Source organism: Malus sylvestris, chromosome 15 (assembly GCF_916048215.2).
Source record: "Malus sylvestris chromosome 15, drMalSylv7.2, whole genome shotgun sequence".
Classification (NCBI taxonomy): domain Eukaryota; kingdom Viridiplantae; phylum Streptophyta; class Magnoliopsida; order Rosales; family Rosaceae; genus Malus; species Malus sylvestris.
Window position 1 is genome coordinate 6,384,222 of NC_062274.1, and position 71,296 is coordinate 6,455,517.

General features: G+C 39.3%; 5 protein-coding genes, 1 long non-coding RNA gene and 3 pseudogenes across 15 annotated transcripts; 5 read left to right on the top strand and 4 right to left on the bottom strand.

Annotated features, from left to right (window-relative positions):
* The first annotated feature begins 17,347 nt into the window (after positions 1-17,347).
* LOC126603854 (protein SAWADEE HOMEODOMAIN HOMOLOG 1-like) lies at positions 17,348-20,467 on the top strand. Of its 2 annotated transcripts, none has more exons than XM_050270846.1 (9): positions 17,348-17,550; positions 17,828-17,913; positions 18,014-18,059; positions 18,183-18,300; positions 18,623-18,689; positions 19,288-19,339; positions 19,513-19,656; positions 19,749-19,868; positions 19,951-20,467. In XM_050270846.1, the coding sequence occupies exons 1-9, from the start codon at positions 17,494-17,496 to the stop codon at positions 19,993-19,995; spliced, it is 735 nt and encodes a 244-aa protein (XP_050126803.1). In that variant the 5' UTR covers positions 17,348-17,493; the 3' UTR covers positions 19,996-20,467. The 2 variants fall into 2 exon arrangements, with proteins under 2 accessions (XP_050126803.1, XP_050126804.1); XM_050270847.1 differs by having other exon boundaries at positions 17,349-17,550; positions 18,626-18,689.
* A 297-nt stretch (positions 20,468-20,764) lies between these two features.
* LOC126603844 (casein kinase 1-like protein HD16) lies at positions 20,765-27,253 on the bottom strand. 9 transcript variants are annotated; one of them, XR_007616411.1, is made up of 20 exons: positions 26,627-27,253; positions 25,997-26,107; positions 25,808-25,881; positions 25,634-25,703; positions 25,304-25,359; positions 25,093-25,164; positions 24,909-25,003; positions 24,744-24,807; positions 24,500-24,629; positions 24,201-24,419; positions 23,957-24,099; positions 23,693-23,867; positions 23,391-23,481; positions 23,112-23,269; positions 22,816-23,004; positions 22,515-22,722; positions 21,827-21,920; positions 21,676-21,748; positions 21,499-21,589; positions 20,765-21,020 (listed from the first exon to the last, which is right to left on the bottom strand). XR_007616411.1 is itself a non-coding variant. In XM_050270833.1 (16 exons), the coding sequence occupies exons 1-16, from the start codon at positions 26,951-26,953 to the stop codon at positions 22,663-22,665; spliced, it is 2,034 nt and encodes a 677-aa protein (XP_050126790.1). In that variant the 5' UTR covers positions 26,954-27,253; the 3' UTR covers positions 22,107-22,662. The 9 variants fall into 9 exon arrangements, 1 of the variants encoding a protein (XP_050126790.1); XR_007616417.1 differs by having other exon boundaries at positions 20,765-20,924; positions 21,680-21,707; positions 21,827-22,014; XR_007616414.1 differs by having other exon boundaries at positions 21,680-21,707; positions 21,827-22,014.
* LOC126601455 (ATP-dependent RNA helicase DEAH13-like) lies at positions 26,952-31,253 on the top strand (annotated as a pseudogene).
* Positions 31,254-33,311: 2,058 nt separating this feature from the next.
* On the bottom strand, positions 33,312-34,360 carry LOC126603857 (uncharacterized). Its single transcript, XM_050270850.1, has one exon. The coding sequence runs from the start codon at positions 34,264-34,266 to the stop codon at positions 33,670-33,672; it is 597 nt and encodes a 198-aa protein (XP_050126807.1). The 5' UTR covers positions 34,267-34,360; the 3' UTR covers positions 33,312-33,669.
* Positions 34,361-42,583: 8,223 nt separating this feature from the next.
* LOC126601456 (lachrymatory-factor synthase-like) lies at positions 42,584-43,971 on the top strand (annotated as a pseudogene).
* Positions 43,972-45,880: 1,909 nt separating this feature from the next.
* On the top strand, positions 45,881-46,583 carry LOC126605436 (lachrymatory-factor synthase-like). The gene has a single exon (XM_050272840.1). It carries the CDS (start codon positions 45,895-45,897, stop codon positions 46,333-46,335), a length of 441 nt encoding a protein of 146 aa, XP_050128797.1. The 5' UTR covers positions 45,881-45,894; the 3' UTR covers positions 46,336-46,583.
* Positions 46,584-51,577: 4,994 nt separating this feature from the next.
* Positions 51,578-52,589, top strand: LOC126604513 (lachrymatory-factor synthase-like; annotated as a pseudogene).
* A 367-nt stretch (positions 52,590-52,956) lies between these two features.
* LOC126604512 (uncharacterized) lies at positions 52,957-55,510 on the bottom strand. Its single transcript, XM_050271792.1, has 7 exons — positions 55,025-55,510; positions 54,732-54,770; positions 54,587-54,657; positions 54,112-54,176; positions 53,793-53,882; positions 53,627-53,719; positions 52,957-53,490 (listed from the first exon to the last, which is right to left on the bottom strand). Exons 1-7 carry the CDS (start codon positions 55,387-55,389, stop codon positions 53,059-53,061), a joined length of 1,155 nt encoding a protein of 384 aa, XP_050127749.1. The 5' UTR covers positions 55,390-55,510; the 3' UTR covers positions 52,957-53,058.
* A 12,797-nt stretch (positions 55,511-68,307) lies between these two features.
* LOC126604871 (uncharacterized) lies at positions 68,308-69,444 on the bottom strand. Its single transcript, XR_007616767.1, has 4 exons — positions 69,189-69,444; positions 69,008-69,105; positions 68,827-68,924; positions 68,308-68,651 (listed from the first exon to the last, which is right to left on the bottom strand). It is a non-coding gene; the product is annotated as an uncharacterized LOC126604871 (long non-coding RNA).
* Positions 69,445-71,296: the final 1,852 nt, after the last annotated feature.

Below are 71,296 nucleotides of genomic sequence, written 5' to 3' on the forward strand. Positions count from 1 at the left end.
GAACACACAAAAAAAAATTTCGTGATTATGATACAGTCTGATCCAAAACCGACTGCGCACTTGAGAACCCAAGTTGGTAACACCGGCAAGTATGAACATAGAAAATCCTTTTATTTTCACATATACCTACTCCAACACGTAAAAATATGACTTAGACTGCTAATTTTGGGTCACTCGTGACTTGATCAGTCCGTCGTTCAAAGATCAAAAGTTTTTTTTTTCTTTTTCTTTTTGAAGCAGGTCAAAAGTTTTATGCTGCATGAGAATATTGTACCCACTCCAATCTCTACGGTTTGAAGCTGCTCCAAGTCGTTGTGTAAATTCCAATCAAAATAAAAAAAACTGTTGTGACATATGTTCTTATCAATATGACGTGATTGTGTAAATTCTAAGTAGAGATAAAGTAGGAATCATTTGGGATCTAGAAAATCTTTCCTAATATACTTTGTATTACTTGGAGAGCAAGTTTAACTCCTCCTTATTACTATAAATAAATGCACAAGGACTAGAGAATTAACACACAATTCCTTAAGTCTATTCTTCAATCTCTTTCTCTTCCCTTTGACGCACCTCTCTACTAAATATAGGCCGCAACACGTTATCAGCACGCTCTTCATGATGTGCTAAAGAGAATTTATTTGTCTTCAATCATGGGAGTATTACGTTTCAATTATTTTTAATTGGTTAAATTTTGATTTTATTGAATTCATATACTTTTGTTGATTCAATTTATTTTTCTTCTTACGTTGAACATGATACAAGCTTGAAGATGAAAGCCAAAAATTGAAGAAAGAACTCCTACAAACCTGTTCACAACGCAATCCAGGTTCTTCTAAAACAACGGTGTTTATCTCGATATTTTTTTCAGCCTTGATTGCATGAACCTTCACCATAATGCATGACCAAATTTTACGCTTTACGAATTTTAAATTCTACATATATTGTTTATGCATTATATCCATAATATTGCTATTATGTGAATTGAATATGTGTGAATAAGGAAGAAAAAGGAAAGAAAAAAGAATGTTGAAACCCTAGTATTCGTATTGGGCTTGAAAACCTAGTATGTCTTTGACTAGGCCTTGATTTCATATGACCAGCGTGCATCATGCACTGAGCCAAGCCGGCTCCAATTTGGGCCTAGAAACATGACAAATCTGTTTGGTCCGACCCAAAAGCCTAGCGCTTGAGTACCCAACTCGCATTGGAGCCGCGCCGAGCCGTTCACTGTTCCAAACTCCCTGAGATTAGATCGCCGTCTAGATGGCCTGCAGCCTACCTCACCATCGATTTTTACCAGAACACGGTGAAATCGATTTTTCTCAGGTTGTCTCGTGGCTCATTCCGACGACTGGCAGTCGTCCCTCAATCCCACATCGTCGTTCCCGATGAGAGCCCGTCGAGTTTTCCTTCGAAATCTCAATGAAGTTCGAGATTTCTTACTCCCCAGATATTTGGAACCCTTCCCCATCGAAACCCTGTTCGATTTTGTTCGAAAATCGTTCCTTGTCTCGCTGACAGCAGCACACCCAGTTCGACCCTCAGCCCACGTTTTAGGCCTGACTTGGTTCATATTTTTTTGGGCCCTTAATCCTTTGGGCCAGGTCTTGGCAGCAGACCCAACAAAAAAAAAAATCAAAAGTGGCGGTAAGCCCAGTTTGGTTTTCCCACCTGTTTTGTGCCTTTTCCAACCCACTCGTTTTCTCCCAATGGACCTGTAGTCCAATCCATGTGTGAGAAAAATATTTTTCTTTTCGGGCCTATTTATTTTAGCCCATATGAAACCTTAAACTGTTGTAAACATTCCTAGTTTAAGTATGATTGTGTAAATCCTAGATAAGATTTGATTCTAGTTATCCTTTCCTATTGCAACTTGTATTACTTGGAAGAGAAGGAATATCTTCTCTCCCTTTACTACTATAAATAAAGGCACAATGTAGGAGGGATAACAACACACACATTCCCCTACAATTCTACAAACACACATCTCTCTCCTCTCTCTCTCTGCCGCCGGCCCTAGTCCCTCTGTCAGATAAAATAGACCACAACACGTTATCAGCACGCTCCTACCGCTGCGCTTAGGAATCTGACGTTGGAGATTTTTTTTTTGCATCAAACCAGTTCATCCATATCATCACGCAATCAGGTTCTTTCCAAACAACGGCTTTTAACTCGATATTTTGCAAGCCCTGATAGCATGAACATTCACCATGATGCATGACCCAACTTTACGTTTTACGTATTTTAGATTCTACATAAATTGTGTATGCTTCATCATCAAAATTGCTACAATTATGTGAATTTGATATTTTCCATGAATTGAATCTGACATATGTACATGCATTGAAACTATTATTTGCATATGCATCAACGTAAATATGTGATTCATTGAATTTTACATGCATATAATTATATTTGAATTGAAAATTTTTGCGATTGGGGAAATTAGGGTTCTAGTCGAACCCGTGCCTGTGCACCATGCAAGGCCGCAAGCCACCAGGCCCGCAGCCTGCGATGGCCCAACCCAAACCGAGAACCCACACCCGCAAGCATGGAACCACACGGTGCGTTTGAAGCACCTTGTCCCGACCTACGGCCTGAAGCCCAGGTCCTTGCCGTCGAGTCTTCCGACGCAACACGACCGGCAGTCATGCAAATTGGACACAACCCATCGTTTTCAATAACGATTCCGTGCAATTCCAGAAGAATTCCATGGGTTTTTTTCATTTGAATTCAGTTGAATTTTTTGGTTCTCTTTGCCCCGACGTCGAGATTTCATCTCCGTCGATGAGTACTTGGTTCTCCGACGACCCATGGTTTGCACAGACCATGGACTGTCCCCTGCACTGGCGCCGTCAATCAAAGACCGGCCTTCTTCCCCGATGGACACACCCAGCTACGGCTGGGATGTTTTGGTCCTGCAACCCGAGCCCTAGTGGGCTTCAGCCTCTCGGCCCGTGCGAAAAAAAGATTTTTTTTTGTTCTTGGGCCAGCCTAATGCGGCCCGCGTGAAAGAAAATAAAAATGATGATTTAGGGCTGCACACAGCAGCCCATTCCCTTCTCACCCCGTGGGCCTGCAGCCTACACCCGGGGGTCCTCGGCTTATATTTTTAGGCCCCGAGATTTTATTATTTAATTTTTTTTAAATAATATGGGTTTTTTATATTTTCACCCACACTTTAATTTGGCCCCGAAGACCAAAAATAAATTAATTCACTTATCATTATACAATATTTCTGCATATATTCTTTGCATATTTGTTTGCATATATATTTGTGTTTGCCTGCAGGAATATATGAACCTGAAGTTCATAATTACTTTGAAACCCGAAGTTTCTTATACACATGCCTTGTTAGAAAACCCGAAGTTTTCACTTAAATATATCACCCATGAAAACTTGAAGTTTTTCATGCAAAATTAAACCAATACATGTCTATTAGAACCTGTATGTTCTACTCCTATGTGAATGGATTGATTTTTCTCCATTACACTAACCACATCTTGTCCATCTATTTTGTGATAGGAACATGTCGAACTTGAACAAACTCGACTTCACCGCTTTGGAGGTTTCTGGAAGGAACTACCTCAAGTGGGTTCAAGATGTGAAGCTCCACCTCACTGCAAAGAACTTGCGTCCTGCTATTGAAGAAGCAACATATAAACCTGTTGGCGAGGCTGAAAAAGCCACTGCTATGATCTTCATCCGAAGACATATCCATGACGCTCTACAAACTGAGTACCTTGCTGAGGAGGATCCACGTGCATTATGGGTCGCTTTGGCTGATCGTTTCGATCACCAAAAGGACATATTCTTGCCTGAAGCAAGACACGACTGGCAACACTTGCGCTTCCAAGACTTTAAGTCTGTGAATGAATATAATTATGAAGTTTGTCGAATCCGATCACTTCTCAAGTTTTGCAATGAAACTTTGACTGAAGAGGATCTCCTGGAGAAGACCTACTCGACCTTCTCTGCTTCTAATATTGTCCTGCAGCAACAATATAGAGCTCAGAAGTTCACTAAGTTCTCGGATTTGATCTCTGTTTTACTTCTTGCTGAAAAGCAGAACCAGCTGTTGATGAAGAATCATCAAGCTCGACCTACTGGGGCTACTACTGTGCCTGAAGCACATTATAGCACTAATCAGCACCCAAAACGCCAAAAGAGGCGTGGTAAGGGCGGCCAGAAGCCATCCCACCAAGGTCAACAGAGCCAAGGCCCATCCAAGGGAGGAAACAAAGCCCAGAAGCGCCCAAACCTCGCTCCCAAGGCCCCGAACTTCAAGAATAAGGGCAAAGCACCTGCCACAATGAATGACGATATGTGCTATCGTTGTGGTTCCAAGGACCATTGGTCCCGTATTTGCCGTGCTCCCAAGAAGGTTGTGGATGCATATCATTCTCGTCGTACGAAGTTTGAATCAAACTTCCTGCAAGTGGACGAACCGGAGACTACAAAGATGGAGGTTTCTGATTTTCAGGAGGATACCACTCCTATGGAAGATTAGAATCTTAGACATAGACTTATTTTTCAGTTAAAATAAGACAATTGGGGCCGAATTCCACCTTGTGGCCGAACCCCACCTTGTTTTTTGGTTGATTTTGAACAATTTTCCTTTATGTTTTGGATTATTAGTTGGCGATTTATTTTGGATATTAAGTTTTTTCCTTGAATAAATGACATTATTTTGAATTGATACTTGTTTTTATAAACTTTTATGCATGTGACCGATTCAAATTAATTTTTCATTCTAGGTATGACTAGTGGGAAAGTTAGTTGTCTGGCAGATAGTGCAACCACGCATACTGTTTTGCGTGAACGCATCTATTTCACTAACTTCGTACCTAAGAATGCACCTCTGACAACCCTCTCAGGCCCATCCAACCTGATCGAATGATACGGTAAGGCACGTATAATGTTGTCCAATGGTACAATCTTGACCATTGCTGAGGCACTCTATTCTCCACGTTCCGGAAGAACGTTACTAAGTTTCAAGGACATTAGAGATAACAATTACCACGCTGAAACCCACGTAGAAAACGGAGTTGAATTTCTGTGCGTAACTTCCTACGAATATGGCCAGAAGCGTATTCTAGAGAAGATGGAGCGTAACCCGAGTGGTCTGTATACTACGACCATACGCCCCATAGAATGCCATTATGTGGCCGGCCCTACCACAGGGACCGCGCACGAAATTACACTTTGGCATGATCGTTTGGGACATCCTGGACGAATAGCGATGCGCCGTATCCTCAAAACTTCACACGGGCATCCACTAACCCGAAGCTTAGGTTCGATCCATGAAATTGCATGTCAAACATGTTCTATGGGAAAGCTTATTACTAAGCCTTCTTATGACAAGATTCGTTCGAATCCTCCCATTTTTCTACAACGGATTCAGGGGGACATTTGTGGACCGATTCAACCTCCCTGCGGACCATTTAGATATTTTATGGTTTTGGTTGACGCTTCTACACGTTGGTCACACGTGTGCTTGTTGTCCACAAGGAACGCTGCATTCTCCAAACTGTTGGCTCAGGTTATCAAGCTCAGGGCTCACCACCCTGATTATCCGATCAAATCTATTCGATTGGATAATGCTGGAGAATTCACATCTAAAACTTTTGATGACTATTGCATGTCGGTTGGGGTTGAAGTTGAACATCATGTACCCCATGTTCACACCCAGAACGGCCTGGCAGAGGCTTTTATTAAGCGTTTACAAATGATTGCTCGATCGTTGGTCATACGTACCAAGCTTCCGATCGCTGCTTGGGGCCATGCAATATTGCACGCAGCAAAGTTGGTCCGCCTGAGGCCTGTTGCGACACAACCATTTAGTGCCCTTCAGTTGGTCACCGGATGCGAACCCGACATATCGCATCTGCGCGTTTTTGGTTGTGCGGTCTATGTGCCGATCTCGCCGCCCTTACGTACAAAAATGGGGCCTCAGCGAATGATGGGAATCTATGTCGGATATGATTCTCCTTCGATTATTCGTTACTTAGAACCTTTGACAGGCGATCTGTTTACCGCTCGTTTCGCGGATTGTCACTTCTATGAGACAGTCTTCCCGTCGTTAGGGGGAGATAAGAACGTCAACGTTCCTAATGAACGACGCGAATTATCGTGGACGACTCCCACTTTGTCTCATTTAGATCCCCGCACCGCTCAGTCTGAAGCTGAAGTGCAGCGCATATTAGATCTCCAGAGCATAGCTCAGAGCATGCCAGATGCTTTCACCGATCTAGCGCGCGTGACAAGATCACATATTCCAGCTGCGAATACGCCTGCAAAGATGGATGTACCAAATGTACGACGGACTACCCTCCTAGAAGCCCGGGACGCCAATTCTGGTGATCCACGTACATTAGCGGCTAGCCAATCATCTGCCCCTACACAAAAGCGTGGCAGACCCCTTGGTTCAAAGGATTCACATCCCCGGAAGAGGAAAACCACGGCACAAGGTCCTGAAGAGCCTACCGTGAATCCGACTATCGCTTACTCATTTTACCCAACTCATGAGGAAATTCTAGATTATGGAAGCGTCCTTGAAGAGACGAATCCTCCTCCCGAGAATCGTGAGATTTCGGTCTATTATGCTAGCTTAGATGATGTGTGGCGTAGAAATGAGATGATTGTCGACGATGCATTAGCATTTGCAGTAGCTACTGAGATCATGTTGAGCGATGACATTGAACCGCGTTCCGTTGATGAATGTCGACGTAGAGCTGATTGGTCAAACTGGAAACAAGCAATCCAAGTCGAACTTGATTCACTTGCGAAACGTAAGGTGTTTGGACCTGTAGTTCCTACTCCTCCACATATGAAGCCCGTTGGCTACAAGTGGGTTTTCGTTCGGAAGCGTAATGAGAAGAACGAAATTGTGCGTTACAAAGCTCGTCTTGTAGCACAAGGTTTCTCACAACGCCCCGGGATTGACTATGACGAAACTTACTCACCCGTTATGGATGTGATTACTTTTCGATACCTTATCAGTTTGGTAGTTTCCGAAAAACTGGATATGCAGCTGATGGACGTAGTAACCGCGTATCTCTATGGGGATCTTGATACGGAAATTTATATGAAAGTTCCCGAATGACTTACATTGACTGGTTCAAATATTTCCAAACCCCGGAACACGCTCTCAATTCGGCTGAGGCGTTCACTATACGGTTTGAAACAATCCGGAAGAATGTGGTATAACCGTTTAAGTGAGTATTTGACTAGTCAGGGATATGTGAATAACGAACTATGCCCTTGTGTGTTCATTAAGAAGTCACATTCCGGATTTGCGATTGTTGCAGTATATGTCGATGACATGAATCTCATCGGAACTCCTGAAGAGCTCGCGAGAACTGCTTCGCACCTGAAGTCGGAATTTGAGATGAAAGATCTAGGTAAGACTCGATACTGTCTCGGTCTCGAGATAGAGCATTGTTCGGATGGAATCCTAGTACATCAATCGAACTACACCCAGAAGGTGTTGCGCCGTTTTAATGAGGATAAAGCGAAGTCTTCGAGTACTCCTATGGTCGTTCGTACGCTAGATGCAAAGCGAGATCCCTTCCGTCCGAAGGAGGATGATGAAGAGATTTTGGAGCCTGAAGTTCCTTATCTAAGTGCGATAGGCGCTTTATTGTACTTAGCTCAATGCACTAGACCCGACATCTCCTTCGCTGTTAATCTTTTGGCAAGATACAGCAATGCACCAACACGCATACATTGGACTGGCGTGAAAGACATCTTCCGTTACCTTAAGGGTACTACGGATTTGGGCTTATTCTATCCCTACGAATCCTCGAGTGATGCCGCACCCTATGCTCATCGGGTTGATTCTCGCCTTGTTGGTTATGCCGACGCTGGATACTTATCTGATCCGCACAAGGCGCATTCTCAAACGGGTTATGTCTTTACCGTTGGAGGCACCGCAATATCTTAGAGGTCAACTAAACAGACCTTAGTTGCCACTTCGTCTAACCATGCTGAAATTCTCGCCTTACATGAAGTAACTCGGGAATGCTTTTGGTTGAGAGCAGTAGTGGGCCATATTCGAAGCTCCTGTGATCTTCATCCCGCCGTTAATGCCCCGACGACGATTTTTGAAGACAACGCAGCTTGCATCGAACAGCTCAAGAAGGGTTACATCAAAGGAGACAACACCAAGCATATTGCGCCGAAGTTCTTCTTTACACATCAACAACAAGAGCATCAGAAGATTGAAGTCACGCAAATCCGATCACAAGACAATCTGGCCGACCTCTTCACCAAATCACTACCGAAGGCGACGTTTCAGAAGCTTGTTCATGGAATTGGTATGCGTAAACTTTCTGAGTTGTAACTTTGTTATTTCTCTATGGAATTATGTCAAACTCAGGGGGAGTATCTTCTAGATACTTGCTTGATCTTAATGTACTCTTTTTCCCTACGATTAGGAGCATTTTTCCCACTGGGTTTTTGCTACCTAACTAGGTTTTAACGAGGCACCCACCTTGGGCTGGTCATATCCCTGATGACGTCCTGTAGACGTTTCTTTTGACTTTGCATTTCTCACGCATTTTTCCTTAGACTATGGATTTTGTCCCTACTTGGGTTTTTGCCATAGCCTTAGGGTTTTTCAGTGAGACTTACTACTTATGCAAGTTCCTACCTTATTGAGAATAAGTGTTGTTCCTTGGAATCAATGCCGACGAGTCGACTTCCTCAACTTCTGCATGATGCTGAATCTACCTTGAGTATTTACCCACTCAAGGGGGAGTGTTGTAAACATTCCTAGTTTAAGTATGATTGTGTAAATCCTAGATAAGATTTGATTCTAGTTATCCTTTCTTATTGCAACTTGTATTACTTGGAGGAGAAGGAATATCTTCTCTCCCTTTACTACTATAAATAAAGGCACAATGTAGGAGGGATAACAACACACACATTCCCCTACAATTCTACAAACACACATCTCTCTCCTCTCTCTCTGCCGCCGGCCCTAGTCTCTCTGTCAGATAAAATAGACCAAGACATAAACCTTATTATCGGGATTTAGTTTTTGCTTTTTCTTTCTTAATCCATACTTGGGTTTGGGTTTTGTTAACCCAACTTTTCTCGCTGGCCCTCAACCCAACCAATTAAAATAATATTTTTGGACTTGAAACTCCATACTTTTAAGGCCGTTACCCTAAACTTTCACACAAAGGGTCTCGAAGCTACCCACTATTAAGATATTTGTTTTCTTTTGCTTTATATATTATGTCTTGTATATATTGCTTTTGTCTGCAGGTATTACGAACCTAGAGTTCATACTTCCGAACCCGAAGTTTCGGAAAAGTGCCATAGAAACCTGAAGTTCCTTAACGTGCAACACTCATGTTAAGACCCGAAGTTTTCCATGCTTAAATCCGTTTAAACCAAACCATGTCTTAGAACCTAAATGTTCTAAATTTGATGTTTATGGAAATTTTATTTCCTTAAACACCAATCACATTCTTGTTTCCGCCATTCAGCGTATTGTCGAACCGTAACAAGTTCGATTTCACTGATTTGGAAGTTTTCGAATAAGAAACTACTTTATGTGGATACAAGACGTGACACCCTGCTTAACTATGACTAATTGTGAAATCATTGTAGCTAGTTATGGTGTGGAAAAGCTGAATAAGCATCCGCCATGATCTTTATTTGAAGGTTTATGTTTGAAGCATATCAAATGGAAATACCTCACTACCGAGGACTCCATGGCTTTTCAACTCGTTATGGACCGTTTCCAATCATGCAAAGATAAATTCTTGCCTGAAGCAAAACATGATTGAAACCTTTACGTCCATGAATAGGTACAATTCTGAAGTTTATATCCGATCGAATTTTGACTGGAAGAAAACCTTTCTCGTCCACCTAAAAACTTAAAAGGATAGTATTCCCGAACCTCAACCCTGCAAAATCTAATTCCGTTTTGACTGAACAGATCATTGGTTATGCACTTGTATGTGCCTCTACCAATATTGTTGAGGAGTACCATTCCCATAGTCAATTTGTGAGACTAATTTTGCTCCACCTAACATACTTGAAAGAGCGAAATTTGACATGGAAGGCCTATTGGCCGAACCCCCTTGTCTTTTTGGTTTATTTTGTGAATAATTTATTCTATTCTCGGATTTAAGATTGGTGTTTGAATGTCATTATTGTTCTCGAATAAGAGTTAATTAACGAAATTACCACATGTTAACTCATGCTTAGGTATGTTTTATGGGGAAGTTAGTTGTCTGGTTCTATACTAACTTTATACCTAATCATCCCCTGACAACCTTTTAGGCTTATCCAACCTGATTGTGGGGCATGGCATTGTCCTATATTGTCAAATGGTACTAATTTTACCATAAAGGGAAGCCTTATACTCATTCGTTCCGGAAGAACGCCCTTTTTGAGCTTTAAGGATATTCGAGAGTATTATTACCATATTGAAACCAATGTAGAAAATGTAGTAAAATTCCTTGGCATATTACCATATTGCACTTCCTATGAATATAGCCAAATGCATATTCTATAGAAGATGGAACGCTTAACGAGTGGATTACACCCATTCAGGCCTACTATGTGGCCGGCCAGAAGCCTGCGATTCCTAAGGATTTTTCGCTATGAATGTACGTTTGGGATATCTAGGATGATCTGTGATGTGCCGTTTTGGACATCATTTTACCAGAAGTAAAGACATTATACCTAGACGCGTATCATACCTTAGCACCCTCTATCTTTCTACAAAGGATTAAAGAATGGGACATTAGTGGACTGATTCAACCACCCTACAAACCATTTAGATACTTTATAGTATTGGTTGATGCTTCTACATGTTGGTCACAGTTGTGGCTGTTGTCCACAAATTGCATTCTCCACACTGGTAGCTCAGATTAACAAGCTTAGGGCTCACCACCCTGATTATCTAATCAAATTTATTTGATTTGATAAGTTGGAGAATTTACATCGAAAACTTTAACTTTTGATGGATATTGCATGTCGGTTGGGTTTTGAAGTTGAACATCCAGTCCCATGTTCATACCCAGAATGACCCAGCAGAAGCATTCATTAAACGCCTTCAGATGATTGCGTGATCAATTGGTCATACGTACCAAGTTCTTAATCTCTACTTAGGGCCATACAATATTGCAAGCAACCATGTTGGTCAGCCTGAGGGCCGTCACGACCCAACCTTATAAGCACGTGTCAGTTGGTTACTAGATTCGAACCCGACATATCGAATCTACGCATCTTTGGTTGTGTGGTCTATGTGCCATTTTGCGCCGCCCTTACGCACAAAAGAAAAATGAGTCCTCAGGGAATGATGGAAATTTATGTCGGTTATGATTCTCCTTCTAATATTCGCTACTAAGAACCTTTAACAGACGATCTCTTTACCGCTCGTTTTGCGGATTGTCACTTTTATGATACAGTATTCCCGTCGTTAGGGGGAGATAAGAAAGTCAACGTTCCTAAAAGAACGATGTAAATTATCGTGGACGTCCTCACTATGTCTCATATCGATCCCAATTTAGATCGTCAGAGTATAACCAGACACTTCCTCTGATCTACTAAAAGTGACGAGATCATAGATACTAGCTGCAAATGTGCATGCAAAGAAGAATGTACCAAATGTACGACGAACCTTCATCCCAGAAGCAGGAACGCCACTATTATGGTCGACCCTCGTACATTGGCGGCTAACCAATCAATTTATCCTACTCTATAAGCATGGTAGATCACTCGGTTCGAGGATTCACTTCCCCAAAAGTGGAAGAACATGGCATGAATGAATCCACCCCTCGATTGCTGTCTCAATCCTTTTCATCTCATGACATTAAATCCAGATTACTCTCGAGACCTGAAGTTTTTGGTCCAATATACTAGTTTGGATGAGATATGGAATTGGAATGAGATTATCATATATGATGTTTCATTTATATGGTTAGTACAAATATAAATGAAAAGCGACGATAACGAACCTCATTTCGTTGACTATTGTCAACGTAGAACTGATTGGTCAACTAGAAGAATTAATTAATGACAAATGAGAAGAATGAAATAGTGCGATATGACGCCTTGTGGCGTAAGGTTTCTCTCATACGCCATGTGATTGATTGTAGCATTATAAACGTGGTTGTGGTATCTCTGGGATCCCGATACGAACCTACATGGAGTTTCCAAAGAACTTATATGTACTGATTCAAATAGTTCTAGACCACAAGAACACTTTCTTGGTTTTCAAGAGGCCGTCACTTTACGGATGCAAAACTATCCGGGCAGATGTAGTATACCCGTCTAAGTGAATATTTGATCAGCTAGGGATATATGCCCCTGCGTGTATAAAATCCGAAATTGCTAGAGTTGAGACTACTAACTCACACCTAAAGTCGAACTTTAAGATGAATGATCTTAGGAGAACTCGACATTACCTCGACCTAAAGTTTCGAGCTAGTTCTAATGGTATTCTGGTCCACCACTCAAACTAGACCCAGAAGGTGTTACATCTGAGTATACCCTGATCGTCTGTATGCTAGATGTAAATGAGACCTTTACGAAGGGTATAGAGCATAAGGTTTCATATTGGAACGTGGGACAACCATATCTAAGTACCATTGACATTTGTTGTACTTAGCTCAAATGCACTAGAATCAGACATCTTATGTGCTGATAATCTTTTGTCATAAAGCAGCACTGCGCTTACATGTCACCACTAAATTTGGTGTTAAAGACGTTTTTCCGTTACTACGAATTTGGGCTTATCTATCCATATGCATCTCAGAATAGATCACACCCTCTTGATCTTTGGAATGATGCCTACCTTGTGGGATTTGCTGAATCAGACCATCTATATGACCGCACAAGGTACGTTCCCGAATGGTTAAGTCTTTACCATTAAGGAACACCGCAATATCTTGGAGGTTAACCAGATAGACCTTTTGTTGCAAAACCTTTGAATCGTTCCAAGACTCACTGTATCTTATCACGTGAAAGATATGGTCAAGAACTCTTGTTGAACATATTTAAAATCCTTGCGATTTTCATCCATTGTTAAGTCCCAACAATGATCCATCCAACAAGTCAACACCAAGCATATTGTGTCTACATCAGCATGAGCATCAGAAGATTGAAGTCAAGCAGTCTGGTATCTTACATCCTTGCCAACCTCTACACGACGTCACTGCTGAAGTCTACCCTTCTAGAAACTTGTCCAAGGAATTGGTATGCGTAACTTTCTCACTTGCGATGCTTATAGTTTCATTTGGAAGTTTTGTCAAACTCAGGAAAAGTATTCATAAGTATACTCACTTGACTTTAATGTACTTTTTTCCCCTATGATTAGGAGCATTTTTCCCAATGGGTTTTTGCTACCTAACTAGGTTTTAACGAGGCACCTATCCTGGGCTGGTCATACTCTTGTGAGCTCTTCTACTTGCTTCCAAAAGACATATAGTTTTGATTTAATGCAACTTCTCACTTTTCTCCTTAGCCTATGGGTTTTTCTCCCACCTTGGGTTTTACCATAGCGAGGTTTTGTGAGTTTTACCACCCATACATTCTTCTGTTTGTTTTGAGACTCGCATTTGCTACTTGTGCCGACTAGACGAGACGACTTCATCCACTGCTTCTACATTTGCCTGAAGGTCTGATGCGCCATCTACTTAAGTATTTGCACACTCAAGGGGGAGTGTTGTGACATATGTTCTTATCAATATATGATTGTGTAAATCATAAGTACAGATAAAGTAGGAATCCTTTGGTATCTAGAAGATCTTTCCTAATATACTTTGTATTACTTGGAGAACAAGTTTCTCTCATCCTTATTACTGTGAATAAAGGCACAAGGACTGGGGAATTAACACACAATTCCTCAAGTATATTCTCCAATCTCTCTCTCTTCTCTTTGCCGCACCTCTATACTAATATAGGCCACAACAAAAACCACCTCATCGGGTTGAGGAGATTTCAAGAGCCTACACTACCTTGTCTTAAACCTTTGTGATTTTGTCTTGGATGGCACATCGTTAAGATAATGTGCGCAATTTTATATGTGACTCGAGAAAATTAAAGCATTGGTTTTTAAATTTTAGTCGAATTGGAGCTTTAGATTTGAAACTAAAAATTTGTGGGTATTGGGTATATAATTTATCACAGTGTGAATCAATGGTAATTTTGGATAATTTTGTTATAACTTTCATCCCTTATTTGCCCATTTGAACCCATTATTTTGAATGAAAATTTTAACAGTGTTACTTAAAAGTACCGTTACTCATACTAAGACAAGTTCAAAACCAATTTTTAATTCATGGATCATAACTCTAATTAAACCAAAATCCAAGAACCATGCTCTAATTTTTTGTACAAACTCCAATAAATTCAACTGTAAAATTGGCATCGATCGCACCTAACACCAAACTCAAGCACATGCCCGTATGAACATGAATGATGAATGGTAGCTAACATCCTTAAAATAGTTGTTGCCTAACATCCGAACTACCCACAAATTAAGCTTTGTCAATTCTTATGAATTTGCATGTAATATAATATCGTAGTAGATATTGAGTTTTCATCTATACATCTTGAGTTCAAAATTTATCCCTCTTAAATTATTATAATAATTTCTAAGCCTCTCATTCCCTTAATATAATAATAAAAATCTTATGACTTCGTCCTCCTATCCTAAGCCCTACTTCTTAGTCAAGTAAAACGACATGGAGTTAAATTTTAAAATTTTATATTAGGGAGTCCGAAACGCAACGAATTAAAGAAAAAATCTTATTAACTTTGCTACCACATATATAATTGGAAACCAAATACGGCGTTTATTGGTAAACGCATAAGTAATATAATATAAAATTCTAAGAAAAAATGGTTTGAAAACTTTGAGTTTTAACGATAAGGATAAAATAAAGGGTAAAATGAATAGTATCAGAATTGACTTTTTAGTGTAAAAATATGATTTTTCGTTAAAGTAAACATTACCGGGGAGCTTTTCGTTAAAGTTCCCAATATTCTAATGTTTATATGTGCGTCACTAATCACTATTAACATGTTACCAAGTATCAACAATGTACAACGGTTGATGGCTATGGCTGTATATATTATTATTTTCTGGTAACAAAGACAAAAAGTATCAAATCCCCAAATTTGTTGTGGTTATCTTATATTCACCTGCTGCAAAATATATTTTAATTAATAGGGTTCTTTGTTATTTGCACGTAAAAGCATGAAAGTATTAATTTGTTTGGCACTAACCACTGATTAGGACTTTAACCCTTGAATAATGTACGAATTATTAAACAAATTTTTTTAGCATGAGCTACTAGTTCATAATCTTTCAAATGTGCATAAGGACTTTCATAAAATAATATACTTACTTTTTGACTACCGACCATGAGCCCAAGGTTCCCAAGCATGAGCGGATGTTTGGTGGATTTATTCAATGGCAAGTAGTGGCAGAGCCCTTGACCAAAAAAAAAAAAGTAGTGGCAGAGCCAAAATAGAGTTATTGGTTGTCCGTTAATAATTTTAACAATCCACACATATTTGTATGTGTATTGTGTTTGAATTAATTTATAAACAGGTAAGACAAACTAAATTACAAACTTCTCTTCAACTTCTATTTTTTTCTACCATCCATGTCTTCCTGTTCTCTCTTCTTGCGAGTGACTTTATTGTACTCACCAAATGTTTGATGAAATGCCTCAGTTGACAAGTTTTATCAGTCTTCAACAGTACTCTACAATTTATTGTAACCACCCTTGACAAGTCTTTAAGTATCATAATAGTTGTTGACAGATGTTGGCATAAGCCTTATGCAGATGTTGGCAAAAATGGACATGTTCCATATTAAGTGCTCGACAAAATGGTCCAATAAAGTTTTTTGTCAAAATCATGACCTCGTTATTTAAAAATCATGGCTCTGCCATTGGTGCCAAGGGTGGATGGACTTAAAAATTCTCACTATTAAATTGGATTTTGCTCGTTCAATAGTTGGGCAACACAGGATTGTGCAGGGATGGAGAATTGCATATCTCCTTTAACCATTCATCATTTTCGGCTTTTCTCCCCTATTTCAAACCCATTTCACCCAATAAAAAACTTAAGCAGTTTGACAAAAAATAAAAAATAAAAAACTTAAGCAGAAACATCGCACCAAACTTTTATACCCTGCTCACTTAGAAAAAAATTCATAAATCCGCCATTGTTGTCAAGTGAATCCTTTGTAATATAAACTATATGGTTATGCGACCAAAAAATATATATATATATATATATGTGTGTGTGTGTGAAAAACTTGTACATCTTGTCTAAGTTGGTAGGCTTTTAATAAATTATGCAGATAAATTTAAAACCACCCAACAAGCAGGATGTGAGTAATAATATATTTCTCATACTTGCTCTTCATATTTTAGCCCACCAAACTAGAATGTGTGACGTTTGCCACATTCTCTTGCATATTTACTTAACTATTTTGTTTTTGCTTTTTTGTTTTTATATTTTGTGTTCGTGATAGTGAAAAACGCATAGGAGAAAATTAGAGATAAAAGAGAATATGTATGAATGACGGTGAGACAAAAAGACAAAAAAAATAATAATTACAAATTGAAAAATTAGATTATTCTCACTTCTAAATTTTTGTTTTCGCTCATACTTCGTCACCTTTCTCACATCACCCTCCTTTATCCATTCTTATCTCGAAGAACAAGATTAAAATAAAAAGGCTTATTTTTAGCTACACCTCCTGAAAACTCCATTTTGCCCTTTATAACTCAAAAGTCACTACTTTACTCTCTGAAACTTAAAATTTGTTTCACTTTAACTTGTAGACTTTTTCTTCTTCCTGAAACTTAAAGGTTGCTTTCTAAAACAAATGTAGGACCCAACACCAATAAGACTATGTCACATGTGCAATAAATTTGATTATAAATCTCCATTATGCGTTAACATTAAAAAATCATAAAATATTAAGTTTAAAAGAAATTAAAGAGATGAAAAAAAAATAAAACAAAAGTTGATTAGCCTGACGCACCCAAATCAAGTTCACATAAGAAATTAATAGATCTAAGACAATGTGAAGCGAAATTTAAATTTCAAGTAGTAAAATGATGACTTTCGAGTTATATAGAACAAAATAAAACTAAAATCGAGTATTAAGAGACCTAGCTAATCATAAGCTAAATAAAAAACTAAAAACAAAAAGAGGCCTGAAAAAACGAGACTCATGAAATGGAGGAGGAGGTGAACACCACTTCTGGGCTGGGGATTGAGTTGGGCCTGTCAGAAACCCATATATTCCTGACAAACACCTGATTAGGAGAGAGAGAGAGAGAGAGATACTGTTTGCCTTTTCACTTTGACAAGACACAAAAATAAAAAATCAGAATCAGAAAAGCCACTTTCCAATTTCTAGGGTTTTACAGAGAGAAACGGGAGAGTGGGAAAGCAATCAAATTCCACAAAGCTAGGGTTTCACAGAGAGAGAGAGAGTAAATGGACGGTCTTCGTCCCAGAAACAGAGAGATTTTCATCGGCTTTACGAAGGCCGAGGTAATGGATGCAGATTCTCCTCCTTTTTCCCTAATTTCTCTTAATTTGATTTATTTTTGGTTAAATTCAATTGGGTATTGCTTGGTTATTGTGATTTTATTGATAATATAAGTGTGGATTTTGATGTTAGCCAAAGCTTCTGAGGTGTTCTTTTGAAAATATAGCACGCTTAATGTGATTAGCACTGCATTAGTGTTCGTTTAGCATTTTGAATTCGTAATTTGGGGATTATCTGATGAACTTACTTTGGTTTTTCGGTTTTTGTGATTGCGCGTAGACTGAAAAAATGGAGAGATTGACGAGGGAATTAGGAGAACAGGTGCTGGAACGAGAGTTCTGTCAAAGTACTGCAAAAAGTTTTAAGTGAGTTTAATTTCAAGCTTACACTTTCATATCATACTGATTACTACTTTTCGAGTAATAGTTGGTCTAACTCCTACTTTGGTTTGTTATTTGTATTCAGTCGCTCCGCCGGTCGTGCTGGGAAACCTATCGTAAAATGGACTGAGGTTAAACATATTTATCTCTTTTTTTGCTCTTCATTTGATTCCATCTGTAGTTGCTGTTGTTTTTTACCATAAGGTGGCCTTGATTAATCATTTCTAAAACGCTCATTGTTGCAATTCTCTTAGGTACAAAGTTGGTTCGAGAATAGGGTGAAAGAGTCATCAAACATATCCAGAAATCTCTCCGAGGAACAGGGACATTGCCCTTCAAATAAGGCACGCAAAAGTTCTCAAAAACCTAAAGGTGCTTCTCACAAGTGCTTGATGCTTTTATGTCTAGGCTGTAGTACTATGCAAGCTTGTAAGGCTTTTGAAAACTGGTTATATCTGATTGTTGTACGGTGAACTCATTTCATTATATGCAAAATTAGAAAAATAGTGAATGACCAGCCAACCAAGATTATTGAACTTTTTGAACTGTGCCGCTAGTTATATACCGTAGTTGTTTAGAATTTTTTCTTTCTGTTATCAACCAGCGACTAAATGTCATATATAAGAAGTTATTTGAACTGTTTGTCTGTCACATAATATCATTTGTAAATAATTGACAAATGTCCATTTGAAAGCAGAAGAAGAGATCCCAGACGTATCAGAGTTGGAATTTGAGGCAAGGTCGTCAAAAGATGGGGCATGGTTAGTACAAACAATGATGACTTTGTCATTGAATTTCTTGGTCCCTTTACGTTTTTTCTTGTTGGATGCTTCAGTTTGTTGTTATTGCTTCTATAACTTTTATCTTATTGGCATCTTTTATTGCAAAACCTTGTGCCTAATTTGGCGTGCTTAGAAAACTTGCCATTTCTTACAAATCATGGGAAGATTGATATGAGGCATTTGATTAAGGCTGTAAGGAATAAATGATCATGCGCACCTAACTAACCTGCAATGGTACAGGTTTAATGCCTTGAAGTCCCTTCAGCAACTGCATTATTAAGGCAACATATAGTACAAAGTTTGAAAATATAATGAAGACTTCAGTATAGTTTCAATGCCCCTGACCCCTTTTGACTTCAGTATAGCTTCACCTCAAAAGTCCTTTTTCTAGTGTAAAATAGCTATCCAAACGTAATTCTTTCTCTAAGTTTCATCTCTCGTTGGTAATACTATATCTGTACGCTTTAATTGAATGTGAACCTCAACATGTTTTGATCATGAGATGCTTTCTATCCTTTTCCTCCAACCCCCTCAGCCCTTGTCCTCTCTCTGAATCTCTTATATTACTTTGCCGCAGGTATGATGTTGAAAAATTCCTTGCTCACAGATTCCCTAGTACGGGGGAAACTGTAAGTATTTAAGTCATAACTTATTGCTCTATTCATGTACTGATTGCTTCCGATTTACATGTTTGTCTGAATTTTGAGTACTTATAAATCTAATTGGAGAGTTGGAGACCTCTTGGATTTAACAGTGTACAACATACATAAATTCATTAAGTGACTTTTGTCATTTATTAAAGGAAGTTCGTGTCAAATTTGTTGGATTTGGAGCCGAAGAGGATGAGTGGGTTAATGTAAAAAAAGCCGTGCGGGAGCGCTCAGTACCACTGGAGCATTCAGAATGTCATACATTGAAGGTTGGAGATCATGTCCTCTGCTTCCTGGTAAATTTCAAAAATCTATTCTGGTAATAACCTTACCGTCATATCTTTCAAGTTGGTAGGCTTTTACATTTTGGTGGCTTGGTTATTATTAGGAGAGGAGAGATCAAGCAATCTACTACGATGCCCATATTACAGATATTCAAAGGAAAATGCACGATATAAGGGGCTGCAGGTGTCTTTTCTCAATCCGCTATAATCACGACAACAGCGAGGCAAGTATTGCTAATCTTTTTCCTTTTTCAATTCAGTCTTAAGATGTATAACCGTGATCTGATGATGCTTAATATCATCCAGGAACGAGTTCATTTGAGGAGATTGTGTCGTCGGCCAAAACATTAGATGTTTCGTGCGTTGTCCAAGTTTTTCCCTTAACGCCAGCTCAATTTTGTCAAGCTTTTTTGTACTCGAGCTGTGGGAGGGCATGAACGGGCATGGGCACTTTGCAAGAGAGACAATGCATACTGGGTAGTCGATTTATGGCAGTCTGTTGCTTGTGGATTTGATGGATCACCAGAACCCATTAATGTGCAGGGGAGTTGATGTTTGCGAGTCTCCGAGGTTGTGGCTTTGATGGATCACTGTAACCCTTTGGTAATCTAGGGTTCTACCATGTGTACGAATACGGGTATAGAGAACGGGGTCAATCCGTGACGTACATTTTTGGGTGCTGTGTGAGAAAATGGGTGTGGTAACACATTGTGGTGTAAATCCCAAGTTCTGTTTCTGTTTCTATGCAATTAGAAAACCATCCGACTTGTGCTCTTTGAGAGTGTTGTCTGCTGAGATTCATAACATCTTCTGGCATTTGGAAGTCGTCTGATCATTTATTTTAAGTTTCATAAGCGACTGACTTTCAAGACATACCGAGTTTTTCTACTGGAAAAAACGAAAATAATCCTGATGCGGGTTCAATCTCCCACCGCCCCTCCCTTAACAACTGTTTGTCTAACTTACTAACGCTATTGCTCTGCTCAAAACACTGAAAAGACCATTGGCGGCGCCTAGAACGGATTTCTAGCAACAAGACCATCACTGGAATGTCCTGCGCGGAGGATTGTTTAAAGGTCGGTTATGTTGAAAATGCGACTATTAACTTTTCAAGAGTTGATTTAGTTCAAACGACGACAGCAACCGCTGAAATCCTTCACTTTCGACATTGGTTAAATCTGATTAAATTCGACAATAGTTTTTAAACAAAACAGATCCCCTGCAACCAACATGCCTCGAGTTCATCATGGATTCGTCTTCTGAAAATTCCAAATCATGACCTGGCGGAAATTGGCACAATCAGTCCCATCAGTTCAATCCGGAAAAATCAGCACAGCAATGCCGTGCTCTGGGCTAAGATCGCTTTACATCTGCAGCTGAAAAAGAAACCAAATGCTTGGTGTTGAGGAGGCTCGCATGCACATTTTCCCATCAGTTCAATCTTCACCGTTCATTTCTTGTATGAGTGAACCACAATTTTCTTATATACTCGCATGCACATTGGAAACAATAACACATGAATTATCAACAAGATGCTTTGTCTTTTTGGTCGAAAAAATGACCAATGCTTTTCGGCATAAGCAAAAGCATGGTCATGGGTGCAGCATTCATTTTTCTGGCTCTTAATCTGTTTGCTTACGTTTAACTACTTTCCTTCTAGCACCTACCATTATTAAGTTTCCTACGACGTACCATTTAACCAACTTACAGGCTCATTTAGGCAAGTAAACTAGAAATGCATCAAAAAGATGTTCACACATGATAAAAAGCAGCATGCCATTGAAGTTTAACAACAGTTACCAGGGCAGGTCGGGGGTTGAGTGTTGGGATGTTATTTAAAGAAAAATGGCTTACCTTGTGTTTGAAAACTCGCACTTCCTCCAATAGCAGCATCATGGATGGATATGCATGAACCACAAAGTCTCGCATGCAGCTCACCTTATATCTATTAGAAACACAAAGACAACTGTTTACATCGTATAAAACAATTACAAAAGTAAAATAAAGGAGACAAGTGAGGAGAATCCTTACTAACTTGAGTACACACAAACAACCAAGTGCTTCTAACAAATTATGAATGCCAATTGATAGCGAGACATTATAGCTACAAAATCAGACACAGGGGAAATCATAATATAAACCGCAAGAGAGAAATTTGCACAAAATCTGACATACAACTTACCAATGGGAAAGATGGGTTCTTTATCGGCATCATAGGTCTTACTTCATACATTGGTGCAATATAACCTTCCCTACTGCAGTTCTGCTTCAAAGACCTTGACCAAAATTATCAACTATTTAACCTGTAATACCCATTTATTCACTGGAAATGCAGCATAGTCATGTTGCACAACTTCTATGTGTAATGTACTGATAAGAAGAGGTCAGGATACACAATCAGTGGTTATAAATCAAAGGATACAAGCACTTGGAAAGTGATTAAGATTAACCAAAAACTAAGATGACTAAGAAACCATTACACACTGATGCTTTGAAGTATACAACTGCTTTCTGTTTAACGGTCAAATTGGGACATCTCATCTTGAAGTCCACAAAGAAGCTCACCCCCTCAAAAGAAAAGGGGAAACAAAATAAAAAAAACCAAGTACATACTGAAGGGCTGAGAATATCAAAAACCACAGCTAGTCATAGCTGCACGTTCCCAAATTCTATCAATAATCAAAACAAGGCTTGTGCACATGCCTTCACCCAAGGAATTATTGCTTGGCAATACACAAACTTTTTCACAATGGGAGGGAATAAACAACTTCCCAGTGAGATATATAATAAGCTCAAAAGATTGAAAGACAGTGCACAAGTACTTGTAACAGATGCTATGTTATGGTGGCAATAAAAAGAGTTTAGCGTACATCAACTCCCAAATGCCAAGACCAATCAATTTCCCGTGAGAGGATCTTTTGCTTCTGAACAGGCACTAAATGGTAAACGCAGGCTTGTTGTTCATAAAGGTGAATTATCAGAATTCCATCAGTGGCATCTCAACATAAGCTTGGCTGTTCATGAGACAGTTCTACCGTAGCAAATAGATGCAATATAAAGGTTCTTTCCCCATTTCTCCTGCAAATTTGCCACATAGAAACTTGAGCTTCCAGAAATAAGAATGAAAAGGAAAAGGCAAGTACAAAAAAAATGATTAATCAAATATTCCACCTTAACGTGTGTACTAGGAAAAGCAGAAGTCCGAAGCGTCTCTTGAGTTTCATCTGCCAGTTTTCTCCTTGGAACACTAAGGACAAAAGCTGCCTGATCCCAAGTTGCTGCAGTTGACGTGATGCGGTAGCCATTATCCCACCTTCGATGAATGCCTTCGCTTGGATACAGAAAATCTAGTTCCACAACCTGAAATAGTTCACGTCAAGGGAGGCAAAACACAATTATGAGATGGTTTTTCTCCAACACCAAAAGGGTACATCAATAGAGCTGATATCTGGAAATCCCAATAAAACCTGGTCAGAAAATCCGGCACCACGGGACATAACAATAGCCCATCTACTCCCAGCAGTTGCCATTGCAGTAACATGAAATCCTTCCCGCCATTTCTTATTAATCCACTTGAAAGGAAATGAATCGCTGACTTTATAGGACTGCTGTAAGTATTGGGTCCCTATATGACGCAAAAGAGGACTAGTTAAGACAATTAGATTGGCAATGTAACTGTACAGAATCAATGATGCACAATTAGATTGGCAAGGTAGATATACAGAATCACAGATGCTTAGACTAACCTTTAGACATTACAACTAAAGAGCTTCCATTGTTTGCTCCTGCTATCGTGCTGATATAGTAATTCTTGTCCCACTGCTCCATAATCCATTCCTTCAAAACAGAGATAAATAGTATGATTGATGTGTTCATTTAAACAAGAAATAGTCATAACCCTCCCCCATGTACCGTAATCTAAAAAAGGTCGTACCCAGTGCACAAGGCTCCCGCTTTACGCAGAATCCACACAAATAAACAACGATGCTTGTGCAAACTAAGTTTCAACGTCAATAGACAGCTCTTCTTGATATAATGGATCACAAACCTTATGCAGAAAATATGAAGAGAGTTCATAAACTTGGGCACTGAAGCCAGTGCCAGCATCCATGATAAGAGCCCAAAGATTTGAACTGGAAGCTACACTGCTAATAAATAACCCATCTTCATTTCCTTTCTCAATGTGTTGGGAGAGCCTCACATCTGCAACATTATAGTGATATCTACAACAAATGAAAACATAAACTTAGTTCACTTATAGGTCAAACTTGAATTAAATTTATACATTTAGTGTATAAACCTAAGGATATACCTTTGCTTCATAGGCATACGAGCATTGTATACACTAATCCATTGGGTTGCAGGCATCCCCATACGAATCTTCTTCTTTGGTTGCTCATCATCCTCTTCCTCCAAGGTCAATCTTGCTCTCTTTTGTCCAACTTGGCATATAAGCTTTCCAATGCAAGAGATATAAGTTAGATGAACTCCAAAAGAAGACCTATAACTAACATCCATAAAATATACTCTACACAGATGCAAGACATTCAAAGTACCTTCTGAGCACCATCAGTATTTATTGGCCTGACATCTGGGTTTGGGCCAACAATTCCATCAAAAAGGGATATGTACTTTGCATAGTTTGGTTCTTCATCAAACTTCAAATTCACCACATACTCAACAAATTGTCGGAATGGCTGAGGGCAGAAGCAACACAAAGTTTCTGGGGAAGTGGCCATCTTTTTCTTGCAGACAAGAAATCCTTTATTTTCTCCCTAAAAAAATATTGTGTTTTTGTGTTAAGTTGGTATACATAATTAGATACAAGCCTACACAAATTTTTGAAATTATGAACCTGATATCCTTGCCATGGCAACCGACCACGAAGAAGAAATATCAGTGTGTAAGCTAGAGATTCCAAGTCATCCCTCCTGCTACCAGTTCTACCAAGATGAGCATGCACACTTGCATATCGCACCGTTCCCCTGCAGCACATTAACGATCGGTATATCAATGAGTAAAATCATTTTGTTTTTTTTTGGATTACTTGCAAAGATCGTCATAGTTATGGTCAAATAATTAACCAATGTTTATTTCACCTGAAAACATCTGGACGTTGATCATAGTCGACATGCAGGCCAGTCGAATCTCGCCACCTGGTGGCTGTCATGTATAAACAGGTAGTGAGACGACAAGGCATTTGGTAAATTACCCTGACAAGTAATTTCAGCTGTAAGTAAGGAGATTCTATAACAATGACTTACCTAATCCAAGGTCAACAAGAAACAGCTTCTTATCCTCGACAGTTCCAGGGGGGCCAAGCAAAAAGTTCTCAGGTTTCACATCCCCATGTACATATCTGCCATCAACATCATCAGAGAGGTTATAAAACCAGGTAAATTGCCTTTAATAATTATACTGAAAGAAATTCTGAAACAAAATTATCACCCTCTAGAGTGCATCTTCTCCAATATGGATATTGCCTCAATGGCAATACATGCAACCATTTCAATTGACATCCTGAAATTTAAAAGGTAGGAATGTCAGATAGGCAGACAATGTTAAGTGTTGCAAGCAAATACTAAGGTGAAAAATGAAAATCTATTTCTTTATAAAGACAGGGTTAACTTTTTTCATTATAAAGACAGGAAAAACTTACGTGTGTGAGCTGTTATTCCAGACATCCCACAAACTAGGTCCGAGCATATCCATCACCTGTATACAGAGGAGGGTTGATTTATAATTCTGAAACTATGGTAATTAGAAACTACAGAGGTCGCACTTGGTGCGATGGCAAGTGCCTTCGTCCATGAGCGGTAGGTCTCGGGTTCGAGACTTGGGAGCAGCCTCTCCATAAAATGGGGGTAAGGCTAGCCGACATTCACCTCTCCCAGACCCTGCGTAAAGCGGGAGCCTTGTGCACTGGGTACGACCTTTTATGGTAATTAGAAACTACATTTACAATGAAATTTGAGCAAACAACTCATACCATGATATAGTAGTCAGCTTGCCGACCCTTATAGTGAACTCTTGGCACCCCATGACTACCGCCAAGTGCACTGTGTAGACAGAAGATAAAGTGAGAGTCAAAATACAAGACGGTGGGTGAGAAAGTGATATCTATTCAACAAACATATCACAAGAGAAGACAGAAGCCTCTTACTTGTAAATCTGCCATTCATAAGGTGGGCCATAATTACATCCTTTGCTACTTCTATGCTCAAATTTCAATGCAACCTAGATGAAACAAATATGTTAATACAAATCCGACAGAACACTTGTTTCTTGTTTTTTCTTTCCAGAAAACAGATTATGCAATGATGTTAAGCCATAAGAAAAGATGATTGCACACCTCAACAGCTCCAGGACCAGCCCCCATCCGTCGACCAACATATACTTGACCAAAGCCTCCTTTCCCCAATTTCTTCTCTATTTTGTACACTGGGGAACCACCAACCTGGACCTGTTGTCAAATAATCAAGAACGAGCAAAATTTTCAAAGAATACGACGAAATGCTAATCAAATAGTTCACAGCTGACGGCGTGACACACACGTTATTAAGAAGAAAACTGCACTTTCCTGCCACGCCCCCCATTCACAAACAGTTCACTGCCCATTTAAGTAAATGAAAAACACACCACATTCTCCCAATCCCAACTGGAAGTAAGAACACGGGAAAACGCCGAATGCAAGACTTTCAAGACCTTCCTCAAAGTTAGTAGATTATGAATAAACAATAACATTACTATAAAACAAAAATTTTAAAATTTTCTTCAACCTCATATTCTATAATTTAAAAATGGAACTAAAGACTGGGACTTTGAATGGAACAAACAAAATACACAAAAAGTTTCTCCCTTTTTCACCTTCCTCATCCCACACATCATCCAAACAAAAGCCCAATATCGAAAAATAAATTAATTTTTCTAAAAAAATAAAGTGAAATGAAATGCACGCGGTGAAAAAAAAAAAAAGAGTGACCTTCTCGGGAATGGGAGCTGCGCCCTCGTCGTCAGCTGCAAGGCCCTTATCGCCACTGTGGCCGCCACTATCGTACTCGTCCATTGCTCTCTCACTTGCCTCCTCCTCTATGTCTTCCTTAAACGACCTCGTTTCAATCACCGGACCGCCCTCGGCCCACCTCCGCTTGCGGGCACCAGCTGCCTTCTTTTGTTTTTTATTATTATTCTTTTTCTGCTTCTGATTATTATTACTATTCTTCTTGTTCCGCCGAGTCCGTACAGTCGCCTTCCGAGGCTGGGTCTTGGTGATCGGGTCTGGGTTTCTGCGTGGACGCAGCTCAGGCATGGTAAGGTCGGTGGCGGTGGTCCATGAAGAGCGAGAAGCGCGCCTTATCGGGAAGATTCATGAAGCTTGTAAAACCATCGGCGGATGAAATCGATCAGTGTGGATGCTGAGAGAGAGAGAGAGAGAGAGAGAGAGAGAGAGAGAGAGCGAAACAGATAGTGTAGAGAGAGAAAATTAGGGTTTGGAGAAGGGAATTTTGGGATCTGTGGAGGGAAATCAAATGGAGAAGGAGGAAGGAGAAGAAGGGGATTCTCGATTTTTCAGAGCGCAGAGAAAGAGACGGAGAAAATATGAACAGACGGAGAGGTAAATTTGTAAATTTGTTTATATTTTTTTTTTGAATTTTTTTGTTAATAATATTAATATATTATGACTGTGTGCTTAATTAGTTGAGATTTTGTAATTAAAAAATGGTGTTCAACTAACTTTTTTTTCTTTTCTTTTTTTGGATAAGAAATGGAACGAGGATTTTCTCCAAATTCTCTTTATGAGGATTTTAGGAATTCTTCAATCACATCTATTTATCATACATCGTGAGGTCATAAATTATTGTAAATTTTTTTATTTAAATTTGAATATAAACAGTACCTGACGAAAACTGACCATATAATATACGATAAACGGACGTAATTTGAGGATTTCTGAAATCTTTACATTGAGGATCTGGAGAGTATGCTTGTATTCATTTAGGTTTATGTTTTATATTCTTTTTTGGATAATGTTAATATATCATGGAAAATTACAATTTAAAATTGCATAACAAATTGCAAAGAGATCACGTGCTCCACTTTGCAGAAGGTGTAACGGACTCTTTCATTTTTGGAAAATTGAATGTGACCAAAAGTTTGAGCTTACAATATAATATCAATCATATGATCTTAATTTTCTTAAGAAAACTAAGGTTCGACAAACAAACTGAAACCCTGAAAACCAACCAACCAAACAAAACCTGGTTTGATTTATTTTTTGTCATTTCGGTTTATAAAAACCGAATCAAACAAGAAGAAGCAATTTAGGTGCGATTTATATCAATCGGACCAAATCGCTTATAATGAAATGTATAAAATACAAGTAATATTTAGAAGAAATGTGATTAAATATTTTAAAGTTATGAAATTGTAAAGGTATTTTATATTAGCACCCTACAAAATGTTGAATGCATTCCATATTAAAATTTAATATTAATGACTTATTTATCCTATGATGTAATGACAATTTTGACCTTATCAAGTTAAAAAATAAATAAAAATTCTAAATACACTCCAAATCACTTTTTACGTATTATTTATCTTCTTTAACTATCAAAATCTCTTCGACCCTCCATTGTTGAACAAAACCCTAACCAATGAAACTACAAACACGTTGATTGAGAAAAATTATTTTTGACGAATGAAACACGAAATCGATGTTTCGGAAACTTCACATGAGGTAAGACTTCAATTTTTTTTATTGTTTTAGTGATTCTGACAACATCGATAATTATTTAATCTTACTTTTGCTATGTTATTCAAGTTTCTATGTTCGTATTCATCTTTTAGGGATCAGAATGATTACATGAATAATTAAACATCTAAAATGACCACCAAATATTAAAAACAAACGACATTGGTTTTAATGGTGGAATTGAAAACAATCCACATATGCTTTAAATCTCAAGCGGCATATTTTGTCAAAATTTCAATCGGCATTTTAATTTTTTATTGAAAAAACAAATGTAGGGTGTATTAAATATGTGAAGTTTATTCAACAATTTGTGGGATATTAGTATAATAAGCCAATTGTAAATTTAAGTTTTGAGATTGACAGCATGACGGAAATTATTTTATATATATAATTATAAATTTTTTTGAAATTTTAAATTGGTAATAGGTGTAGCTACAGAACCGAAACAAATCACAATATAGGTGTACCAATTGCGTCGGTTTTAAGCCATTTTGGTTTGAAATTTAGACAATTATATGGTGTGGTTTGATACACAATTCAAACTGAAAACCAAACCAACCCAAACCCCGCTAAAGCAGAGGGTAAACTGCATCTCTAAATTATTATCTGGGTTTAATCTTCTCCACAACAAAAATAAGCCATCTACGCACGCAACCCACCCTCTCCGCCCGAACTCTCTCATCCTGACAACCGCCCTCAGCCGAAACCCATCTAATGGCAAAACTCCATGCCTTTTTGAAGGGTGGAATCAAACTCCCAAGTTTTTTTGGCTAAAACCCTAAACCCTAAAACCCAGACATGCAACTATTTTGGATATTGGTACTGGGTGCCAATTAAGTTTGTTCACTTGATGTGGCTCTCTATATTTGTTTGTCAATTTTTGTTGCTCCATGTTTGTTCCTTGGCTCCAGATTACTTGTCGTTTGTTGTAATACATATATGCCTTCTGTAGAAGAATTAGAATGCTTATTTCTTTCTTAATTTTGAACTCGAGTAGCATGCACATTAACGAAATTGTGGATTCTATACGCACGCCATATGAGCAAACTGACGGAAATTCTAGTGCAGTCAGTCCTTAGTGTTAATGCAAACGGACGGCTCTTTAGTGCACTATTGAATCCAAAAACATAATTTCGAGAGCAAATTGAAACTTGGATTCAAATTTAAGGGCTAACACTCCAATTTACTCAAAGAAGTTTCCTTAAAACGAAAAATTGTAAACGAAACTTGATGGACAAATTTTACTAGACATCAGCAGGGCATCAGATTTTTCTGCATCAAGGTCTCTAATTTCCCCAACTACAGTACATGTATCAAGACCTAATGAAGTTGATCACAGGCAAGAAAAAAGCTTCCAATAGTAATGATGGAGCAGGAGATCATGGAGGCGATTAACAAAAATTCCACTGTAACTGTTATTATACGTGGAGAGACTGGCCGGATGTGAAAAAACGACCCAAGTTCCTCAGGTGGGTTAATTTTTTGGTGTTCATTCTTGTTCTAATTGTACATTAATTATTATTACTAATTATGTGATTGATTATTTTTCGTGCCTTATGAAGATGGGTTTGGTTTGAGCTACTCTTGTGCCCAGAGTGGTATCATCGGTGTTTACTCAACCTCGCCATGTTGCAGTCTATGCGACTTCTAGGCGAGTTTGAACTTGGACAAGATTTAGGTAAAGAGGTTGGCTTTCAAGTTCGGCATGACACCAGGATGAGTAAATGTTGCTCCATCAAATTCATGACCGACGGAATATTAGTATGAGAACTCAAGGTTTTTTAGGCAAATGATATGGTTTAATCCATGTCATGATTTGAACATTTTAGCATCAAATAACTAATTTCTACGCTATTCAGGTTTATATTTATGCTGGATTATTTGTGTTGATTATGTATTTTACACCAAAAAAGGTATCATTATTGTCTTCTTTGTGTTATGTTTCTTCTTACTGTGCAGAGTCCTTTTCTGTTGAAGAAATACTCTGTTATAAATCTTGATGAAGTTCATGTTCGGAGCTATACCACAGACATTCTTATGCGAATGCTTTCACGTGTTAGCATAGCGTGTCGCCGCGTCAGGTGACATCAAGTGTGGTTATTATTACTAAATGTTACATTAATCAAGGTTGATAACCCCGTTTTTTGTACTCACTTCCATGTGATTACAGAAGGAATATAAAAACCAGCAAAAGTTGATGAGCTCGGGAAAAACTGTTAAGTCCCGGAGATCAGATTTTTCCATTAAAGCTTGTGTTGATGAGTGCTACGTTGCGAGTGGAAGACTTCGTCAGAACTGTTTTGCGACCCTCCTATCTTAGAATTTGAAACCAGACAATTTAAGGTAACCGTTCACTTAGAAATGAGAACCGATACAGAAAAGCCTTGTGTTAAACAAGCATATCAAAGGTCTTGAAAATTCAAAAGAGGCTGCCACCGGGGGGAATACTTTTCGTTGTCACTGGGCAGAGAGTAGAGTCCTTGTGTCGAAAGCTACGCAGAGCTTCGAAACTGATTATGAAAAGATCACTTTCTGTTGAGGGAACAAATATTGAAACGGATATTTGTGAAGCGTTTGAAGAAGATCAGTGCGAGACAGACGAGACGAGGATGATGAGTTGGGGTTTTATTCGTATGATTCAGATACGAAGAGTGAGCTAGAAAATTATGGTGAGGAAGACGATGATGGGGATGCATTGTGTCAAGATACTGATGATCTAGAGGCTTATTCTAACCAATCCAATCGTAGCGTGGGGAAAACTGGGCCACTGCATGTTCTCCCTCTTTACGCTAGGCTGCCTCCAGAAGAGCAATCTCGTGTAGTTGTGGCCACTAATGTGGCTGAAACCTCCTTATAGATGGGATAAAGTACGTTGTCGATACAGGAAAAGATAAAGTGAAGGACTACAATTCGTCAAATGGCACATGGAAACATATTAAATACAGTGTATCAGTAAGGCATCAGCTGACCAACATAAAGGAAGGGCTGGAAGAACTGGGCCTGGCCACTGTTACCTCCTTGTATTCACCCGCGGTGTATTGTAAACAAATACCTTGACTTTTCCTTACAACAAATATCCAAAGTCCCTGTTGATGGTGTTGTCCTTCTTCTCAAGTCTATGGATATTCATAAGGTAGGTCCAAAAACATGTCTAATTATATGGACAAACTTTTAGATATGGATTGCTTTTATAATGATGTAGCCCTTACAAATATGGAGAGAAATCAGTCCACTGCTCGACTTCAGCAGGATTCCTATACCTTTCGTTCTGAAGGTAACGATTCATTTCTGTTAGAAAAATTAACTCCAGCACTATATATTTTGTTCAAACCCTCGGATGAGATTTAAGCAGATTTTGAGTATCTGATTCGTCCGTGCAGGCTCGACCATTAGACTCACTACAATATCCCTAGAGAGACGAATGAGATCTCCAGTTGGCTTTCTGCAAGCGGCTTGACGTGCATCGCTCGTAAATCTGATAGTTTCTGCCTGCAGGTGCTCATACTAAAGAGTGAGAGAAGAATGCAGCAATAGAGTAATTGCAAGTTTGCAACTCAGGTAAATCCCTGCTTGGAATTATATGAAGAGAAATGGTAAAAATTAGGAAACTTGTTGGTCAAGTCATTTGGCTTCAAAGGCAACCATTTCACCTGCTCACTGCTAAGCAAATCTCCATTGCAAATGCTACCTTTCTAGTTTGTTTTCACATCCAAGGTGCTTAAAACTTTCTTTTAATAGCTAGTCGTGGTTTCGTTGTTTAATCATTGGGTTATATTTCTGAAAGAACTTTTCTTTTACGATCGTATTAGACTTCTATGAGGTTTATGTGAGATAATGGGTCGTGGGCGCCCATCGTTTACGGATCGTGCCTCGCAAAAAAGGGACTTTGCCTAAATTGAAATCCATAGCTTAAATTTGCTTTGTTTAATGTTTAACATTATTTTAAAGGATTATCAAGATTTACCAAATTATTGAACTTACCTTTGGTCTTCTTCAATCTTCTTACTCATGACGCTACATGGAAATTAGATATTTTTTTTGGGGTATCCGAAACACCCTTAACTAGTGTTATTATTTTATTATAATCATAACTTTGTGTGTGTGTGTGTATTATTAATGTATTGTAGAATTGGAAATACAAATCATGTAATCCACCTATACCAAAGCACCTCACATCGTTGTGTTTTAAACACACGGAGAAAGTTCTCATGAAGGGCATGAATTGTATTACAAGATAATATTATATGAGAATTTTCTTTAGGAAGAAATTTGAACTCGAACCAAAGCTAGACTGCTTATCAGATTCTTGAATGGTGCTTAATTTAATAGTTGTATCCATACATGATACTCTTGATTAAGCAATCTACAATCAGACAGATCTCTTTTAATTAGTCCTTGGGTATAATCAGTGCCTTGTAAAAGCCAAATTTGATCTTAGAGAAGGAAGCAAAAAGGGTAATCGACAAAGAGAACCCTAATATGCATGAGAAGGGTGCTTTATTTTACCACGTTGCTTCTATAAAGATTGCAGAATTTTCCTTCTGAAAGCCCGAAACTCACAGAAACAACAAAAGGTGAAAAAAGAAACTTACATTTTTTACAGAAAGGTAAAAAGTGAAACTTACATTCTTTAAACTCTTGAAGATTTTTCTGCATTTCATAATGAGTAATGCTATTCATACCATGTTTTTTTACCACATTTTCATACTACCTTAGGTGGCATTTGATATGAACAGTCATATCATTTGAATTAATCAGATTTTTACATTTAGTTCATTATTAATAAACTAATAATTAAGAAAAAATAATTAATTAAATGATGATTGTAGTATACGAGGAGTCTTTCTCCTTCGTTTCCTTAGGTTTTGCAAATTTTTCAAATGATGTGACTGTCCACATCAGATGCCACCTAAAGTGATATAAAAATATGGTATAAAAACATGGTATGAATAACATTACTCTTTCATAATACATGCAAGGGTTCTAACCGTTCTCTAAGTCTTAACTGTACATGCAATAAGGAAAGCATGAGTTCTAATTGCTTCACTAAATACACTCTCAAACTACATAAAGATGAGATTCGATCTTCAGTATGCTTAATTAATACGTTAGATCTAATCAAGCAGTTAAGATCAGCGAGATGAACTGCACATATTAGACGCTAACGTACTATGCCGAACAATATGAAAATCCTCCCAAAGAGTCAAAGACGTTGATCATCAGGTACCTGTTACATGGAAATCTCTCTCCACATCTTAACTCGAGGGCCTACTTCAGCTGTATCGACCTGCAGCCATCCACTTTTGCAACATTAACTCTCTATAAAACTTGTCAATAAATTCCTGGGCTGCCTTGTCCACGTGGTAATCCTCCTCCTCATCACTACTCAACGGAAACAAAGACTCCCACTCCCTTATCCTCACCCGCGCCCGCCTCACCATTGGCAGCGGCTCGACCACGTCACTGCAACGATAATTCACTTTCCTCACCCCATGAACCGTCGCCAATGCATCCTCGCACATCATCGGCACGTAAGCTCCCCTCCGCGAATGCTGCCTAACATAACGGCCCTTGTACGCCTTGCCGGATTGACACGGAGGAGTGTAGGATGACCTGCGTGGCGGGCTGCTGGTGCAGCTGAACTCGTACTCCAACGGGTACACGAACGACGCCACGTGCACGTCGTGCGACTTGCAGCTAAGCGCAGTTTGGTGACGGACCATGAAATCATTGAAAGACTTGCCTAAGATCTTCCCATGTTTCATCATTGTCAACTTTTTCTTGGACACACCCTTTTGTAAGGTGAACAAAACTAGACGTACCATGTTGCCTAATTTCTTGGCTATGAACGGTGTATTTGTAGGTTCCATATTTTAGGGTTTGGGGAATGGGGAATTATTCAAAGGCTAAAACACTGGGAGGCAGAGATAGATCATAGAGGTTATGAGTTCAATGAGAGAATGATGAAGATAGGAATATATTTAAAGAGCCAAACAGAGTAGTAGGATGGGGCCATAATATTTATTTATTTTTTATATTTGTATTGGGTTTTTTCTTCTTTTCTCATTTTTGGGGACTAAAGTCTAAAGAGTGTATTTTTCATATTTTTCTATTAATGTTGATCAGTGTAGCATAATATGCGTAATCATTGCTTTTTGTTTTGTGCTGTTCTTTTTCTTTTTCTAATTGGGTGTTTTTTCTTTGTTAATTTGCATACGTTGTCCCTACAAAACTAGTGCGTTTGAACTTTTAATGTCTCAAATCAATTAACTGCCATCCATTTTAATTGCCACCGTTGATTTCAATCTTGAGTTGTGCCTTTCTGGCCGTTCAAATAATTGCAAATGAAAGTTTTGCTTTAAGCTACGGTTACATATTTTATACAACAATAAAGCAATTTAGACATATAAAACCGAAACACATATACATACATTCTTTGAATAGACCGAGTTTTTTCATGGGATGTAGAATTACCTGTATGGATAGTGCTATAGGCACCAAATTCGAGCACTGAATAACGTGGCACATACATCATTAATTAAATTCAACTTGAATTAAAATATAAATTTGAATGGTACCGCATCATTTGGTGCACAAATTTTACGTACCTAGCATTATTTTTACCTATATTAAAGAATGCATCCATAAGTTTGTTAGTTTTTTGTGTCTCAAAAACATCATTCAAAAACCAATATTATGGTACAGGGAAGTGAAATAAGTCAATAAGGAAAAATAAAGCTAAGTTCATATTAATAATGGACTAATTATAGTGGGGGATAAAGGAGTAGAAAGTGAAAAATGAATGGCAATCGGTTGTTTGGAAAACTTTAGTTAGGTGTAAGCCTTCCCTTTAGCCCTACATTATCCTATACTTTCAAATTTATATACCAAACTGCTAAGGAAATCAAATTCTTTGAATTAGTTTATTCACGTATTGGATTTTATCATGATGAAAGCTAACATGTAGGATCCTATGTCTTTTACTTGTTTAATCCCTGGTGCACCTAAAGTCGAAGAAGTTGGCATTTTATTCATCTCTTGGCGGGTTGGGAAGGAATTGCAAAGTGGCAAACCACATTTTGTGGATTTTGGCGTGGTTGTACATTTGACATGGGACCATAGTGTACTTTCGAGAAATAACCATTTGTAAAATGCAATTGTGTTATCACAACAAATTAGTCATAATCAAGTATCGTGCTCGCTACTCACAACAAGATTTATTCTCATAACATAGCTACGTCACCATAATATTCAATCACAACTAAGAATTGTACTCATCATTCATATATATATATATATATATATATAGTTGAAAACATTGGCATTGTTATGAAGGCCCACACACACATTGTCAATGCCCTTGCAAATTGAAATAGACTTTGGAAACAAAATGATTGTTTTTCAAAACATGCGATGTAAATTTCAAACTGTAAGAACCTGTTTGTATGGAGCCGCTCTATAAATAGAGCACTCCGACCGCAGTTAAAGGAGATAGAGAGAATACAAAGAGGAAAGAAAAGATTAATAACTTCAGTATCTATTCCTCCATCTTTTATTTGTCATCCTCTTGTGCTATAGTTTCAGTGTGATATTTTACACCTGCTTCACTCCTGTCACTAGTAAAGGTTATCTCTCTAACTTTTACATATTTATAACACATATATATATTATATCATCTTATTTCTGTGTGAGTCGGATCTAAGACCTTTGTTTGAAAATAGAGATACAACTACCAACAGACTACCGCCACACTGTTGCATGGTGCTATCAATTTACTTGTTATTATACTATGAGAGAATCCATATATTGGATTAGAATATAGTAGATATATTTGTTCTATGGGAGTATTTTTGCTCACTACCATTTAGTGTGGTGTATGCTCACCACTCTATTTATCACCGTTACATAAATTTGAATTTTGAGATTCGTGAAGTGGATATGAACAAATCTCAAAAGTCAAACTCATTTAACGTTGATAAATATGATGGTGAGCATACATCATACTAAATGGTGGTGAGCAAAAATGTACTCTTGTTCTATAACGCGTTACGATGTGTGGTTACACCAAAAAAAGTACTCATTACAAAGGACCATTAAATTTTCTTTTTGTTCTTTGAATGAAAATGACCATCTCATTAAATAACCCTAATTGTGTTAGGTTGGCAATGGCAGTTGTATTTGTATATATTTTATGTTAGGTGTGGAATTTTATTTCAAGTCATGACTTGTATAAATGTAGGTCATATATACCCAATTTATTGATTCTACTAGTAAAGCATCAACCCCCATCAGCAATTGGTATTGGGGTAGCTTTAACTTAGATGCCGACTGGTCGGGTAAGAAGGTACCTCAGATATTCTCCAGGCAGCAACAATATTTATATCTGAAGCAAAGAAGAACGTCATCCAAATAGTTCAAATATAAGTTCTGAGATTCTAACTAATGTATATGATTATTTGAAGAAGAATCACATTCTTTCTCTTCGTATAAGTTCTTGATCTGATAAATAAAACGAACGAATCCTTTTACACAAAAGATTCGACCTTCTTTTTGATTGAAAGATTCGACCTAATTCTCTGTCAAATTTTTAAAGGACGAGAAAAAGAAAAAAGCTTGCTATTTAAATAGTGGGACAAACAACTTTCATATTAGAAATAGATTCTGGAGTTAATTTTTGGATAATCTTGAGTACTCTTTTTATTGCTAGAGTGTTCGGCGTTTGTCTTAAAAATGTATGGAACTTTAACAAACAACAAGCTAACGCTTGCGCCGTTTACAGACCAGATGTGGGGTGAATAAAGTCTGAAAAAATAGTATGTATACAATATAGCTATATACGTATCATGAAACAATTTTTAATTATTCCTCATTATACTCATAATTCACATGATACAGAAATTGCTCCAACATAGTTTTGACTAAGATGGTAAGGATAATAAAAACAATAAGCCGTAGGTAAAGCATACTCTTGTTACTTTTTCTCATCAATTTAGTGTGCCTCCAATTCTATTATTATTTCCTATAAAAAAAAATTCTATTATGATTTCTGACAAACAAAAAAACAGTCTATCATATATGATTACTTTGTTCTAACTTCTAAGTGGTTCTAAGTTCAATTTTGAAGTTGAATTCAAAACATTGTTTGATTCAATATACTCAAATGTGGCCTTCATCTCACTTTGTGTGCGTGATTAAGACAAGAAGCAATTAAAACACTGATGATGTTGGCTTGTCTTTGATATCTCCTATAAGCACCATTAAGTTTGCATTGATTTTGATTTAAAACTTTACTTTCCTACAAAATGGAACTTTTGTATTCTCAAGGTAATGGATTCGGTGAATAATGGATATACAAACATATATATATATATATATATATGTATGTATGTATGTATATGTATATGTATATTATACTATTATGGGTTAATCTCAGTTTATTACCTTAAAATTTCTTGGTTTTCAACATTTGGTACATGAAGTTTTTTTCATCCCAGAGTGGTACATAAAGTTATAATTTTGGGACACTTTCATACATTCGTTAAGGTTGCTGTTAAATTTGTCGTTAACTGATGACGTGGCATCTACATAAACAATGACTGGTGCCATGTGGATATTAAAAAATAAAAAAAATAAAAAAAAATAAAAAAAAGCCTTTTGGGCGTCTTCTCCTTCACCTCTTTCGACCCCCCTCCCTTATCTCCTCTACACCAACCCTTCCCCCTCCCTCTTCAACTCCACCCACTCCATTTTTCTCTATCTATCTCTTTCTCTCTCTCTCTCTCTCTCTCTCTCTCTCCCACATCTGAAAACCCTTCCCTCCCTCATTTGGTCTTCCTCCGTTTTCTCGCATCATCCAACAGTTGGACTCGGCGCCTCTCCCTCTTTCTCCCCCTTCTTCACCCTCTCTACCAAACCCTAACCCCCAAATTCCAACCTCCCACCATTCAATCCAAACACAATCCCCCCCCAATCAGACCCCAACTCGACCCAGTTCACCTCTAATTGCCTCCAATTCCACTCCATCCCGACCCATTTCTTTACAATTCTAGCCATGCCCAAGACTCCGGAAGCTTTGCAGGATTAATAATATAATGATCGAATCGTTGAAGCACTATACAAATTCATTTTATGGGTTTGAGCAATGTCGAAGCTTCGTAGAGGAGTACGCTGAGGCTGCGCTAGGGTAGCAAGCAAGACCTTTGACCTACCGCTGTGGTCACAGAGGACTAGTGACATTGTTGCCCGAGAAGCCGCCCTGAGGCTGTGGTGAGGGGGTGAGGGAGAGAGAGAGAGAGAGAGAGAGAGAGAGAGAGAGAGAGAGAGAGAGAAAAATGGAGTGGGTGGAGTCGAAGATGGAGGGGGAATGGTAGGTGCAGTGGTGAGGCCCAGACGCCCAAAAGTTTTTTTAATTTTTTTTTAAATTTTTTAGTTTTTTATTTTTTTAATTTTTTAATATCTACATGGCATCTAGTCATTGTCCAAGTGGATGTCACTTCATCAGATAATGAAAAATTTAACAGCAACCTTAACGGATTTATGAAAGTGTCCCAAAATTATAACTTTATGTACCACTCTGGGATGAAAAAAAACTTCATGTACCAAATGTTGAAAACCAAGAAACTTTAGGGTAGTAAACTGAGATTAATCCTACAATTATATTATATATAAATTATATTATTTACTATTCGGGTCGTATTCGGTTACATATACAGTTTGGGAACCCTTATAACCATATACAAAACCATAACCGAATAATATAAACAGTTTTTCCCCATATCCAAATCCGTTCCATTCGAACGGTTATCCACGATTATCAAGTTTAACGGTTAGAATTGTCATCCCTATATAGAACCAGAAAATTATATAAGCCATGTCCATTATCAGAGGCTTAGAGCATCTTATTATATATAGAATTGAGTGGCCACCTAAATATATGTCTAAAATAAAAAATAGATTTGCAACTAAGGCACCGAACAGTTCTACTATGTTTGTACCATACTTGACCAATCCTGAAACTACTGAGCACCAGTCAACGTTATACCGTCAAAGACCCATAAGAGTTTCCCTTCAACCAAGAGGCCAATCACAGCGCGACATGTGTCGACATCAGAAGCCAATCATAGCGCGACACGTGTCAACATCAGAAGTCAATCACAACACGACACGTGTCAATGTCAGAATGAAACTATAAACTCTCTTCTATAAATAGAGATCATTCTCTCACAATATTTCCTGATGTCATTTGTACTAAATCATTCACTAGTACTCACTAAAGGAGAGCTTGAACCTATGTACTTGTGTAAACCCTTCACAATTAATGAGAACTCCTCTACTCCGTAGACGTAGCCAATCTGGGTGAACCACGTACATCTTGTGTTTGCTTCCCTATCTCTATCCACTTACATACTTATCTTATCCACACTAATGACCGGAGCAATCTAGCGAAAGTCACAAACTTAACACTTTCTGTTGTACCAAAGTCCTCGTTGATTTGGTGCATCAACATAGTATATGATGAATACATACCATAAGGGTGCATTTGTTGCACCAAATTATTTCAGATTGAACTAGCTTTAGGGACTAAATTGGACTGACTTGGAATAAACTAAGTTAGACTAACTTAATGAAACATTTGATGCAATGTCGGACTAAAAAACAAAATAATTAACAAATTATAATATTATTTAACATATATCTTATAGTATTTTATTATTAATTCAACCTTTTTCTTTCTTTCTTTTTTTCTAAAAATTCTAAAACACTCTTCTATCTCTCTCTAGACACTTCTATACTTTTCTTCCTCTTAGGTTCCTTCCCCATTATTTCCTTTCCTCCCATTTTTTTTTGGGAAAAGACTTCAAAACCATTTTTCCTGCAAAATCATCCCCAAAGTTACTCTTTCCTCCCTCTCTGTTTCTCCATCTCTCTTTGTCCCCAAAGCTACTCTCTTCGGCAGATCCCACATCACTATCATTGACCTAACCCTAACATGTATATAAAGGCATCCATTAATTCATGTTTCTCACAACTAATTGTTCTTAAGTTCTTTGTTTATTAGTCATGGAAGATCACCATTAAAATGGGAAGGCAAAACCGCTTGTGAGCTCATAGGCCATGCAGCAGAACAAGTTTGGCCTCTTTGGGCCAATTTTTGTAGCTTGCACAAATGGTTGCCAATCCTTCACACACGTTACCTAGTTGACGGCATGGATGGAGCTGGCTTAGGCTTAGCGAGGGCAGATGCCCCCACTCAATTTTTTTTTCTTCGAAATTTTCTAGGAAAAAGGGAAACCTTTCTAGGAATTTATGGGAATAAGGAAGAATTTTTCTATTGAGATTGTTGTTGTTATTGTTTTGCTTTTTTTTTTTTTTCAAATTTTGGTGGTTGGATTTTGAGATTTAGGATGTGGGTGGGGTTGAGTTTTAGATTCAGGCATGGCCAAGCAAACGGAGTTACCTAGAAGCATGCTTGCAGACTTGCAATGCAAACGTCGTGTTTTGGAAACATGACTAGCAATCCCATGGCTTATGAGGGGTTTCGCTAAGACCGGCTAATCCCATGGTTAGTCGAGGCGACTGAAGGTTAGTGCATTAAAGTTAGTCCCAGCGATGAAAAAACACGGGATAGGACCAACCCTTAGTGCAGTCCAGTGAAAGCCAGCGAGGACAAACAAACGCCCCCTGAGATTATTTCGGCAGATCCCACATCACTATCATTGACCTAACCCTAACATGTATATAAAGGCATCCATTAATTCATGTTTCTCACAACTAATTGTTCTCAAGTTCTTTGTTTATTTGTCATGGAGGAAAACCAATCACCATCAAAATGGGAAGGCAAAACCGCTTGTGAGCTCATAGTCCATGCAGCAGAACAAGTTTGGCCTCTTTGGGCCGATTTTTGTAGCTTGCACAAATGGTTGCCAATCCTTGACACACGTCGTGTTTTGCCGAAAAAAAATTTACTCTTTTAGTTGCTTGTGACATTAGTATTAACTCTTTTATATATATAGAGAGGGAGAGAGATTTGATGGTATTAGTAATGAAGTTGTCATGCAACGTTTGAAAACATGAAACACGTCGAGGGATATTGTAACAAGTTGTATAAAAAACCTTATGGAATAATATATATATATATATATAAGTGTTTTGTTGAGTACATTCTTGAACTTTTTAATTTGTAACTTTGTTATTTGAGAATGTCTACATCCATACAGATCTCTAACTTCGTCCCTGATTGACGGAGTCCTCGGCCAGCCATGTGTGATCCGGTACTGCGCCGCTTCTCTTCCTTCGCCGGACGATGGGACAACCATCAAGTGGGCCAAAGAAAAGCTCCTAATGATTGATCCAATCAACCATTATTTAAGCTATGAGATCAATGAAAACAATATCGGGTTCATGCCATACGTTGCAAGTTGCAACCATGCAATGAGTCCTAATTAACGGTGAAGATGGCAGAACCGGGTGCATAATCGAGTGGTCATTCGTTTGTGATCCGGTTGGGGGGGGGGGGGGGGAATATGAAGATCTTCAAGCTGTTTATGAAACTTATCTTGAATTGAAAGCAAAGAATATGGAGAATGCTCTTGTATCTTCTACCTCTAGGTGAACGTTGAATTGGTCTTCATGCAAGTTGATATTATTGTATTAGTGTATTATGTTTTATTCCGGTTTCTACTTTATAAGAATAGATAGTAAGTCCAAATTTCATAGTATTGTTGAATTAAAAAACAAAACAAAACAAGTTAAAATTTAAACACCGGCAATCTGTTAGAAGAAAATAATCCTTAATGCATTGAAATTGCAGTTTTAATATTTGGTAGAAAATGAGGAAATTGTTTAAAATTGGGAATGAAATTTAAATTTATTAGCCAAAATGGTCTTTGAGATTTGCCTAACTCCTCACTTTGGTCCTTAAGATTTGAAATCAATAGAAGTGGTTTCTGATATTGTCCACCATCAATCATTTTAGTCATTCGGTGAAAAATTATGTTAAATAAGGATCTAAATGACAAAATTATCCTCAATATAATACACAATAGGCCAAAATGATTGACAAAAGTTGAGGGTATTTTTTGTCATTCTATCCTTATTTTATGGAAATTTTTCACGGAATGACAAAAGTGATTGATTGTGGATAAACTTAGGGACCAATTCTACAGATTTCAAATCTCAAAGACCAAAATGAGGAGTTATGCAAATCTTAAGAACCGCTTTGGTTATAAAGCCTTTATAATAACTACCGATTTTCCTGTATATGGTTGAAATAATGTTTTAATTTTTAGCCAAATGGACTCAATCAAAACACGAGATTCCTAAAACTCACTGGTGACATACCAAACTGGTGATCACATGGGTTTTCTCATCACAATAGAGTAACAACATTTATGGCTGATTTGGTATTGCTGTGCTTTGAAAAAAAACTGCTTCTGCTGTCCTGTGAGAATAAGCAGCTGTGAAATAAAGTAACAGAGTGTTTGGTAAACATTTTTGTAAAAGTGCTTTTGAAAAAAAAAACAGTATTATAGTGTTTGGTGAACTTTTATGTAAAACAGAAGTAAAAAAAAGCCGGTTTTTCAAAGCTAGGTTTTGCAGCTTCTTGTTTTTGGCTTGTTTTTTCACCCAAAACTGTGAAAAAAAAAGCTGAAGCTGAATGTTTACCAAACATAAAAATAGCTCCCAGCTTTTTTTGATATCATCTTTTCTCAGAATCACCTCAGTACTAAACCAGGCCTTATCATGTCCAACTTAAAAAGCAAATAAAACCCATGTGATGTGTCCATTCAAGCCCATCGTCATGCGTCTCCCTAACCCTTTTCCACCAAACCTCCGTCCCTTGAGCAAGACTCACATCCAAAGTGGGAAGCCAAGGTTTCTGCAACCCTAAAAAGGTCCACAAGGGACCAAATATGGCCTCTCTTCAAAGACTTCTTTAATTTCCACAAGTGTTTTCCACTTTCCAACCCTAGCCACTTGCTACGGGATCCACGGGACCAACGGTGAAGCCGACTGCATCAGATACTGCTCTTGGTCTTCAATCCTATTCAAGGTTGGTGAGAAGGGAAATGGATCCTCTCCGAGGCAAACCCTCGGATCCTCATGACTGGGGTTAGTGGTCAATTAGATTTTTATCCAACGGCTACAATTATTATAACTTTTAGAGGGTCTCCTGCTTGTAGCCGTTGGATAAAAATCCAACAGTCTACTAACACCGGCTAGGAGGATCCCAAGGGGTTGCCTCGGAGGATCCAATTCCGGTGAGAAGTCCTTCAGCTGGTCCAAGGAACGATTGGTAGCCGTTGACGATGCTGACCATAGTCCGAGCTTACGAGATCGTGGAAAATAACATTGGGTTCACGTCGTATGTATCCACGGTCAGGATTGTTCCGCATGGAGATATAGACGGTCGAGATGGGTCCGTGACCGTTGATCCTGAAAGGGTGGGCTTTTGATGATTTGTTGAAAAAATATGAGGTGGGATGGCAGAAAATGTCCAAGAGAATGGAAGGTGCACTTTGTATTTGAAAATTCAGAGCTACAAATATTAATAATTAATATTTTAGTTGTGTTTTGTTTTGTTTTGCTAATTGGGATTTTTAGCTTAATGTGATTATATTCTGTAATTATATCATTATATAGAAGTCATAAAATGTAAAACAATTACAAAAAAGAGATGAGATTATTTCTGGATTTCCACCACCTCATGTTTTTTACACTATATTTTATAATATTGATACGGAGAATTGTACAAAAAACACATAAGGAAACGGAGAGTCCCACTTTTGATTGAATCTCCTAAACATTTCTCTCAAAATATAAAGAACAAAAGTTGATGCTGCCCGATGTTGAACCCGAATGAGTATGCTAAATCCACTACTACAACAGAATCTGTTACTGGTAGGAGAACTACAAAGCTTATTTAACACATGAAATTTTCATATACGGTTCTTCGGAGAGTACCCTTGATTTACCGATCTCAATAAAATCATAAAACCGTTTGCCTTTTAAATAAAGGAAAACTAATGAAAAATGCTTGAAAACTTTGAGTTTTAATGATAAGGACAAAATAAAGGGTAAAGTGAATAGTAACAGGATTGACTTTTTAGTGTAAAAATGTGGTTTTTCGTTAAAGTGAACAGTACTGGGTGCTTTTCGTTAAAGTTCCCTTTAAATAAATAATAAATAAACAAAAACTGTTTTCCGTTGCCGGGACTCAAACCTGGTATAGCTCAATCGAGTTTTATTGTGGTACAGTGGAATGGGATGCTTGAAGACTTTTTAAACTAATAAGATAATTGATGCAAATTATGATTAAAAGAAAAAAAACAAAAATACTCTCAAAGAAAGGAAGGTCATAACTTTTAAAAGCCCAATATGATCCATGACTGATTTCACTGATATTGTTTCAAAATAATTCACATATTATTAGGTGTTGGATTTTATCACCAAAAGTTTCGGTGATATATTATGAGTTGAATCTCCTAACTATATTTTTCTATTTATTTAGTCACTTGCCCGATGTACAGAGGGGGCGTTGAGGGTGTGCAAAAAGTGTGATGGTACAAGGCCCCGAATTTCTAGGGGCCCCAAAAAAATTTATCCTCCTATATATTACACATGAGTATAATCTAATAGAAAAGTTTGTGATTGCAAAAGAAAACACATCATATGATTTTCTCTATATTACAATTTAGTAAGTGGAGTTTATACTTAATATATCAATTTTTCACTTTTCTCTGGCAATAAAAACTTATATACTACTTTCCTTCACTTCTCTTTAGTAATAAAAAGACTAACTTGTGTATTACTTTCTTTCATGAACACAAGCATGTTTATGTATTTGTCTTCTTTTTTTTTGTCAAATATGTATCTATCTTTCAGTTCTGCTCCATTTTTCATGCATGAATATTGATTGTTGAATTATGTATAAATATGTCAAAAAATTATTTTTCTTTTATCAGGAGGGTCTTTTTATTAAAATTCGCATAGGGTCCCCAAAATATAAAAGACGGCCATGCCGATGTAGATCCTATTTTCCAACCGAACTTAGGACCTCTAATTTGAGCTAAATAATATTAATTAACTAAACTACAAGCCTTTGCACAGTATTTTATGTATTATTTCCATATATATGTATAGATAATTAAATTGGTTTGGGCTTGAGTTTATAACAACATTTTTGTAGTGACGCGTATTATTAGAATCAAAATCAAACTCAAAACTTTGGACTCACTGGGGAAGGTGTTATAGAACCAGAAAATTAATATAAGAAATATAAGCCATGTGAATTATTAGGGGCTTAAAAAATTCCGACTAACGGAATAAGGCACCGACCAATATATATGTAAAACAAAAATAAATAAATAAAAAAGATTTGCGACCAACTGAGCAGTTCCTACATCACTTTCGTTGGCCAACCCTAGCATGTATATAAAGGCATCCATTCATCCATGTTTCTCACAACTAATTGTTCTTAATCTCTTTGTTTATTTGTCATGGGAGAAAACCAGTCACCATTAAAATGGGAAGGCAAAACCTCTAGAGAGCTCAAGGGCCATGCAGCAGAACAAGTTTGGCCTCTCTGGGCTGATTTTTGTAACTTTCACAAATGGTTGCCAGTCCTTGACGCATGTTACCTAGTTGACGGAGTCCCCAGCCAGCCAGGTGTGACCCGGTACTCAGCCGCTCCTCTCCCATATCCGGACGACGGGACGACCATCAAGTGGGCCAAAGAAAAGCTCCTCATGATTGATCCAATTAACCATTGTTTAAGCTATGAGATAACTGAAAACAACTTCGGGTTCAAGTCGTACGTTGCAACCGTGCAATTAGTCCCAATCAACGATGAAGATGGCAGAACCGGGTGCATAATCGAATGGTCATTCGTTAGTGATCTGGTTCAGGGATGGAAATATGAAGATCTTCAAGCTGTTTAGCGAAGAATATGGAAAATGATCTTCTATCTTCTACCTCTAGGTGAATGTTGAATTGGTCTTCATGCAAGTTGATATTATTGTATCACACTATAGGAAGTTATACAAAGTAATAAGTTGGCGTTATTGTATTATGACATATCACACTATAAGGAAGTTATAAAAAGAAAAAAAAAAGTTACGTTGACATTATTGTAGTTGTATCATGCTACATGAAAGTTATAAAAAAAGGTAAAATTAAATTGATGTTATTGTATTATATTGTACCACATTGGCACATTATTCGAAAATTAAAAAAAAAAATTAAATTGACGTTATTATATTATATTGTATGACACTATACGAAAGTGATAAAAAGAGTAAAATTAAATTGATGTTATTGTATTATATTGTATGACACTACACTAAAAAGGTAAATTAATTTAACATTATTGTATTATGCTGTATTACATGCGGAAGTTATAAAAAATTAGAATTAATAAACAATAAAATTTTCCACTACCGGGATTCAAACCCGGGTGTGAAACAAAGCTCAATCAAATTTTCTGGGCTACAACCGATTTCTAATTATTAGAAGAATTAAAATGTTATTTAAAGGCTAGGAGAACACATTGCGATTTATGATCAATTTTAGCTTCCTGTCGACTAAGACTGTGGACTAGAAATGGGTTTTGGAATTTTCAAATTTTAAACACTTTGTTTGGGAAATATCAGAGAGGGACCTAGAAGACACGTGATTGGATTATGAGATTATAATGGGGGGTTTTACTATAACAAAAACACACCCCGACAAAACCCACCTCTGAGCAGTCACTTGTTTATGTATTTTTGGGCAAGTTGAAACATAAAATGAATTATAAGGGACAAATTCGTGACACAATATTTTTAAATAATTTTTAGCACATGTTTTTGTAGGACTTGCTTAGTAATGTATTTTAACTATCTTAATTGTCTGATTTTTTAATTTTCATTCAAAGATTATGTCTACTAAAAATCATCAAATCTGAAATTAGATGACTATTGGATTAAGTGTTGAGGGTTTGTTCGAAGAACCCTACAATACCTTTAAGATCCACCACCAATTCAAATCGTTAAAATCCAGTACGATGTGAGTCTCACAAAAATTTGTGTCGAAATTTATATAAAAATGTAGTGTCATAAAACTGCCTGTATATATCCATATTGACAATGTAAACCATTAATCTAAGGTGAATGAGGATCCTCTTTGTGAGGATTCCGGGTATCCTCCAATCGTATCCGTTTATCGTATATTAAGCGTTAAAAAATCATTGTAATTTTTTTTATTTAAAATTAAATATAAACAGTGTCTGACGAAAACTGATCGCATGATGTATGATAAATATACACGATTGGAGGATCTTGACGGTTTATGATGATGGGGAGCTCCTCCACTTAATTGCAAGGGAAGGAATAGAAAACTTCGCAAAACCCGAACAAAAAAACACTGGTATTCTCTGATTCCCTAACACAAAAGCCAACCGCTACAGAGAAGAAACCGTAAGAAAGAATCCACCATCGCGGACCCAAGTCTATGGCCTTGACTAGGCAGCATTCCTTCTTGACCCTTTCTCTTCTTTTTTTTCATTCTGTTTTTAGTAGGATCACTCTCTCGTTTTGTCAAGGAAAGTTTTTGTGATTTTGGTTGTGGTCACTCTCTTCATTTAAGGACTAGAACTTTTGCAACAGTTATGACTTACTGCTTAACTCTAAATCTTAAAGCAACAATTGTTGTTAAAATTTGAGGTGGTAATTTTGTAGTTTGTGCGCTTGTCAAGGATTATGCGGAGGAAACTCGACGCTTGTTACAGATTACTCATAATAGGTTTTTGCCGATGATTGCAAGATCATTAATAGGTGGTGTTGTCTTTCCCTCATGGGGCGTTGTTGCGGTTTGAGGGATTCACAACCATGTTTTCTTGTCATTGCATAGACTTCAGGTGATGGTACAACAATTATCTTGTTTGTCTTGATAGTGTTGGGTCCGTCTTGTAAAGCTTAGGCCTTGTGAGCTTATCTTTTTTGTTGGTTTAGGCATAGATTCGTCGTTGAGGAATCATACCTTAAAGAGTTTATTTTGTGCTTTGTCATTTTTTTTTTAGTGGTTTGTTGTTTGTTCTTTGGGCAAAGGATTATGAGGACATCTTCGTGATGTCTTATAGCAACGCTTCTTGGCAAAGGACCGTCGTCTTTTGCAAGTCCATTAGAAAGTGATGCAAAGTTTTATCCTCGTGAATGTATCTTATTATTTGGTTCGATGTTGTTGTGTGGATTATATTTTGTATTAATTGTTCTATTGCATTTGTAATCATATAATTATATTTTGGGCAAAAGACTGTTTACTACCATCATGTTTCGTGGTTTTCAACATTTAGTACATCAATTTTTTTCGTCCCAAAGTCATACCTAAAGTGTAAATTTTGGGACAGTCTCATACATCCGTTAGTCAAACTATTAAATTTGCCGTTAACTGTGACGTGGCGGCCATGTGGCCAATGACTAGGCACCCCGTGTCATCCACGTGGAAATTTAAAAAATATATATATAATATATATATATATATATATATTATAAAATTTAAAAAAAAAAAAAACCGAATCTGGGCAGATTCGGAAGAAGAAGAAGAAGGAGAAGGAGAAGGAAGAAGAAGGAAGAAGGAGAAGGAAGGAGGATGAAGAAGGAGGAAGAAGAAAAAAGAAGAAAAAAACTGGGCAGATTCGAAGAAGAAAAAGAAGAAGAAGAAGAAGAAGGAGAAGGAAGAAGGAGGAAGAAGAAAAAAAAAAAAACTGGGCAGATTCGAAGAAGAGGAAGAAGAAGGAAGAAGAAGAAGAAGAAGGAGAAGGAAGGAGGAAGAAGAAAAAAAAAACTGGGCAGATTCGAAGAAGAAGAAGAAGAAGGAGGAAGAAGAAGGAAGAAAAAAAAGAAAAAAAAAAGGGCAGATTCAGAAGAAGGAGAAGGAAGAAGGAAGAAGGAAGAAGAAGAAGGAAAGAGGAAGAAGAAAGAAAAAAAGAAAGAAAAAAAAAAACGAATCTGCTACCTAGATTTAGAGGAAGAAGAAGGAAGAAGAAGAAGAAGGAAAAGGAAGGAGGGAAGAAGAAAAAAAAAACAAAGTTTTTTTTTAAAATTTATTTATTTATTATTTTATAATATATATTTTTTATTTTATTTTTAAATTTCCACGTGGATGACACGTGGTGCCCAGTTATTGTCCACATGGTGCCACGTCACTGTTAACGGCAGACTTAACAGTTTGACTAACGGATGTATGAGACTGTCCCAAAATTTACACTTGAGGTATGACTCTGGGACGAAAAAAACTTGATGTACTAAATTGTGAACACGGAAAATTCCTGAAACGAAAGAGACAAGAAAACGACGTGCACAAACAAATATTATGTATTGATGATTTTGGGTTACAATCTCTCTCAAATTTGATCATCTGATTCGATCTCCGTAAGGTGTTGATTTATGGGTGTTTCGTTGATCCAAGGGGCCGTTGGGCTTGATCTAAGGATGAACGTTTCTTCAATGGCTGTGGACTTGATCTTGAAGGTGGATTTGAGCGGATCTTCAAATGGGCTTTTGGGCTTGATCTTTGAAGAACAGTGATGAACGGATCTCCAAGGGCTTTTGGGCTTGATCTTGAAGAACAGTGATGAACGGGTCTTCAAGGGCTTTTGGGCTTGATCTTGAAGAACGGTTGGATGTATGGATTTGTCGACGTTCGTTGATCCAAAGGGTCGTTGGGGCTTGATCTTGGATGAACGGATGATGAACGATGGTGCTTTCTTCAAGGGCCGTCGGCGTCGGGGCTTGATCTTGAATTGGTGGATGGTTGATCCAAGGGCCGTCGGGGCTTGATCTTGGAAGAACGATGAACGAAGAACGAAGAACACTTTCTTCAAGGGCCGTCGGGGCTTGATCTTGAATTGGTGGATGATTGTTGATCCAAAGGGTCGTTGGGGCTTGATCTTGGAAGAACGATGAACGAAGAACGAAGAACACTTTCTTCAAGGGCCGTCGGGGCTTGATCTTGAATTGGTGGATGATTGTTGATCAAAAGGGCCGTTGGTGCTTGATCTTGGAAGAACGATGAACGAAGAACGAAGAAAGCTTTCTTGATTCTTCGGGAACCTGGATGCTTGAGAGCTTCGGAGTTTCAGAGCTTCAGAGCTTCAAGGTGTAATATCAATTGGTCCCTTTAAATGAATGAAATGGGCTTGTACTTATAGAATTTTCCAATGCCTAATTTTGAATATAATATCCCAGATGAAATAAGTCGTTTCTGCCAGGTGTTGACACGTGTCCTATTTGATGACTTTTCCAACTCATTTCAATTTTCGTTGAGTCACACGCTACGTGTAAAATTTATGTAATACATGAGCGTTGACACTTTGATTTATCGGTCAACATTTATTTACGAAATTTCGATGTCTACATAAATGTTAAAAACTACGAAACATAAGGGTAGTAAACAGTCTTTTACCCTTATATTTTTTATCGATGATATTTCTCTTCTATTTAATCAATAAAATGTTTATAAGCTTAAAAAGTACCGCTAGGTTCTCTGGTAGGCACGAATTCATGTCCCTTGGGTAATCTGTCCAATTATACTCAAGTTCTGGGGATTATGACCAATGTTTTTGAAAGAAAAAATATGCATGAAGTTGTTTCTGGTACACAATTTTGAAAGCAAATAGAACAATTCAATTAAAAAATAGGCAACATTGCAATCTGACAGAGCAGCCTCACCACAATCAGGAAAGGGAGCCTCTCGGATACCTTCCACCAAGTCCATCAAGTCAATCAATCCGAATTCTTGAAGTTTGATCTAACATCTACAATCAGGAGGCTCATTTAAAAGTTATAATGATTTTAGCGATTAGATCAAAATTCATGGGTCCAGATTTGTAGACTTAGTGGAAGGGATCCGTAGAGGATACCTTTCCCCACAATGATTTTGGCGTCTCTGTTTGATGTTAGTGTTGTCCCGAAACAGTGTTGTAGTAGACGACAGTTTAAGAACCTTTCGTGATTACTCAACTAATTAACATATCGAACAATTACGGGTAAATCAATGGTTGGAGACAAATTTCAAGTTTGTACTTCGCATGGAACGTCATGAATTGCGACATTAGTGAATCACACAATTTTAGCCAATAAGAGACTTAACAATCTCTAGGAGCCTTCTTTTAACTCCCGAAAAAATAAATTCCTGTCATGAAGTCACCAGAGATCCCCCTTTTTATATAAGAAAAATCTAATTAACACGTCGGACAAAATTAGCTCCGCACTTGGCCGTCAAGAAATAATTGACGAGGAAACAAAGAATCTCACATGACTCGTTCTTTAACCTTTCCACAAATATATATGAACTAATAAAAGCGAACAATCTTTTCACCTTCTCCTTTTCAATTCTCTCTGTTTCTTTCTTATGGAAGAAGAAAAATATCAGACGCAGTCCAAATGGCAAGGCAAAGCCTCCGCCGAGCTAAAACGCATGTCGCCGGAACGAGCCTGACCGGCCCTGGCCAATTTCTGCAACCTACACAAGTGGTTCCCCACGGTTTCCGCGTGTCGCCAAGTGGAGGGCGTCCCTGGCCAGCCGGATCTGTTCCGGTACTGCGCAAGTGCACCTGTTGATAATGATGAGTCCACCATCAAGTGGTCTGAAGAGAAGTTGTTGACCATTGATCCGATCCAACGGCGCTTGAGCTACGAGGTCACGGAGAGCAATCTCGGGTTTAAGTCGTACGTTGCAAGAAAGCAATTAGTTGCGATGGACAGCGGAGATGGGTGCAGGATCGAGTGGTCGTTTGTTAGCGATCCGATCGAAGGGTGGGGACTGGATGATTTTCTTTCCTACCTTGATTCTTCTGTTCAATTGATAGGAAAGACGATCATGGAGCATCATTCTCTATCTGCTACTACTACTTGATATGTACTCAACCCTTCAACTTTAGTATTTGTGTTTGAGAATTGTTATTAACACTCCAAAAATCTCATTCTATACTCCACACAAGTGTATTTTCATTTTAATTATAAGAAGTTTGGAGTGCTAATAACAATTCCCTTTGTTTTATGTAATTTGTAATGACTTTCTCTTTGTATTCAACTGTGCTTTGACGTGGTCTCATTTGATGGCCATGACTTGGTGTATGTCCTCATAGTTTACCTATCATCTTTCTCAGTGTAAATTATCTCGAGATCAATGTATTGGTCACTCAATATCGTCTCAAGTTATGCTAGCATCAGTCATCAAACTACAACAATATATCATGACTTGTGAGCGCGAATGATTCATATCATGTAGTCCATCTAAACAAAAATACGTGCAAGGGGAAAGTGGGGTTGTTGAACATTGATTTATAAGATCATTCCTTGTGCGCATTAGAAATCAATGGTGCCATGTACTTAGGAAGTTGACTACATTGGGCCAATGTAAACAACTCACATTTCTACAGTGTGTGAGTTGTTCTGATGCTCTCTCCATCACCATCTTCATAACCGCGGCAGGATCAACAGTAAACGACACCGCGTTGAAGAATGATCGTAAGAAAACAGCTTAAATGTGAATAACTTTCGACAGCTAAAACCAGAGGTATATAATAGGAAGGATATATGGCCTAACTGATTCAAAAAGGATGATTCGCTACATGTAAATTCCCGATTTTTTTTTTCTTTCGGAAAGAGGGTAGGTGAATTAAATTACAGGCCATTAACATCCTCGACACCAACACTCAATCTCTTATCCATCCAGTCAATTATATCCTGTGCAATCTCCACACGCTCCGGCTCAAAGAGAAGGTCGTGCAAGAAACCGTCATAGAGCTTTATATCTTTGAACTCGGATGCCGCCTCATTGTAGAGGTCCTGGGAGGCTAGTGGATCGGTGACTCTATCAGCAGTTCCATGAAGAACAAAGAAGGGGATATTCACAAACTTAAAGTTCCGCGTCAAGTGAGAGGAGATCCGCAATATCTCATAGCCTGTTCGGACCCTGATTGGACCTGTATAGACCAGGGGATCGGAGTACTTGGCCAACAATTGTGCAGGATCCCTCGACACTGGAATTCCCCTCTTGTTTGCACCTTTAAACTGGAACTTGGGAGCCACCATAGAAACAATTGGAGCCACAGCCTGAAACACATCAGAGAGTAGATTTGTAACATGTAAGCAGCTATGTAACGACTATGTGTTTAACACAGCTTCAAGCTTGGGGGGAGATAAAATCGCCTAAAGGCAGAGGCATTCAACATAGCAGTAAGGAACATACCCCAACAATTGGATGTGCTGGCTTAACGCGCAAAGCTGGTGATGTCAGTACAATACCCTCTAGCATTCCTTCAATTTGAGGGACTGCTGCCGCCTAAACAAATGTTGAGCAAATTTTAATGATAAACTTAAAACCCAATTATGTTGGACGCTCAGCAGATTTTTACCTTCAAGACAACAGCTCCTCCTGTTGAGTGACCAAAGAGGAAGCACGGTACTCCAGGGTTCTCTAACCTAATCTTCTCCAAGAAAGCACCCTATTGAAACAGTAGGATCAAAACCTTCAGATTGCAGGGGGATTTAAAAGTAGACACTTGGAACCAAAAAATATTAGGAAACAAAACTAAGCTCCCGCCTATATAGTCGAAAAAGATATGTTCAATTGTTCATACAGAAAATCCTAATAGCGACATGAGGGGATAGCATGCTGGGTTGAATGGAAATGCAGGATCTGTAATCAATTGGAGAAAATGCTGCTGAACTTACAGTGTCAGCAACAACATAGTCAAGTGAAGGAACGTATCCATGCAATCCATCGCTGCCGCCATGACCTACCACAAAGGGAACAATAGATTAATAAAAACGCAACTCCAACGACTTCAGAAATCATCCGAATCGAGTAGCCAGGTCCGCATTTCCCATCACAAACACCTACCATAATGCAAATGAGATATTCCCATAAATCCCCACAAGGTCCAGACATATATAATGCAAATGAGCCCGAATTTCAGTATCAACATGAGACTCCATTATCCTCTCTTCCTTTGCAAAGTAAAAGATTCAGAGGGACTCTACAAAAACATGAAATAGATTCCCAAAGTTCTCAAATTTTCTCTTTAACTCTCTGTTTCTCTCTTCGGCATAAACCTCTTTCCGACCTTAAATTGTAGTGAGTAATATTCGTTTTGAACTATAAAAGCGAAGGAGCCAAAATGACAAGAAATCTTAAAACTTTAGCTACCTATCCAGTCCATTGCATACACCCCAAAGTTGCATGAGGTTAGTTGCCTTGCAAAATCAGCATATCTTCCACTGCAAACAAATATCAAAGCACAAAATTTCAATCAAAACAACATTTAACTTCAAAAAAAAATAAAAAATTTTACCTGTGCTCATTAAGCCCGTGTATGATGATCAAAATACCCCTGAAATTTTAGAAGAATAAAAAAACAAAAAACAATCAGAACTTGTGAAGATTATACAGAAGACAGAACAAAAGCAACAGCAAGAAACCCAAATTCTAAAATTACATGCAAGAAGATTATAGCTAATTATTCTGTTAAATTACGCCGAATCCAGCACAAAAATACAATTTAACAACACAGATATTCAGAAAATTATAAAATTAAGTAAAAAAAACCGATGAAATTACACAAATTCAGACAATGAAGAATTATACCTTGGAGTGCCGGAGACCGGAAACCATGACCGGCAGAAGAGGGCGTTGTTGCGACCACCAAAGAACAAGAACGTGGCGGAGCGGTACCAGCAGTGGCCGTCGCCGGTGTGATACCCCTCAGCCAATGCTCTGCGTCTGAAGGTGTCCTCCTCCTCTCTCCTCCACGCCGACTTTCGCTTCTTAGACGACGGAGCATCCAGCAGAGACTCCGAGATTCCGCGGCGGCAACGGCGAGGAAGGAAGAAGAGGATGAGGGAGAGGAAGAAGGTGTGGATGAAGAGGAGGGAGGCTCTTAGGGTTTTGAGGATCGGGATTATGCGGTTGCTGGCTCCGGAGGTCAGCTGCTCCATCTCCGCCGTCGACATGGCCGGGTAATCGACGGTGGAGAATGGGAGAGAGGGAGGGAGAGGAATCCGGTTCGGGAGCAGAAACACAGAGGGTGGAAAAAAGGAAATGAAATGGAAAGTGGGAAGGAAATGATTTTGCCGGTTTAATTGGGATTTATAAACGGTTTTGTCGTTCGGAATCTTAGCGGTCAATCTTGGGCGTTGATTTGGTGGTGCCCGGTTGTTGACGGTTGGGATTTGAGGTTTGTTAATAATATGGTCCCGGGAGAAAGCGTGGAGGACAAGGAGGACCAATTCCTGTGTGGTTAGGTGACGTGGCGGGATCGATGGGTTGAGGGAGTGGTGATTTCGACTGTGGACGGTCGGGATTTAAAAGTTGCGGAGTTTGGTGTGTAGGAGAAAATCGAGTTTGATGGTACGGTCTACGTCAAAGTATTAAATTGTGGGCAGGCCGTTGGGGAGATAAAGGTGCGCGCCATAATATACGTTAAGTTGGTTTTGGCTGAGCAGCTCGGCTCGAACCATGCACAGCTCGGCTCGACCCCTTCTCTTTTTTAATTCTCTAAAAAAATTTAAAACCTCTATTAAATACACCCTCTTAAGATTAAGATTGTTCTTAAAAAAATTTCTTTATAAGCCTTTTTGTTATACTTTAGTGTATTTAGTAAAAATATGGTGAAGTTTATATTTATAATTTTAACAACAGTTTTGTAACTCAAAAGTATTTTTAAGATTTTTAATTAAACAAAGGCAAGAAGCACTTTTTTTCTCAAAATTTGTTTAGCTCTTTTAAAAGTAGCCTCAAACAAAAATCATATGCAAGTGCATCTTTTCTTATTAAAGGTAGAAGAACAATGTGTGTAAAGATAGGCAATGATGCAAGTACAATGATTTTGTTTCGAAGAAATGTGTGTATATCTTATCTAGACAAAACTCTCCTTGCATTTCAATCATTAAATTAATTTGACGGTAAATTAATCAATGAAAATTTATTATTCTTGTTCCATCCTGAACAAAATAATCAATCTACTTTCACTCCTACTGAAACTATATTTCTCCCTTTCTAAATTTTTTTTTCGTGTATTAAAAAGGAGAATAACACATGTTTCAGATTTCACACTATTTATACCATATTTAGGGCCTCGTATAAATAATCGGGAGACTTAAAGGTAATTATGTAATAAAGGGCCTCTTCACCCTCACAAACCTTAAGCCTTCTTACACCCCCTAAGCTCTAAGCTCTCTCTCTCCCTCTTCAACAGAGTAACATAATACAATCAGTGTGGACGTAGCCCAAACCTTGAGGTGAACCACGATACATCTTGTGTCATTTACATTTCTTGCAGATTCACGGTCGAATTTACGTTGTTCCAAGACCTCCGGTTTTGTGCATCAACATTTGGCGCCGTCTGTGGGAAACGATATGAAAAGTTGTGTCGGTTCATTTTTTCATTTTTCACCTCCGCCGTGAATTTGCAAAATAACAAAAAACCAAATCCATCACTCTCAATCTCCACCAAGATTTAGCATATCCACCTAATTGGGTCCAATCCATTCCCTTCAACCAAACACAACCGAATCCCAGAAATCCCATGTCATCAAAAATCAAACTCACCCATTTCCCCAACCTCCAATCCTCACCTCCCCTCGATCTTCTGAGCCGAATCGGCGAAACCCAATAGCCCATTTCTCAGAAATATCACTGCTTTTGGGTGGTTGCAGAGTCGCGTTGACCATGTTGGAGGCCTTGCCGGACGGAGGCGATTTGCAATTGGTGCATTTGGAGATTTCAGAATTGCAGTGTTATGTTGTCTATTTTTGCAACATTTTCCATGGACTCCTCCTGAACTTTTGCGACCCGCCGGTTCCTTTTTTTCGTCATTGCCTCATTCTTGGCTTCCAACCCTTCATACTCCCTCACCCAGCAGCAATGCAACACACGACTCATCACCAACACCAACACTTGCATCATCAACATCGCCATCAGAACCCCGCATTCCAACCTCACCAACAACTTGGCCTCTCTCGGGTCCCGTGGTAACTTGATCAACGACATGGTGCTGCGCTCTTTGGTGAACAATACTAGTGTGCCGAGCAGCTGTGCGACCAGCGAGGCGAGGATGAGATAAACATGGGTTATGAATTAAAGATGGGTGAGCTGATAGTAGAAACCTACAAAGGAGGAGAGAATCGAGATGCCAGAAATCATTAGGAACGCCATGCCCATCTAACTCAACCATCGCCATGATCCTCCAAATCCCTCCAACCCAGTACAGAATGCTGCCCAGGTGTGCCACCCCCATTCTCAGCCATCTGTTCAACGCGTCTCGCTGATCGGACGAACAGGCAAAGGTCGGGTTTAAGTGATTAATCTACTAACGTGGAGACGGAGGACTTTCCGACATTCTCAAACCCTACGCTACTCGACGTCGTTGTTTTGCCAAGCTCTCGTCGCCAAATCCAACTGAGGCTACAGAAGGTTCACTGTGGCTGTAAGCAGTACAACGACGTCAAACATTCAAGTTGGACGGTGTTGTAACGTTAGTTGATGCTAAGCATGCTATTTTTCATTTGGACGAAGTTAAGCCAAAAAGAGTTGTCAATAAGGCTATAGATCAGATGTCATTGTAACTTCATATCAGATCTCATTGTAACTTCAGATCATATCTCATTGTCAAATTCGGGATACTCGATGCTCAGTACTCCGACGTCATTTTGGTGTTGTACGAGGCTCTGCGGGTAATTCAGGGGACTGTGGGGCAGGTTGAAATTGCTAACAGGGAGGAGAAGAGAGCAAGAGCTGCAGCTGCTATTGGAAATCCAGCTGTAGGTTATAATGCCAATTATGGGAATCCTAAAAGTTGCAAGGAGTGGGAAACAAAAGCAGAAAGCAAATCAGAAAACAAAAGCAAAAGCAAGTGACTATGCCTGGAGGTGGAGAGATCAGGGTAAAAGACCAGAAAAAAAAAAGAAAAAAAAATCATATTGTTGGGAGAATATTTCAGAAAGCAGCAAACGAGAAAGCAAAAGCAAGGAATAAACACCCCACCAGAATGATGTAATTTATTTTATCTTTCGAAGACATCTGTATAAACCCCATAAGAGGGTAATATGTATAAACACCATCAGAGGGTAATAATAATACCAAAAAAAAAAACGACAAAGCCCAAAATAAATGGGCTGGCATGTTGTGGAGGGTGAAGGCCCATAAGCCCAAAATAGCTCCAACTAGACGATCGAAAGTACGCCCAGCACTCCACCATTATTCGGCAACATGCAGCTATTACCACCAACCAGGTGATCAAAAGAACGCCCAGTACTCCACAATTATTTGGCAACCTGCGGCAATTACCACCAACCAGGTGATGAAATGTACAACCCGTACTATCCTTCATGCCACCAACCAGGTGATCAAAAGTACGCCTAGGTATCCAAATTATACATGAGCATTACTCATGTCATTCATACATAAACATTCATGAGCATCACTCATGACAATCATACATAAACATTCATGACCATCATTCATGTCAACATTCATGAGCATCACTCATGTTAACATTCATGAACATCACTAATGACAACATCCATGAGCATCACTCATGTCAATCAACATAAACATTCATGAGCATCACTCATGTCAAACAGCTTCAAAAACTTCATTTACAGAGCTCTAACTTTAAAAGCTTCATTTACAGAGCTCTAGCTTCAAAAGCTTCATTTACAGAACTCTACCTTCAAAGCTTCACTTGTAAAGCTTCACCTACAAAGCTTCAGTGCAGGGTATACAAATACCGCATCCGAACAATCGCCATTTTGGCCCATACATGGATTCAATTTGAAGTCTCCAGCCAACAGACTCTATTGACCGAAGACTTGGGGGACTACATTATGTACCATATATTGGGACTCATGAAAAATACTTGGGAGACTTAACCCATTACTTATGTATTGAGGAGCGAGCCCTTATTCTATAAAAGGGACTCCCTCACTTTCATTAGAGAGCATCCATTATTCATGTACTGAGGAGCGATCCTTTATTTTATAAAAAGGACTCCCTCACCACCATTAGAGAGCATCGCCGCCTACTGAGCAACTGCCTCGCCGCGAGCATCAACTATAGCCCATCATTTATGTATCGAGGAACGAGCCTTTATTCTATAAAAAAGACTCCCTCACCACCATTAGAAAACATCGCCGCCTACTGAGCAACCGCCTCGCAGCGAGCATCAACTCTAGCCCATCATTTATGTATTGAGGAACGAGCCCTTATTCTATAAAATGGACTCCCTCACCATCATTAGAGAGCATCAACTCTAGCCCATCATTCATGTATTGATGAACAAGCCCTTATTCTATAAAAGGGACTCCCTCACCTTCAAACGCTGCAAGCCGAGCCAACCAAGGCAACATAAGCCACGAGCCGAGTAGTCTCGCAGCGTGTGCTACTTCTAGTTGAGCGTCATTTCAGATTGAGCATTGCCTCATATCAAGCATCAGTTCAAGACAACATCTAGTTACTTCGGCCCACACATGGATTGAATTTCAAGTTTCTAGCAAAAAAGACTCTCTTGACTGAAGACTTGGGGGATTACTGTTTATACCATATTTAGGGCCTCGAATTTAGATCTCGTATAAATACTCGGGGAACTTAAATGTAATTATGTAATAAATGAAGGGGCAAATATGTAATTAGGGGAGGAGCCCTTATTCTATAAAAGGGTCTCCTCACCCTCACAAACCTTAAGCCTCCTCACACCCCCTAAGCTCTAAGCTCTCTCTCTCCCTTTTCAAATGAGAAACATAATACAATCAGTGTGGACGTAGCCCAAACCTTGGGGTGAACCACGATACATCTTGTGTCATTTACACTTCTCACAGATTCACAGTCGGATTTACGTTATTCCAAGACCTCCGATTTTGTGTCAACACACACCATCATCGTCAACGGGTCCAAACAAATAGCCTTGCCGACATTATCAAAATCCCTAAATTTAGTACCATTTCTATTTTCTATCTCTTATAAATTTATTAATTTACGATTGTGTCTTAAACTAGGAATTTACGATTGTGTAGAGATTTATTTGTTACTCTATGTACTTAATTCTCTGTGTAAATTCCAAAAACCCAAAACTCGAACCAATGGCATCTAAATATTGATCACGACAGTTAAATAAGATGAATTAAATCTGATTTACAGTTAATTAACAGAGATTAAGCCGTTAAAGATTAAGCTGCCAGGTTGAGCCAGCCAGCCAAGCCCTTTGAAGTAAATTGCCAGCGAAAGAGAGGATAATTATTTTACCACAGGGACCTAGCTACTAGCTAGGTGTGTATGGGCTGGGTGTCACCATACCAAGAACTCTCGTACAAATGATTTTATTAAAAAAAAAAACTAACGAAAAATGTATAAAAAAAAATTAGTTTTAATGAAAAATGATAAATAAAGATGTAGTAAATAGTATCAGGGAAAGGTAAAAATGTGATTTTTCGTTAAAAGTGAACAGTACCATAAGTATTTCGTTAAAACTTTCTATTAAAAATTTTGATATTAAAAAATTTAGTACTGTTTGTACCATACTTGACCAATCCCGAAACTACCGAGCACCGGCCAACGCTATACTGTCAAGGACCCAGAAGAGTTCCCCTCCGACCAGGAGGCCAATCACTACTCGACACGTGTCAAGATTAGAAGCCAATCAGAGCGCAGCATGTGTCGACATCAAGAACCAATCATAACATGACACATGTCAATGTGACAAAGCTACAAGTTTTTCTATAAATAGGGTCATTCCCCCACAATATTGCCTAATGCCATTTGTGTTAAATCATTCACAAGAACTCACTAAATTGAGAGCTTGATCCTTTGTACTTGTGTAAGCCCTTCACTACTAATAAGAACTCCTCTACTCCGTGGACGTAGCCAATCTGGGTGAACCACGTACATCCTGTGTTTGCTTCTCTGTCTCTATTCATTTACGTACTTATCCTCACTAGTGACCGAAGCAACCAAGCGAAGGTCACAAAACCTGACACTTTCTGTTGTACCAAAGTCTTCGCAGATTTTGTGCATCAACATTTGGCGCCGTCTGTGGGAAACGACACTTATTCCTACTCTCTTCAGCTGTGTCAAGCTGGTTTCTATCATTCGTACACTTTCTTTTGATCAGGCATCCTTCTCCAACATGGGAAGCGAAGGAAGCCACAGCACACAGAATGATACCCCCCTTGCACATAGTGCGAAACAACGAAAGAAGGAAGGAAAACAAGTTCTTCTTCAAGCTAAAGTCGATGAGTTGGAAGCTCAGAACAACAAGATAGCAATGAGGAATGAGGTCCTCCAGGAGCAATATGAGAAGCTCTTCGAGACACTCCACGAAGCTAGGCAAGCTCAGACACGCGAGCTTGTTGCCCCCGTGGAAGTCAACCATCAACTGGGTGCCCTCCAACATGGAGGGTCACATGCATTCGACATAGATATCCCTGATAGGGAACAGATTACCCCTCGACTTGATAATCAACATGAGGCTTCTCTTAACCCAGTTGCTTCGACCCGAACCATGAGAAGTTGAGGGAGACACCTCTTTGCTGAAGGGGCAGAAGGATCGAAAGTCGTCTTTCGCGATTGTCGGGATTTCCTGAAGCAACGTCGAGAGAATTCCATCCATATAAGCTCAAAGATTAATGACCCAAGGATTTCTGAGAGACTCGGTCCCCTGCCACGGCCCAAGCCGGCCACCAATTTGGGGAAGGGGCAACAAGTCCTAGAGAGACATGAGGGTACAGGGGACTCAGAGGTGTTCCGACAGACATACCCTGGAAGCCAGTACAGCGAGTCCAGGGAAAAATCACATGCCCTTGATCAAACCTTCCTAATTCCAAGAGGAGATGGAGATTTACGAAAGAAAGCTCCAGTGGCACATAACTCCGCTCAGGACCCCCTTGTCCTACAACTTCTTGAGGAAGTAAATAAGTTGAAGGCTGAACGTCAGGCTGAAATACCTGACTGGAACCAACCCAGGCCTGGCCCTCTTACAAGGAGGATCCTCAACACCCCCCTTCAAGCAAAGACAAAGCAGAAGCTTGGCTTGCAACTTTATACTGGAAAAGAGGACCCGATTGAGCACCTTAACCTCTTTGAGTCCACCATGGCATACCGGATGCACACCGACGAAGAGCGATGTCTTCTCTTCCCCTACACCCTCTCTGGCGGAGCTCTAAATTGGTATTGTCGTCTTACACCTGAGACGGTAGACTCATTTGAGGAATTGAGGAAACTATTTGTTTCCCAACACATTTTCCAAACCGATCGCTTGCACTCTGCAGATGACCTGTACACTATCCGCCAGAAGCCAGACGAGTCATTACGTATGTATGCTGGCCGCTTCAGCCATGAATACTCCCGGTGTGCCGAGGCAGACGACAAGACTGCCCTCAAAGCCTTCACGGCAGGCCTACGTGATTGTTTCTTTAAATACATGATCAATGCCAATACTTGGAAGACTTACTCTGAGGTGATGGCGCAGGCTTATAACCATGCCTCCGCCGAGGCAAAGACATATCAGGAGAAACCCCCTACAACCATCCTTTATCAACAAGTGGGAGGTGGAAGCCAGACTCACCTAAATGAGAAGACCTCGACTTTCCAAACAGCAGTGGCACTTCCCCATGCCTTGCATAATGCTTCGCCGAATCAACAGACATATCAATTTCAAGGCAAGAGGAAGGATTTCCATCCTCACCACTCTCCTTTCAGTAAAAAGAGTAAGGGACACTATCCCGATAACCAAGGGTATCGCCACAATAACGCTCGCCCCCAGGCAGTCAATGCAGTGGGTCAAACCCGCGTCAAGATACCCCCTACCCCAAGGTATGAGACATACACGCCCTTGAATGCCACATGCGCGGCCATTTACCCCAGCATAGCTCACCTGATACCAAAGCCAAAGCCGAGGCACCCAGATTACACGCCCCCGAATAACGCGGGCATGTTTTGTTGCTACCATGAGCATAACGGCCATGATAGCGAGAAATGTATCATCCTCCGTGATCGTATTGAAGCTTTGGCACGAGAAGGAAAAATTGATCAATTCCTCCTTCACCCTCAAAGGGATAACCGAAACCAACGCCAGGTGAATGTCATATATTCCATAAGTGGCGGCACACCCATATCTGAATCTTCCAATAGGGCCATGAAAAACAGTGAACGAAGTCTGAGGCCTGGTCACCAAGTGTTTCACGTGGAAGACATCAGGGGAGGGAAGTATCAAAAGCCTAACTGGGATCCGATATGTTTCTACCCTGAGGAAGAAAGAGGCATCATCTACCCTCATAACGACCCATTGATCGTGGAGGCTCACATAGCCAACTTTGATGTTCGACGAATCCTCGTAGACACAGGGGCTTCGGTCAATATCATGTTTGCCGAAGCTTTCAGGGCACTCAGTGTAGCTGAACACTTGCTCGATTGCTCGATTTCTCCTCTGATAAGCTTCTCCGGTGATATCGTGCAACCCTTAGGGAGCATACATTTACCCTTTACTATTGGTACAGGCCCTTACACGGCTACCATTACCACTAACTTCCTAGTGGTTGACTGCCCAACGGCATACAATGTCATCTTTGGGCACACAGGCATCAATGATCTCAAGGCTATGGTATCCACGCATATGCTGTTGATGAAATTTCCAACCCCCCATGGCAACGGCTACATCAGAGGAGATCAGCTTAGTGCACGATCATGTTACAACACTTCAGTTAAGCAACAACACTTGCCCGGACCCAAGGAAACCCTGTCTGTACATGACCAAGTCACAAAGACCAGCCTAGATGAAGCGAACTTGGATCTTCCTGATAGCAACAATCAACCCGATGATCCTCGAGATGACTCTTTCACCCAGCAAGCCCAACCTGCTGAAGAGTTGGAGAAGGTACCTATCTCAAGAGATTATCCAGATCGCATGGTGAAGATTGGCACCACATTGTCACCACCCCTTCGGTTAGCATTGATATCTTTTTTGAAAGAGAACACTGAAGTCTTCGCCTGGTCATACGAGGACATGCCAGGCATCTCTCCCGATGTCATCTGTCATCGTTTGAGTATTGACCCCAAGATCAAGCCAGTGAGACAGAAGCGAAGATCTTATGACGCTGAACGATACGAGGCAATGAAAGCAGAAGTTGAAAAACTCAAAGGCATAGGCTTTGTCCGCGAAGTCAATTACCCGACATGAGTAGCAAATGTGGTCCTTGTTAAGAAAAATCCAACCAAAGAAAGTCTTTTGCTTCAAAAGGTCTTGTGGAGAATGTGTGTTGACTACACCGACCTAAACAAAGGGTGTCCGAAAGATAGCTTCCCTCTTCCTTTTATTGACAGACTTATAGACTCTACGGCCGGATGTGAACTCCTGAGCTTCATGGATGCTTACTCAGGATACAACCAAATCCTCATGAACCCTTCGGATCAAGAACACACAGCCTTCACTACCGACAGAGGACTATACTGCTATAAAGTCATGCCTTTCGGCCTAAAGAATGCAGGAGCGACTTATCAGAGACTAGTCAACTCAATGTTCGCAGAGCAGATTGGGAAGAGCATGGAAGTTTACGTTGATGATATGTTAGTCAAGAGCAAACATGCTGACCAACACATCACCAACCTATCTGAAACTTTCACTATTTTGAAGAGGTATCGAATGAGGTTAAACCCCAACAAATGTGCCTTCGGCGTAGGCTCTGGCAAATTCTTAGGTTTCATGATTAGTCAACGAGGCATTGAAGCTAATCCCGAGAAGATCAAAGCAATCCTCGACATGAAGGAACCGGTAACTTCAAAGGACATCCAGAGCCTTACTGGCAAGGTGGCAGCCTTAACCAGGTTCATTTCTAAGGCCACAGACAAATGTGCTCCCTTTTTTAAAGCACTTAAGGGAAGTAGGAAGTACATTACATGGACTGATGAATGTGCCGAGGCATTCAAAAACCTAAAGGAGTACATGAGTAAAGCCCCTCTACTCTCCAAGCCCGAGGTAGGAGACATTCTCATTATCTACCTATCGGTATCAGCTTCAGCCGTAAGTTCCGTTCTCATTCGAAAGGATGGGAATATTGAGCGACCTGTCTACTACGCTAGCAAAGCCTTACAAGATGCGGAGACACGGTACTCTAACATTGAGAAATTGGCTCTGGCATTGGTCATGTCTGCTCGAAAACTCCGCCCTTACTTCCAAGCGCACTCCATCATCGTGCTTACCAATTATCCTCTTCGACAGATACTCCAAAGTCCTGACACTTCAGGGCGAATGATCAAATGGGCAATAGCGTTGGGTGAGTTTGACATCTCCTACCAACCAAAGCCAGCTGAGAAGGGCCAAACAGTGGCAGACTTCATTGCCGACTTCACATATCCGGTTGACATTGCTTCTACACCTGAAGCAGTGGCTTCATTACCCCCGGAAGCTCAGAAGATAGAACCAACAACCCCAGCATGGAGTCTGTATGTTGATGGCTCATCCAACCAACAGGGCTGTGGAGCGGGACTAGTCTTGACTACACCCGACAAAGTAGCAATGGAGTATGCTCTTCGTTTCAAATTCAAGGCATCAAATAATGAGGCCGAGTATGAAGCCCTTCTAGCAGGATTACGTTTGGCCAAACACCTCGGGGTTAAACAAATTGATATTTTCAGTGACTCCCAATTGGTGGTCAACCAGGTTACCAACAACTTTGATGCTAAGGACAGCTCCATGGCAGCATATCTTGCGCAAACACAACTTTTGCTCAAGCACTTCCACTACCAGATCACCCAAGTTCCGCGAGCGGCAAACAGTCATGCAGACGCCCTGGCTCGCCTCGCCTCGGCTGTGGAAGACAAGATTGGAAGAAAAATTCATGTCGAACTGTTGGCAACACCAAGCACCATGGCCGCAGAAGTATGCAACTTACAACAGGGGGATAGTTGGATCACCCCGATCTATAATTTCCTTGCTCATGGCACCCTCCCAAATGATAAAGTCCAGGCTAAGCAAATTCGATACAAGTCTACCCGCTACCTGATCATCAATGATCAACTCTATAAGCGAGGTTTTAGCCTGCCATACTTAAGGTGTCTTACGCCTGCCGAGGCGGAAATCGTCCTTCGGGAAATACATGAGGGAGTCTGTGGAGATCATGCTGGATCTCGGTCCCTAGCACACAAGACTTTTCGCCAAGGATATTACTGGCCAACACTCCACCAGGATGCCATCAAAGTATCCCGCTCATGTGACAAATGTCAACGATATGCAACTATTCCTCATTCCCCTCCAGAGCCTCTTACTCCTATGATCAGCCCTTGGCCCTTCGCCCAGTGGGGACTTGATTTGATCGGCCCAATGCCGGCAGGGAAGGGCAAAGTCTGTTACGCAGTCGTTGCAGTGGACTACTTCACAAAGTGGGCCGAAGTAGAACCCTTGGCAACCATTACTGAGGCAAAGATAGAAGACTTCGTGTGGAAGAACATCCTTTGTAGATTCGGCATTCCCAATGCGATAGTCACTGACAATGGGCGACAGTTTGACAACAAGAAGTTCAGGTTGTTCTGCTCTAAGTTCAACATCAACTTATGCTTTGCCTCTCCAGCTCATCCCCAGTCTAATGGACAAGTTGAGGCCATCAACAAAATAATCAAGCGCACTTTGAAAACCAGCTTGGACAAAGCTAAAGGCTGTTGGCCAGAATTTGTACCCCAAGTTCTTTGGTCATATCGCACTTCATATCGGACTTCAACAGGAGAAACTCCATTCTCACTTGCCTTTGGCACAGAGGCGGTTGTCCCTGTTGAGCTCGAGCAAGCAACATTCCGAGTCCAGAACTACATTCAAAGTGAAAATGACAAACAACTCACCCTCAACTTGGATTTAGTCGAGGAACACAGAAACCAAGCTCACTTGAGGAATGTCGCCTACAAGCAGCGCATCTCCAACTATTATGACTCTAGGGTCAAGCCTCGTTCTTTCAAAATAGGAGACTGGGTCTTAAAGAAAAGATTACTCTGCGACAGAGTCCCGAGTGAAGGCACACTTAGTCCAAACTGGGATGGACCGTATGAAGTCATTGGCATCAGTCGCCCTGGCTCTTACACACTTAGAAGCTCCGATGGCAAGACCCTTGGCCATCCATGGAACGCTGGTCACTTGAAGTACTACTACAAATAGACTCACGATGTACAAGTGTTGAGCTATAGCCGTTCGGCATCCTATGTAATGAAGGCCATTTGGCAATGAATTCAATAAAGAGGTAATTTAGCCAACTCAGCCCTCACTCTTTTACATTCATAGCAAGCGATGCCGGAACCCTTCTCAATCAGAAAGCAATCCGTCTTCCACAGTCACTACAAAACAAGCAAATGAAGACCGTGTCAAGCGCCAAAAAAAAAAAAAAAAAAAAAAAAAAAAAAAAAAAACAGCTTCATCCAAAAAGCTTCACCCGAAAAGCTTCACCTCCAAAGCTTCACCCACAAAGCTTCACCTAAAAAGCTTCACCCACAAAGCTTCACCCAAAAAAAACTTCACCCGAAAAGCTTCACTTAAAAAAGCTTCACCTACAAAGCTTCACCTAAAAAATCTTCACCTAGAAAGCTCCCTCTACATACTTTCATCTACAAAGCTTCACCATCAAAGCTTCACCTAGAAAGCTTCATCTACAAAGCTTCATCTACAAAGCTTCACCATCAAAGCTTCACCCAGAAAGCTTCAACACCAAAGCTTCACCTACAAAGCTTCAACACAAAACCTTGCTCCAAATAAACAAATTTTGTTCACAAAACCCAAGATGCCCTTGAACTTGTACAAAAACACTTGGGTAAACATAAACATTTTTTGTTTTACACCCACAAGGGCCCAAAATTTTCCTTCTTATTTATTCACTTATATATGTTCCCAAACATATTATAATAGATCCAACAACAAGCCAAAGTCCCAAGTTTCATAATGGACAAAAGTACAAGCAATTCATCAATAATGAAGGTGCTACAAAAATTGGAATCTGCCCCAAAATAGAAATCCAACCCAAGAGACTTTTTCTTTCTCTCCCTCTTCCGCCTCCTTTCATCTATCAAATTTCTGCAACCTCTGCTCTTCTCCAATGGAGCTGAATTTTGGACACCCTATAGTTTTTGAGCATATGAACAACTTTCAAGAAGGAATCGTTTCTGTTTGAGCGACGGAAATTAAAGTGTTGAAGCTCCAAACATGATAGTCGGCTTCTTGCAGATTTCGAAGCTGTTGTGATGTTTCGAAGATCTGGAAATATTTAACCGTTAGTTCATCCTGAATTTTTGATATGTTATGAAAGAGTCGATGAGGAACAACTTCAATGAAGAAAGCATGCCGATCTGAACAATAGAAAATGGAGTTTCGAAGCTCACAACAAATCTGACGGGTTGACAGAAAAATAATAACCAGTCATTCATCATACCTGGATTTCTGGAGTTATACTGCTCCGAGGGATCTCAAATTTGGATATGTTGTAGTTCACGAGCTGAGGAACAACTTCAATGAAGAAAGCATACCGATCTGAACAAGAGAAAATGGAGTTTCGAAGCTCCCAACAAATCTGACGGGTTGACAGAAAAATAATAACCAGTCATTCATCATACCTGGATTTCTGGAGTTATACTGCTCCGAGGGATCTCAAATTTGGATATGTTGTAGTTCACAAGCTGAGGAACAACTTCAATGAAGAAAGAATGCTGATCTGAGAAAGAGAAAATAGAGTTTCAAAGCTCACAACAAATCTGACGGGTTGACAGACAAATGATAAACAGTCACTCATCATACCTGGATTTCTGGAGTTATACTGCTCCGAGGGACCTCAAATTTGGATATGTTGTAGTTCACAAGTTAAGGAACAACTTCGATGAAGAAAGTATGTTGATCTGAACAAGAGAAAATGGAGTTTCGAAGCTCACAACAAGTCTGACGGATTAACAGAACATTGATGAACAGTTACTCATCATACTTGAATTTCTGAAGTTGTACTACTCCGATGGATCTCAAATTTGGATATGTTGTAGTTCACAAGATAAGGAAAAACTTTCATCAAGACGACTTTGCAATCTGAGCTATAGAGAATGGTGTTATCTTGCATCCACTCAGGCTGATTAGTGGAAACGAAAAGCAATTCCACCAAAGAAAATATGAAAAAGAGAGAAAAGCTACTAATTGCACTTGATCTTGTCTAGTCAATAGCATGCAGCATCAAACACACAAAAGTTGGAAATATTTTTAGATAAAGCATATACGAATGTGTGACATCGAAACAAGGATTCGTTACTTTGACAAATTAGTAACACGCGAGACACCTCATTCGGCAACTCTCTTCGCCTGAAGACTTGGGGGACTCCCACCATATGCTACTGCACCTTGATACTCGGCAGTCTCACAACCACTCAGTGACTTGGATTTTTCAAGTCTCCAACCGAGAAGTTTTCCTCACTCGGGAAATTAAGGGAACACTACCTCAAACTACATGCTTCACTCACAAAGCTTCAACAATACAGGTTTCAACAAAAGCAAAAATTCAAAGAACTTTATGAAGAAGGCTTTGGTGTATTTAACACAATATGTTGAAATGAAGCAAAGCTTATTTATTAATATTTTCGATAAGCCACAAATATGTACATATACATGAGTCAAAATAAACAAACAAATGGGAGCCTTCACAAAGGTTGCTTAGGGGAAGTCTCAGCAGTCGGTAGAGCCCCAGAAAGAGAAAGCACCGGAGGGTGGTTATCCGGAGCCTCAGTACTTGACAAAACCCCAGAAGAAGGAGGCATTGGAGGTTCATCATTTGAAGCTTCATTACCAGGTACAACCCTAGAGGACGAAGGCAATAAGTGCCTTTGGAACAAACCCACAAACCGCTGATGATCAAGTAAAACCTTACCATCAGATTCCTTCATCTGGTCAAGCTTCCTCTTCATGTTTGTAGCATAGTCATGGGCGAGCCGGTGCAACTGCTTATTCTCATGCTTGAGCCCTCTAATCTCCTGTTTGAGACTCATCACTTCAGCAGCCAATGATTCAACTTGGCGGGTTCTAGCAAATAGGCGTTGGGCCATATTAGACACAGAACCTGCACACTGAACACTAAGAGCCAGAGAGTCCTTAACAGCCAACTCATCAGACCGTTTGGAAAGTAGTCTGTTATCTTTGGGAGTGAGAAGGTTCCTGGCCACCACTGCAGCGGTCATATCATTCTTCATCACAGAATCCCCAACGGTAAGAGGACCAGTAGGGGATATGAAGGATGGGCGCCATATGTTGTCTGGAGAAGGCGTGGCTGTCTCTTCTCCAAGGTTCAAGTCAAAACGACGGTCGGAGGGTCCAGACATTTTCAAATGTGTTGAAGAAGGAAGAGGTCAGACAAATCAAGATCTTAGAAGTGCAAGAAATGAGCTTCTACTGGTAGAGATTCAAGTGTGCTGTGGAACTTAATGCCAGCCTCTATAAAAATCTGCACTCGACGGAGCTTCAGAAATCGAAGAGGCGTTTGCTTTCTCAAAAGCTGGGCTGCTCAGAGACCATGAGGGCCGATCTCAGAAATCGAAGAAGCACCTGCTTTTTCAGCCTCATCAGCACCTGTCACATGCACAATCAGCTTTGCGGAAATTACGGGCAATCTGTCGAAGATTTCTGGTGAAGTAGAAAGCACGTGAATCTTACTGTTCAATCACCGCTCTCCATATGCACCATCAACTCCTCGGGTACCACATATAACTTTGTCAAAGATCTCTGACAAAGTTTAGGCACGAGAATTTCGAAGTTCCAGCTACCCTACTATTACCCATAAGGGTAAAGGAACAGCACCACTGCTTGACAACTGGAAAGTCCCTATGTGTGTCGACCTCCGTGTTTTGCGGCAAGACAGGTTGGCAAGAACGTCC

What these genes read in the sequence shown, in the direction of transcription:
- LOC126603854 (XM_050270846.1), top strand. Translation starts at nt 17,494, where the DNA reads ATGGACGGTCTTCGTCCCAGAAACAGAGAGATTTTCATCGGCTTTACG. An exon ending in TCGTCAAAAGATGGGGCATG is followed by an intron (nt 18,690 to 19,287) that starts GTTAGTACAAAC and finishes ACTTTGCCGCAG; the next exon opens with GTATGATGTTGAAAAATTCC. An exon ending in TCCCTAGTACGGGGGAAACT is followed by an intron (nt 19,340 to 19,512) that starts GTAAGTATTTAA and finishes CATTTATTAAAG; the next exon opens with GAAGTTCGTGTCAAATTTGT.
- LOC126603844 (XM_050270833.1), bottom strand. Translation starts at nt 26,953, where the DNA reads ATGCCTGAGCTGCGTCCACGCAGAAACCCAGACCCGATCACCAAGACC. An exon ending in AAGCTGACTACTATATCATG is followed by an intron (nt 25,360 to 25,633) that starts GTATGAGTTGTT and finishes CTCTGTATACAG; the next exon opens with GTGATGGATATGCTCGGACC. An exon ending in TGGAATAACAGCTCACACAC is followed by an intron (nt 25,165 to 25,303) that starts GTAAGTTTTTCC and finishes TTTAAATTTCAG; the next exon opens with GATGTCAATTGAAATGGTTG.
- LOC126603857 (XM_050270850.1), bottom strand. Translation starts at nt 34,266, where the DNA reads ATGGAACCTACAAATACACCGTTCATAGCCAAGAAATTAGGCAACATG.
- LOC126605436 (XM_050272840.1), top strand. Translation starts at nt 45,895, where the DNA reads ATGGGAGAAAACCAGTCACCATTAAAATGGGAAGGCAAAACCTCTAGA.
- LOC126604512 (XM_050271792.1), bottom strand. Translation starts at nt 55,389, where the DNA reads ATGTCGACGGCGGAGATGGAGCAGCTGACCTCCGGAGCCAGCAACCGC. An exon ending in CACGGGCTTAATGAGCACAG is followed by an intron (nt 54,658 to 54,731) that starts GTAAAATTTTTT and finishes ATTTGTTTGCAG; the next exon opens with TGGAAGATATGCTGATTTTG. An exon ending in CAGCACATCCAATTGTTGGG is followed by an intron (nt 53,491 to 53,626) that starts GTATGTTCCTTA and finishes GATGTGTTTCAG; the next exon opens with GCTGTGGCTCCAATTGTTTC.